The sequence below is a fragment of the Budorcas taxicolor genome, chromosome 2 (assembly GCF_023091745.1).
Source record: "Budorcas taxicolor isolate Tak-1 chromosome 2, Takin1.1, whole genome shotgun sequence".
NCBI classification, from domain to species: domain Eukaryota; kingdom Metazoa; phylum Chordata; class Mammalia; order Artiodactyla; family Bovidae; genus Budorcas; species Budorcas taxicolor.
In genome coordinates, this window is record NC_068911.1 from 165,118,746 (window position 1) to 165,180,554 (window position 61,809).

At 50.0% G+C, this 61,809-nt stretch overlaps 1 protein-coding gene across 1 annotated transcript; it reads left to right on the forward strand.

The window, feature by feature from the left end:
• Positions 1 to 4,721: 4,721 nt before the first annotated feature.
• On the forward strand, positions 4,722 to 42,429 carry TRIM62 (tripartite motif containing 62). Its single transcript, XM_052635635.1, has 6 exons — positions 4,722 to 4,775; positions 5,208 to 5,732; positions 20,712 to 20,807; positions 25,838 to 26,094; positions 27,210 to 27,325; positions 39,993 to 42,429. The coding sequence occupies exons 2-6, from the start codon at positions 5,325 to 5,327 to the stop codon at positions 40,541 to 40,543; spliced, it is 1,428 nt and encodes a 475-aa protein (XP_052491595.1). The 5' UTR covers positions 4,722 to 4,775; positions 5,208 to 5,324; the 3' UTR covers positions 40,544 to 42,429.
• The last annotated feature ends 19,380 nt before the right edge of the window (positions 42,430 to 61,809 follow it).

Below are 61,809 nucleotides of genomic sequence, written 5' to 3' on the forward strand. Positions count from 1 at the left end.
GAGAAAGAAGCAGGGGCCTGTCTATGGGACTTGAGCAAACACGCAAAGGTTTGGTGTGGTGGAGAAGGGAAGAGAAAGGGAGGCTAGCTGGATAGCTTATAAAGACCATCGGATAGAGCTATGGGCCCAGATGTGACCCAGCTCCAAGATGCACAACTGTGGAATCTTCTCTCCAATATCTGGGGGTGGAGAAGTCTGTGCCTTTTACTTGCTCTGGTTTGAGGCAAGTCACGTTTCCCCTTTGAGCTCATCTGCAAAGGGGGAGAAAAAGGATAAGTCTGGAGGGCTGTTGCAAGGCTTAAATAAGTCATGGACACCAAGCAGCTAGTGCAGGGCCTGACACACAGAAGTGGCTCAGTCCATGTTCATTCTCTTGCTGCTCCCCCTTGCACAGACCTGAGCCAATGTTGCTTTGTGTGCTACACATTCTCTGTGCCCCGGAGCTCAGTCGTGTCTGACCCCGTGGACTACAGCCCACCAGGCTCCTCTGTCCCTGGGACTTTTCCAGCAAGAATACTGGAGTGGGTTGCCATTTCCTCCTCCAGGAGATCTTCTCAACCCAGGGATCCAACCTTCATCTCCCGCTTTGCAGGCAAATTCTTTACCACTGAGCCACTGGCAAAGTCCTCAAGCCAATGTTACCTGGAGGGAAAGGGGCATGGGGTTTGGTACCTCCTACTGATGCGTGCTGCGATTCATGGGGTCTCAAAGAGTTGGACACGACTGAGCGACTGAACTGAACTGATGACTGCTGTTAGACACAACTTTAAGTACAAGCAACTCTTGACATTCACATAGTTATGTTCCACTAAGTCACTGCAGAGAATGAAATAGGGAATATTAAACCATTGCCTCTTGAGGAAATACAGAGGCAGGTTCCTGGGAGCCTCTGGCTGCATTTTTGTCAACCAATCAACACATAACCTTGTTTTAAGTGTGTTTCTGTTTAAAAACGCCTTATGTAATATATGTTGTTGATTCACTAATGTGAACTCATGGCCAACAGCACTATAACTTAAACCTGAATGAAGCTTATCAAACACACTCCCCCAACTGCCTCCAGTCCCAAGGCCCATCACAGCCTTGGTGCACTTGGGAACGCAAGACAGCAATTTAGTGCCATGCTTCGGAGTTATTTTAAAACAGCACAATCACCAACAAAAAGCCCCCAAAGTGAGGAAAAAAAGTGGCACTGAAAAGATCATGAAAAGTTGATCGTATGAGAGCTGAAACAAGGAGACTGGTTCCACATCTGTTGTGTATCAGATAATCTAAATATTTGCTACCCTGGGCCTCTGTATGTCCACAAATGACAATGAAAACACCTCACGTGTTGATTGGGGGGCGGGGGTTACAAGTAAATTTGAGGGGTAGGCGAATTTGCAAATACAGAAGCCATGAAGATGAGAATCAACTGTGTCTTTTTTTTTCTGAAGTGTAGTTGATTTACGATGTTGTGCTGATCTCTATTGCAAATCTTTTTTCTGATTATAAAACTAAACAATAAGCAAATAGAGCTATACAGTGTCATAATTTAAGTCCCCCCCCACCCTAGCCTACATGTAAACACAGTTAGGATTGCTATAGTGGTCTACAGATCTTTGCTATACAAATAATGCCTGTGAGCATGCATAGGACTGCATGTGCCCATGTCCATGTATCTGTGTGTGTGGGGTCTCCTTCTTCCTTTTTTCTTTGATCACTCAATAACATCTCTTGGACAGCGTAAAAAAATTTTTAACTCCTGATATTATTCTTTAGAGTATGAATAGAAGTGGGTGGCATACCCTGCAGTCAGGATCACAAAGTCCTGGTTGACCTCTCAGCCACATCAGGTTGGAGAAACACATCCAGAAAGAGCAATGACTTGCCAAGAAATATAACTAACAGTCTGCAGGAGTGTGGTGCTCAGTATCTTAGTGGAAATGGGGGTAAATTCAGAACAACAACTCGAAGGGCAAAAAGATTGAAAGCTGGAAAGAATTGTGATGGGTCTAAGAGACTGCAACTTTCAGCCAGAGAAAACCATGTTCTATACTCTTTAGAAGAGATTGGTGCTAGGTTAAGAGGAACTTAGCTATTGAAAAGATTTAGACAAAGCATAAAACAGTACCAAAGGCTCTTCTAAAAACAGCTATAGAGTAGCATGGGGTAGACTAAGCTGCTACAACAGAGTCCCAAATACAAAGTCTTCTAGAAAGAGTAAGTTTATTTCTCACTCTCTAGTCCACATTGATGGGTGATCCACTCCATGAGGTCATTCAGGAACCCAGGTTCCTTCCTCATCTTTGCTCTGTCAGCCTCACTGAAGCATTACTGAAGCTGGGTTCCTTCTGTGTTTCAACATGAAAAGTCAAAGTGTTAGTTGCTCAGTCATGTCTGACTCTTTGCAACCCCATGGAGCCCACCAGTCTCCTCTGTCCATGGGGTTCTCCAGACAAGAATACTGGAGTGGGTTGCCATTTCCTTCTCTGGGGGATCTTCCCAACCCAGGGATCGAACCCAGGTCTCCTGCATTGCAGGCAGATTCTTTACCATCTGAGACACCATGAGGGAAGAGGAAATGGAACACAGAAGAGCACGTGCCTTAGGACTATTTCTATTACATTTTATTACAAAGGATTTAGTCACAAAACCACACTCAGCTGCAAGAGCAGCTGGAAAATGTGGTACCTAGCAGACTCATCCTTTCTCCAGCTACTATATTGCTATAGAAGAGGAGGACAGATTACATGTTGAATAAATGAAGCCCACTGCTTCATCCATCATCAAGCCTTTTTTCATTTCAAATGCTTCAATAATTTAGACCCTGCCCTCTATGTAAAAAAAGTGAAGGTGCATATCAGTGTATCATTTGGGATTCTTTTGTTTGGCAAGAGAAAGCACAGTGCTATTAAACCTGCTTAAGCACTAAGACAGACCATCTCATATATCCAAAGGTCTAGACTCTCCATCAGTGCACCAGCTCCTCTTCCCCAGGATTCTCCCCGCCTCTGTCATGTATTGGCTGCATCCTCAGACTGGGAGCAATTCCAAGTATCACCACCAAACACATACAAGTATAACCAGCAAAAAGGGCAGACTGGTTTTGATAGGGAAGAGACCCTTTGCAGAAGCTGTCTCCTTGCCACAAGATTCCCCTCTGGTATTTAAGGCCAGACCTGCATCATATGTCCAAATCTAAGCCATCACTGGCGAGAGGAATGTAACCATCATGATGGATTTGGACTGAACAGAACTTATTCCTAGAGATGGACTGGGGTCAGCCGACCCTTAGTCACATGGGGAAGGGGGGGCCACCTGAACAAAATCAGGGCTCTGACTGCAAGGAAAAATCCATGAATAGTTGTTACACAGGCTACCAACTTATTTCTGGCAATGATGGAGACAAGAAACCAGGTAACGATGTGATGGAGGACACATACATAGCAGAGGGGTAAACGTCAAACTTTTTCTTAAATTGTGCTTTGATAAAAGTTTAACTCCAGTGAAGATGTTGCTGGAGGAGCCAGAAACTGGGGGGAGCCACCTTCATGCCTCCTTCTTTCTCACTCCACAGTCAATCCATTACAAAACTTTAGAGTGTCTATACCTTCAGTACCCTGTCTTTCTCTCCTTACCCACTGTCATGGCGCCAGCTCAGGTCTCATCACCTGCAGGCACTATGACAACATTAATCTACTGCTGCCCGGTCTCTCTTCTTGAAATCCACATCTTTGCTGCTGTTACTGAGCTACACACCTTCACTGTCCACAGAGCACTGCACATATGCGGACAAATCAGAAAGTCCGCTTTCATCTTGCCAATGGCTAATAAGCATCACCTTGACTTCCTGAAACCCACATCAGACCAGGTCAGTCCCCTGCTTGAAAGCTCAATGCTTTCAGGAAATCTTTCAGCAAGACCCTCAATGCCCTCCACCCCACTCTAGCCCCTTTTCCACCCCAACCCCAACAGTAGAGAACCACTCACACCTCCCCAAAATTCTCCTCCCCTTTCACACCTCCATGCTCCTGCACATGCTGCCCCCTCTGCCTAGAAATCCCTTATCCCCTCTCCATCTGGCATGCAGACCAGGTCTCCTATTACTCTTTCTCCCTCTCCATAATACAGCACTCATACTATAGCACTCCAGAAATGCTTGCTAAGTGGAGACAACTCCTCAGGTCAGATATTAGGGCCAGGACTTTCCAACTTCCGCCATTAGCACTGCTCAAGAAAGTGAAGAGGAAATGGGACCCCAGGGCTTGGAAGTGTGAGGATCTTGAACTTGCTGTAAGCAAGCAGGGTATTTCTCGAGTTTTATCTTTACATTTTATGCAAAAGTTGTATTCTACGCAGATTAAACAACATACTTGTATTTGTTTTAATATAAAATATTATTTTTCACCAATCTTCACACTGATGATCCAAAAAGATCCTGTACTCCTTATCCTCTCAAATTAGCGGGCCCACTTCTCCCGCCTCCCCCCCCGCCCCACCTCCGCAGCAGGGACGCCAAGCGAGACCTGGATGTGGTTCCAAGCGCAGACCCTGAAGGAACAGCTGGCTTTCGCACCCCTGGGAGCTGGAGAATGGTGGGGGCGGGGAGGGGTTTCGCAGGCTGGAGTCCCGGCCCTGCCCCTTCTCTCCCCCGCCCGCCGCGAGGGCGGAGTCACTGGGTCCCCGCCCGCGGGGGCGGGGAGGGAGCCGAGGCCGCCGGCAGCTTTGGCTCGGCTGGTTCCGGGTTGAGAGGCTGCGCTGGGACCGAAGCAGTGGCCTCTGAGCCAGCGAGGGTAAGAGGCCGCGCGGGGACGCGTCTTGGGGCCGGGATCGAGCAGCTGAGCTGGCTCACACCCCTCCTTTCCTCTGCCAGGCACAGCCGAGGGGTGGCTCTCCCCCCTCCCCGAGAATTCCCTATCCCCAGCTTCTCCCCCTCCCCCCACCGCACCCATCCTGGTATTACAGCCCCCCCAAGGCCTCTGCCCCCCTCCCTGATCCTCTTCTCCCAGCACCCATCCCTCGGGACAGCCCCTATTCCCTAGACCCTTCTTGCTGGGAGCACCCTCCCCCAGACACCCTTGGCCCCCTCCCTCCAGCACCCATCGCTCCGGGTCACCCACTACCTCGAGACCACCTTCCTGGGCTCGCTTCTCGGACCGTCTCTATCCCGGACCTCTTACTTGCATTACCCCGCTCTCGGACAACACCTCTTCCTTCTCTTGTAGCTCCTGCTTCTCCGGGCCTGCTCCCGGCACCCATTCCCAGGAGCTGCCCCCAACAGCGCCGCGCTCTCCCCGCCGCCCCCTGCGTCTCGGGGGACCCTCTCCACCGCCCCTGACGCCATGGCATGCAGTCTCAAGGACGAGCTGCTTTGCTCCATCTGTCTGAGCATCTACCAGGACCCGGTGAGCCTGGGCTGCGAGCACTACTTCTGCCGCCGCTGCATCACCGAGCACTGGGTGAGGCAGGAGGCGCAGGGCGCCCGCGACTGCCCCGAGTGCCGACGCACGTTTGCGGAGCCCGCGCTCGCGCCCAGCCTCAAGCTGGCCAACATCGTGGAGCGCTACAGCGCCTTCCCCCTGGACGCCATCCTCAACGCGCGCCGGGCCGCGCGACCCTGCCAGGCACACGACAAGGTCAAGCTCTTCTGCCTCACGGACCGCGCACTGCTCTGCTTCTTTTGCGATGAACCCGCGCTACACGAGCAGCACCAGGTCACCGGCATCGATGATGCCTTCGAGGAGTTGCAGGTGAGCTGCTTGCTCGGCCTGGGGCGGGGGCGGGGCGGGGCCGGGGGCGGGGTCAGGGCTGGACCGCGCGGGCAGGGCCCAGTCAGAATTGCCATAGGGCGGGGCCAACGGCAGGGTCAGGGCCCTATCAGAATTAGGACGGGGCGGGGCCGCGGCGAGGAGGCGGTGTTGAGGGTGGGGCCTTGAGCTGGGTTCGCCAGGCTGGGTCTCAGAACTGAAGCGGCGGGTGGGTCCATGGCTGGGGAGAGAGCCCCACTGGAGTGCAAAGACGGGGACAAATAGGATCAGAGCTGTACTGGCTGGGGCAAGGTTAGGGACGCGGCCGAATCAGAGCTGGGCAAGAGCAGGGCCACTGTGGGAGGTCCTAGAGTGGGACCTGGAGACAGGGCCCACGTAAGAACGGTTCGGGATTGAGCTGGGGACAAAGACACAGGTGCGGGATGGGAACAAAGTCAGGACTGGACAGGGGTTGGGGCCGCCGTCTGAGGATGAGTCTGGACTAGACATTGTAGCTGAGCTGCAGGCTTTGGGGCATGATGTCCTTGGGGTTTCGATCAGGTATGCATCAGGACCTGGGGATCAGTACCTGGGCTAGATCACTCTGGGCAGGTCAGGGTTAAATCTAAGAGAGGGTCTAAATGAGCGTCAGCAAACTGCTGAGAGTGGATTTGGGTGCCAGGGGCTAGGGCAAGGTGTGTGAGGGTCTAAGGCTGGGATCAAGTTCAGATACTGTAAAAATCATTCTGAGTTGAAATCAGAGTAGAGGCTAATTGAGAGTGAGGATAGGACTTATAGACTCAAGATTTGGGTAATAAGACCCTGAGGTGAGGTGATTCAAGAAAAGAGAGAGAGTGGACCTCTAGGAGTTTCCAGGGACTTTTAGTGACCTCTTTAGCTCTGTCACCCACATCAGGACCTTGAGGACTATGTGAAACAGTACATACAGGGTAGCCTGATCATAGTCACCCTAGGACTGTAATTGATCTCCCTGCAGCCTTCCCATCCTCACTGACCAACTCCTGTTCAACTCTCAAAGCCCTGCTCAAATGCCCTCTCTGTGTAAGCCTTCTCTAAACTCCAGTGTTTGGAGTGGAGCACTGCAGTCTTTGTTAATAAGTATAATATTTAAAAAAATATTGTTCCAAGAACTTCTTTGATGATCCAGTGGCTAAGACTCCACACTTCCAAGGCAGGGGGCTGGGGTTAATCCCTGGTCATGGAACTAGAGGCTACATGCCACAACCAAGAGTTTGCATTGCTGCAACTAAAGATCCCACATCCCATAACTAAGACCCGGCATAGCCAAATAAATAAATAAAAATAGATATTAAAACAGTGTTCCAAGATTAGCTATAATTAGAAAACAAAGTACGTTCTGTATACCCTCCTTGGAGAATTCTCAGTGTACATTTGCATATTAAAGGCTTGGAGAAATCTTGTAGCAAAGAAACCCATCTTGCTGTGTTTAATAAAATGATTCCCAAGTTTTGTGGGCCTGGAATCTCTTTCTCAAGCTAAACCATTTAAATCTAGCAAACCTGTGTCTTTGGCCTCAGGATACCAAACTAGCACACAGTCACCAAGAGAAGGGACAGTCTCTTAGTCATCATATCTGTGGACCTAAAGCCTGGCACAAGGCCTGGCCCACAGCGCACATCAGTAAAGGTTGAATGAATGACCAGCCCTGACCTAAGTTGGCCCAGACTGTAGAGCTTTTGGAAGCAGAAGGTTTTTGACTACTTAAGCAGGACCTAAATGACTATTTTCCCTGTTGTAGGGGGTCACCCCCCTTACACATGAGTCTCTGTGAGCCAACCTGCATCAGCAGATGCCCTGGCCCTAGGAGAAATGACCCTGCGTTCACCTCATCTGCTCCTTGTTCCTTTAATCCCCAAATCATCACTGACTCCCTTTCAGTTTGGCTGTTTGGGGATGGAGAGCAAGGGCTGGGGGTTCTGGGAGCTGGCACAAGGGTGGCATTGGCCCTCTACTCCCAGAGCCCCTTGTGCCAGGCTCTGGTGTCTCCATCTCCCCATCTGTGAAGTCACATAAACAGGGAGAAGGAGAGAAGCTTGGACAGGACTGGGTGCGCAGGTAGTAAGAGATTGGAGGGACTCTGTCGGAAACCATCTGTCCATCCTCTTCATCATGTAGATGTGGAGACAGGTCCAGAGAGGTGATGTGACATGCCCAAAGTCACACTGCCAGACAGTGAGAGAGCTGGCCTAGAATGCTCAGCCTGACCCTAGCCGGACCCCATCCCTGCCTCTCAGCCCCTCTTCTCCCTGTCTGACTTTCTAGCTCGGGAGAACTCTGCCTTCCAACGTTTGAATCCCCTGTCTGCAAACCAGCAAATCCAAATGATGGTGGTGTGGGGTTTTGTCATCTGTTCCATGACCTGGGGCAGGCAGGAGAAAGTGAACATGTATTTTCTCCAAATGTTTATTTATTTATTTATTATAAATCTTTTAAAATATAAATTTATTTATTTTAATTGGAGGCTAATTACAATATTGTATTGGTTTTGCCATACGTCAACATGAATCCGCCACGGGTGTACCCCTCCCACCTCCCTCCCCTTACCGTCCCTTTGGGTCATCCCAGTGCACCAGCCCCAAGCATCCTGTATCCTGCATCGAACCTGGACTGGCGATTCGTTTCATATATGAATATTATACATGTTTCAATGCCATTCTCCCAAATTATCCCACCCTCTCCCTCTCCCACAGAGTCCAAATATTTATTGAAACACTGTCATTCTTGGGTAAAAAGGAAAATAAGACTGCTACTCACTCACCCTCTAGTGTAGTGTCCTGGGGTCGGTCACATTTAGGTTCTAAACCTTCCTTCAGCCCTGTCTGCCTAATCAGCACATCTCTTCATGGAAGCCTCCAGGCTCTTGCCTGTAAACTGGCATCAGAATGATTCTTTCCTACCAGGATTTTCATGAGGCTGACCTGAAATGAATCTGTTATTGACATGCCTGGCACAGGTTAGGGGCTGGGTCAGCACGCGCTCCCATCCTTTCTCCTTCTACGTATGAGACCTCAAGTGCCCAGCTGGGCGATTGCCCAGACCTGCCTCTCACCTGAGAAGGAGGCCTTGTTTTGGTACCTCCTTTGGGCTTGGCAAGAAAGTGGCAGAGAAACATCCTCCCCTGTGGAGAAGTAAGCTGCTGGGTGAGGCTCAAGCTACTCCCCACCCCCATGACTCCCGCTCTGTTCATGGGGAAGTGGGGCTCATTAGTTATTTATGCACTGGAAATGAGACTGGGCTTGCCTGTCACACCCCCTCCTCTCCCAGCAGCTGGTGGCTTGTCCCCAGGGCTCCTGAGGCCTGGGCTGGGCCCCTCTCCTGCAGAATAACAGACTCCGAGCCAGCAGGGCCTTGGAGATCATCTGGTACAAACTTCCTTTGACAGATGGGGAAATGGCAGCGCAGGGAGGAGAGGATCCTCCCCTTTCCCAAGGCCTTGAAGCCAGAAGAGGCTACTCCTGGCTCAGCAGGAGTCTCCTCACAGCCCCCTCTCCTCCTAACAGTTAGCCTGGAGCTGTTTTCATTTATTATAAATCCTAGACGCAGCAGAGCAGAGAGGTAAAGGGCTCTGGCTTTGTACTCAAGCAGCTCCAAGTCTGCAATACCATTTCTGGCTGTGTGACCTTAGGGAAGTTCCTTATCATCTCTGAGCCTCAGGAACCTCCTTCACAGCATGGGAATAATGGGGTTGAATTCAATAAGATGACATTGGCCAGAAGTTGGTACTGCACTTGACACATAGTAAGCACTCAATAAATGGCAGTTCTAGTATGTTACATCATACTTGGCACTATTAACATTCGGGGTCAGATAAGTCTATTTAGGCAGTGCTTCCCAGGTGGCACAGTGGTAAAGAATCCGCCTGCCGATGTAGGATGATGCAGGAGATGCAAGTTGGATTCCTGGGTCGGGAAGATCCCCTGAAGAAAGAAATGGCAATCCACCCCAGTATTCTTGCTGGGAGATCCCATGGAGGGAGGAGCCTGGCAGACTACAGTCCATGGTATTGCAAAGAGCTGGACACAACTGAGTGAATGAGCACGCTCACACACAAGTCTATGTTATGCAAGGCAATCCTGTGCACTGTGGGCTTTTAAGTAGCATCCCTGGCCTCCACCCACTGGATGCTAGTAGCATGGCCCACCCCAAGCTCTGACAGCCAAAAATGCCTTCAGGCTTCATCAAATGTCCCCTAGGGTCAAAATCACAACAGGCTGAGAACCCAGGCCAGGAGAAGTCCTACTCAGCTTTCCAGGCTCAGCTCAAGTAGCCCCTCCTCCATGAAGCTTTCCCTGACCTGCCAAGTAGAATGGCTTTGTACCCCAGATTCCAATACTGGGGTCAGATCCTGGCATCATCACCGATAAGCTGTGTGTCCTTGATCCGATCACTTCACTTCTCTAAGCCTCCACCTGCTAACATGGGGATAATATAATCATCATGGCAAGGATGTCATAAGAGGGCAGTTGTATCAAAAGTGCCTGACACTGTGCTTGGCACACAGTTAGCGGTAGCAATTTTTAAATATCTTTATTTTTTCTGAGTATAAAATTAACATAAGAAACAGAGCTATGTAATGTAAAAGGTAAAATCCCCCCATAGTCCCACCCCATGGAAAAATAGGATTTTTTTCTTAAAGGTTTGTTTACAGTTCTACAGAAATTTTGTCATGTAAACAGTGTGTGTGTGTGTGTGTGTGTGTGTGTGTGCCTTCCCTTTTTTTTCACTGCTGATCACTGGACCACAGAGCAAAGTAGAGGGAAGGAGCCACCATCTCAGAAGGGTGTGCGGCTTCTCGGTCAATATTACTGAGTCCTAGTCCACTGCCTAAGAATGTGCTAAGCATTTTTCGTGTACTGACTCATTTATTTTTTTTTCATCTAATGTTTTTCATAACACCCTGTTAAGTGGGTACTGTAATGTACTCTTTTTACAGATAAGGAAACCGAGGCTCAGAGGAATTCAGTGACTTGTTTGGTCACCCAGTTGGTAAACAGCAGGGACAGGATTTGAAGCCTGGCTGAGTGGACCATACATAGCCTCTGAGCTGTCTCTCAGGGCCGGGTGGCTGTCTCCCCCGCACCCTGCCTGTCTTTGTAGTTCAAGTATACTGGGTCAGGCTCCGGACACTGTCTGCCCGTGCCAGCTGACGCTCCAAGGGCAGGTGCTGAATGTCATCTTACTCGGGCACAGCATCCGGCTCTCTGGCCATCTCAGCTTTCTAACCTCCAGGCAAGGGGTTGGATGCAGTCCCAGCCACCCCCTCCAGGTCTCATGTGACCGCTGGAGCCTTTCCCAAGGCCTCCTTCATGCTAAGGGAGACAGCAATGGATCAGCCTTGGATGGGAGCCCTGAGGAGTTGGGCATGGGGCTCCAGAGACCCCTGAAGCAGCCACACGAGGAAAGAACAGAGCCGAGGGACTGGATTCAAATCCTGATGCTCGCTTCTTCTGGCCGAGCAGAAGGTGCTGCCTTCTCTGCACCCTCTCCCAACCTGGGAAGTGGAAATCAAAACAAAACTTAAAGAGGGACAGTGAGTTGCTGCCTATCCAGAGACAACTGGTGTGAAGGTGCTTTATTTGCCACTGTGGACAGCCAGGCTGTCTGTGTCTGGGGGAAGTGGCCTCTGCTGTTACTTTTTGCAGAAGAGGGCAGGACTTGTGTGCACAAAGCAGGCTCCACAGGGGCAAGGCTGCCAGTGAGTCAGACCCACGGCCGCAGTTGGCATCTCTACTTCCCTCTTCACGGGTGTGTGTGGGCAGCCAGGAAAAGCCCAGTTCATCCAGAGCACCTTGGCTGAGCACAGGTCACGGGGCTGAAACTCAGAATGGAAGCTGGGGACCCCAGGACGTTTATTTTCTAGAGAGGAAAGGATCGGGTAGAAAGTGACAATAGAAACAATAACAACCCTATAAAACACGAGCCAGAGTGTATTGGACCATTGTTATGTGCCAGGTGCTGTTACCGGCCTTGAATCCTTACAGAAGCCCTTTTCCTTTTCCCCGCTCCCCGAGTGGGACTAGGATCAGCCCCATTTCACAGATGAAGACGATGAGGCTGAGAGGCTCAGTAACTTGCCCAAGATCATGCTGCAAGTAGGAGGCACAGCTGGGTCAGACTCTGGTCTGTCTGACTCAGAATTCTTCCCCCTCACCAACACCACCCTAACTGCCTCAGGGAACATCCAAATGAGACCTCAGAAACCATCCGCTTCCATCCTCTCCCCACTGTGCAAATGGGGAAACTGACTTGCCCAAGTTTGGTCCAGAGCCCAGCTCCCTGGAATCTCAGTCCAGTGCTGGTTTCACAGCATCGTTTACTTTCTGGACCTTGAATTCTGTTTGAACACAGAGGTGGTTGTCAAGGATGTGGCGATGGTGTCCTTCTTGGTTTCAGAGATTTAGTCAATAATTTACTCAGTTGACACTCCTCCGCTGGCTCACTGAGGGCCAGGAGAGAGCAAGACAAGCTTGGCCCTGCTGTGGTTCCTGGGAGACAGGCCTATAAGCTGCCGGATCATGTCCTAGGCTCCTGTGGCCACAACTGAGGGTTGGCCAGGTTCCCCAGCTGACAACTGGGTCTTGAGAGCAGAGAGAGGAGATGTTACAGGGAAAAGCAACACCCGTGGTCCCATGTGCAGAGTGCCGGGGGCAGATACCCGTTCTCGTCTCACCCTCACAGCAGCCCTAGGAGACAGGTCTCATTGCCCCATTTTTCACGTGAGGAAACAGGCTCAGAAGTTGTGCCTAAGGCCACACAACCAGTACATGTTGCTGAAGCCAGAACTTGGACTCAGATGATGATCTGAGTCAGCCAGGGACAGGCATGAAGGTGAGCCGGTGGTTCATCATGACTGGAGGGCAAAAGGTGGGAAAGGGGCTTGAATGCGCCACTCCTGCCCAAGGAGCATGGACTTGAGCCTGGAGATGCGGGGAAACTAGAAACAGGCTAGAGCAGGCGAGGCTGGCCTGGTCAGCGTGCCTTAAGGGGTGGCGTGTGGGTGGGCCTGGTGGGCAGCCTGGAAGAGGGGGCACAATCACTCGGTGCTGCCCTGCCAGAGACTCTGAGGCTCAAAGTGGACAGGGCAGGCTCAGAGGCTAAGAAGATGCATCAGGGTTCAGGTCTGACAGAAGAAACAGGAGCATCGAGGGTCTGCGAGTAGAAGAGAGACCTGGGGGAAGGGAGAGAAGAGGCAAGTTCAGTGTGCCCTGTGAAGGTCTGGGACAGCTTTGGGCCAGAGGAGGGAAGAGAAGGCAATACTGGGTGTGGAGGAGGGGAGGAATCTCGAGCACCCAGAGGTCTTGAGTACCTATCGTGAGCCACGCCACGCTGGGCCCTTTCAAGAGTCTCATCTCATTTTATCCTCATCACATCCTCCGCCAAGTGGCTCTGGTCCTCATTTTATAGATAAGGCTCTGAGAGGGGAAGATGTGATCTACCCAAGGGCATGCAGCCAGGATTTGAAACCAGGTTTTTCTGACACCCAAGTTCGTGCTGTTACCACGGGGCAGAACGGTGACACGGGTGAGAGGGTCCCTGAAGCCGGTGGAGATGGCTTCTGGCAGCAGCTTCATCCTCTGGGCTGGAGGAGGGATGGCCTTGTAAGAAGGGAGGTCTGGCCTTGGGGGCCTGTGAGCCCTGGCTCTCTGTCCTCCCCCTCAGCTGCTGCCCCGGGCCTGGCCTCTCTATGCATGTGGGAGCCTCAGAGTCTCTCAACTGACATATTTGCATAATTGTGTGCTTGGGTCTGCACCAGCTCTGACTCTGCCCCCTCTCCAGCGGCTCTGCCCTCAGGAGGGCATCCCCTCACCCCCCAACCCCCCACCCCCATTCCTGTTCTGCCCCAGCATTGATGGGGCCTGCAGAATCCAACTACCCGCCCTCCTCCCGGCTGACCTCCAAGGCCAACTCCACCCCACCCCCTTCTGCCCTCATCCCAGCCAGCCCCACTGGCCTTTCCAGCTTGAGACTCCACCCAGATACCTGGGCCACCCCCAACTGCCCCTCACTTCCTGCACATACCTGTGCCCCTACCCGACCAGTTCTCTCCATCTGGAATGCTCTGGCCCCACCCTGGAGACTAGAAGGGACCCTGCCCAGCTAGCCATCCATCCATCTTCCCAGATCTTTCCGTCAGAAATAAACTCTAAGAAACTTCCTATTTCATATACAATTATAATTATTGTGATGATAATGACAACTACGAGTGACTGAGCACTTCCTGGGCCTCCGGACAGGTCCTGTATTAAGTCACCTAATCCTCACAACAACCATAGAGCCGGTGCTGTCATTAGCTGTACTTTATAGATTTGGCAACTGAGGTGGGAGGGAGTCACAAACACAGCCGGGCTCCTAGGTGTTCCCTCCACGTTTATCCTGTTCTCCCTTGCAGTCTACCTGTTTCTATTTCCGCCTCTCCTACTCACTGCAAACTCTCAAGGGCAAGGGCTGTCTGCAGCCCCCCAGCCCCCTGGAGTGACTGGCCCAAAGCCTGACCGTGGGTGCCCAGGCGTGATTGCTGTATTGCCGACAGAGGGACTGAGTGGTTTCCAGCATGGATTTTGGAGTCACTCAGATCCCCACTCCGGATTCTTACAGGCTCTGTCCCCTTTAGCACACTTTCTGACCTCTCCGAGACTCTGTCTCCCCCTCTGAGAGACTGAGGTGACAAAGGCACTAATCTCATGAGGTTGTGTGAACTACGTGACATGCTGCCTGTGAAATTCAAACCTAGGCCACACCACCTCCAGACACGGTTCTGAGCCACCAGGAGGGTCAGTGTCCTTCCGCACAGTTAGCTCTATCACTGAGGAGTTCATCAACAGCTTCGTTTCCTGTCTGACATCTGCTGGGAGGAGATTTCCCAGTTGGTTCTCTGTCAAACTGTGTGGCCATGGGCCACTCAGTCCCTTTTTCTTGGACCTCAGTTCCCTGTTCTAGAAATCCAGATGGCTGGACTAGATGGTCCCTGGGGCCCCTTCCCATTCTGGCCATATGAGGAGGAAAGGAGGGGCCTGACACAGCAAACCATAGGGACATGGAGAAGTGACCCAGGAACCTCACATGGGACATGGTGGCCCCCCTGTCTCCAAAGCACCCAGTGTATGCCAGGCTCTTCCCTGTAAGGCTAAACAATACTTCTTACCATTATCTCATTTCACCCTTCCAATCCTAGGAGATATTGTTATCCCCATTTCTCAGATGAGGGACTGGGGCCCAGAGAGGTTAGGGTACCTGCCCAAGATCACACAGCTAATGGATGACAAAGCCAGTCTCCTAACCCAGGGGGTCAGGTCTGATCCCAGGCCTGGAAGGAGGGAAGGCAGGGTGAGTAACAAAGCCCAGGCTGCTTCCTAGTCCTGCTCTGTGGGTTCTACGTTTTGTTTTTCCTAACTTAGCTGTTCCCTCAGGATCTGTAGCCCACCTGAGGAGAGCTGCCTGCCTGGGGACTCTGCCCACCTTTCAGAGGTGAGCCCTGACCCAGCCTAGCCTCTCCCCAGGGCAGATTCACGATGTAAACTCTGCCTGGCGCTCTCCTAGGTACTGAGGGTGTGAAAATCTCTCAGACACAGTCCCTGGCCTAAGAGCCTATACCTCATGGGGAAGACTGACAGGTAGCCTTGCTGTTAAAATGCAGCATGTGCCAGATAGTGTGAGGGAAGGCTCTGCACACAGGGGATTGTCTGACGACAGAATGGAGTTGAGATATGGATTCTCAGTGGAGGCGACATCTGATCTAGGTCTTCCGAGATGAGCACTCACCCCACTCCAGTACTCTTGCCTGGAAAATCCCATGCATGGAGGAGCCTGGTGGGCTGCAGTCCATGGGGTGGCTAAGAGTCGGACACAACTGAAGCGACTTAGCAGCAGCAGCAGCAACAACTAGAGAAAACCATGTAGCTGAGCCTTCCAGACAGAGGGAACAGCAAGTTGCTTCATGCATCTAGAGCAGCACTGTCCAGTAGAACTTTCTGGAATAGTGGAAGTGTCCTGCATCTGCACCATCTGATACCATAGCCACCAGTCCCCTGTGGCTGTTCAGCACTTGGAATGTTCACTGTAGTATAGCTGTTGTTTTTCAGTTGCTCAGTTGTGTCCAACTCTTCGCAGCCCCATGGACTGCAGCCCACTAGGTTTCCCTGTCCATCACCAACTCCTGGAGCTTGCTCAAACTCATGTCCGTTGAGTTAGTGATGCCATCCAACCATCTCATCTTCTCCTGCCTTCTCCTCCTGCCTTCAATCTTGCCAAACATCAGGGTCTTTTCCAATGAATTGGCACTTCACATCAGGTGGCCAAAGGATTGGAGCATCAGCATCAGTCCTTCCAATGAATATTCAAGGTTGATTTCCTTTAGGATTGACTGACTTGATCTCCTTGCTGTCCAAGGGACTCTCAAGAGTATTCTCCAGCACCACAGTTCAAAAGCATCAATTCTTTGGCATTCAGCCTTATTTATGGTCCAACTCAGTACAGCTTAGGAACTGAATTTCAATTTTATTTTATTTCATTTGAATTTAAATAACCATATGTGACTAGCAGCTACTGCATTGAAAGTTAGGTCTGGATGAAGAAAAAAGGCTGGAGAAGAACTCTGGGGTCAATACTGAAGGGCCTTGAATGCCTCGCTCAGGCTTGCTGCCCTTTTCCCCAGCGTATGTGTGTGCTCAGTCACTCAGCCATGTCCAGCTCTTCACAACTCCATGGACTACAGCCAGGCTCCTCTGTCCATGGAATTTTGCAGGCAAGAATACTGGAGTGGTTGCCGTTTCCTACTCCAGGAGATCTTCCTGACACAGGGATTGAACCAGTGTCTGCTATAGCTCCTGCATTGGCAGATGGATTCTTCACTACTGAGCCAACTGAGATGCCCTCTTCTCCCCAGACAATGTGGAAATCCTGCAGAGGCACCTGGGGAGGAGATGCAGGAACACATCCATCCTGGAGAACCATCATCCCGATAGCTGCTCTGTGGGGCAGGGAGGAGCCTGGAGCCACAGTCCAGGAAAGAAGTGATAAAAACTGACCTGGGCCAGTAGGTATAGAGAGGATAGGACAGATTCCAGGGCAAGCCTGATGACTGATTGGATTGGTGACTGGACCATGTCAAGGGTGACTCCTAAATTTCTGGCCTGGGTAGCAGCAGGGGTAGGGGGTGTGCCCTGCACAGAGATGGGGAACATGAGAGGAAGGGCAGTTTTGGGGTGCCATATCACTATTCCAGCCTTCACTGTGATGTAAATGTCTCTGTCCCTGTCTCTCCCCCACTCACCCAGCCCATCTACACACCTCCTGAGGCTTCATGGGTTGGGACTCACCCCCATCCTCTCCCTGTCACTGACACTGCAGCATGGGGGGCCCAAGGAGGCCTCATTCAGCACATGTTTGCAGATGGACGAATGAGTGTTCCATTGCTCCTGGGATCCTGTTGTTCCCTGACCCTGAAAGCAGGAAGGAATTTGGCCATGTCCCTGGGGTGCCCTGAGCAATGTGAAGAACGTGGCCTCCAGGGCAGTTTTCTCAGAGAATCTGAAGAACTGCCTGACTGGTTGGGTCTGGGAGGGCCACCAAGGGAGAGAGTTGTAGCATTTGTTTCATCTCCTCAAACTCTACATCTCAGGCAGACTGTCCCAAGCTGGACAGACCCGAGGCCGTCAGGGAGGAGCAGTCATTCTGTATTCTTAGCTGAACATGATCTGTCTATTCCAGTGGCTCAGATGCATGAGAATCTATTAGGAATGACTCCCAACTGTCGGTAATAGAGAGCTGCCCAAAGTAACTGAAATTAGATGAGGATGTATTTCTCTTCCACATAAAACAGGTCTATAGGAAAGGAGCCCAGGCAATGGTCGACCAGGGCCAACTTGCCCCAGTTCCTGAGAACTAAATGTGCAAATCTTGTCTCAGCTCTGCATCTGATGACCTCACTTGGAGAGCTTGAAATTGGCTTTGAGGGAGCCTTTACACCATGGAAATTGGCCAGCACTATAAACTGAGGCTATTTATCTTTTTTCCAGAGGGCAAGCTTCCTAGCACATCCCTGAGTGCAGTGATGGTGTGGCTACCCCATCAGGGACTCAGGCTGCTTCTTCCTTCCGTTTCACTGGTTTCGGCCTGTCATATCCATCTTTCTGGTTGCCTTATGGCCTGAGATGGTACTAGAGTTCCAGTCATTATGTCTGTGCAGCTCTCTACTCCCATAAAACTAGCTATTCCGAGTTTTCTATCTAGCTTGTGTTTTCAAGCTTCCTCTTCATCCTTCACCTGTCATCTGAGGTGTGCCCTCCATAGAGAAGGCTTCTCTGACACCCTACTAAATTCATCACCCCTCCTACACGGCTTTATTTTCTCTAGAGCATAGACCATGTGTGCATGCTATGCTGCTTCAGTCGTGTCTGACTCTTTGTGACCCTATGGACCATAGCCTGCCAGGCTCCTCTGTCCATGGCATAGACCATAATGGATAACTATCTGAAGGCTACCCTGGTGGCTCAGTGGTAAAGAATCTGCCTACCAATGCAGGAGATGCAGGTTCGATCCTGGGTCAGGAAGATCCCCTGGAGAAGAAAATGGCAACCCACTCCAGTATTCCTGCCTGGGAAAACCCATGGACAGAGAAGCTTGGAGGGCTACCGTCCATGGGGGTCACAAAAGAGTCAGACATGACTTAGTAACTAAACAACAATGTTATCTGTCTTCCCCACTAGACTGGAAGATCCCTATCAGTAGGTACTATGTCTGTCTGGTTCTCTGCTGTGTTCCCAATGCCTCACACTGCCTGGTACATCACAATTGCTCAATAAATATTTGTTGCGTGAATAAGAGATAGTAAGCACAGATCATTTTGTTTTCTACATGCTTCCCTTAGCATGTCATTGTGACCATTTTCTCACGTTGCTATCTAGCCTGTAAAATTAGTTGGATTAGATGTTTTCAAGGGCTCTCCCTGCTCTGACGAGACAGGTGAACAGGAGGTGGGGGTGAACAGGTAAGTCAGCTCCCTGACACCACTCACACCCCAGGCTGACTAGAGAGCCCAGGCCAGAGGCTGTTTCCATGGAGATTCACTCCCAAAGAGAACTTCTTGGAGTCCCATTTCAATGCCAGGCCATTGATGGGTGCAGGGGAGATAGAAAATGGTAGGGTAGGCCTGCCCTGCATGGGGATGGATGAAGGACAGCCAGAACAACCAGCTGTGATACCATGGACTAAATGTCCAGAAGTACTGGGAGCCAAGGCCTCCCAGGTGGTGCTAGTGGTAAAGAACCCACCTGCCAATGCAGGTAGACATAAGAGATACAAGTTCAGTCCTTGGGTTGGGAAGATGCCCTGGAGGAGGGCATGGCAACCCACTTCAGTATTCTTGCCTGGAGAATCCCTTGGACAGAGGAGCCTGACAGGCTGCAGTCCATAGGGTCGCACAAGAGTAGGACGTGACTGAAGCGACTTAGCACGCACACACTCACTGGGAACCATCCATCTCTATGCCCCATTTACTCATTTGACAAATAATTATTGAGGCCCTACTGTATGCTGGGCACTGTTCTAAGTGCTGGGGATAGAACAGTGAACATGTCAGTCAAGATTCTTGCCCTCCTAAAACTCACATTCCAGTGGAGGAGAGGAACAGTAAACACACTGTCAGATAAATAAGCAAGATCATGGAGACCATGAAACAGGATGTGATGGAGGGTGGAAGGGATGCCACTGTGCATGGGCTGGTGAGGCAAGACCTCTCAGAGGAGGCAGCATCTGAGTTGTTATGTTAATACTATAGAAGAATGGGTGGAGCGGGGCGGGCGGGGCGGGCGGGGCGGGCGGGGTGGGGTGGGGTGGGGGAGGGGCGGCGGGGGTTGTGGATCTGAGAGTGAAGTGCACCAGGCAAAGGAAGCAGCAAGTGCAGTCACAGGGCTGAAACAGCCCAGAGTGAGGAACAGGAAGAAGACCGCTTTGGCTGGCTGGGAATGATGGGGGAAGGATGGTGGAGACAGCGGTGGGACGAACATGAGGTCACCGAGACACTTGCTTCAGGCGCAAAGCTGAAGCAGATGCCCCAAAACTCAGTAATCAAGATGAATAATTCTTAATGAAATTTTTAAAAATCACAATTAATGCCCAAAAAACTGCATGATGAACAAAATATCAGATTTGTAAGTAGAAACAAGATGACTAGCCATGTCTTACTGAGCCATATTGGAACCAGAGGCAAAGGAAAAATTAGTCATAATGATCCTGTCCTTTAAAATTTTGACATGTTGTCTATCATGGATTTTTGTTGTTGTTCATTACTGAAGAAAATTCGTCACCTGGTGTCATGATCATGGTCTCCAGAACCAGACTTCCTGAGTTACGATTCTGGCACTACCCTTCCATGCTTAGCTGTATGTTTGGGGGCCAGTTTCTTGGCCTCTCTGTACTAGTTTCTCCATTGGAAAATGGAGATAATAACAATGCCTACTTCAGGGTTATTGGGAGGATTAGATGACCCTATACAAGCTAAGGTCTGAGGACAGTGCCTAGCCCACTGTGCTAGGGTCGGGAAGTGCTCAGAGGATATGGGGAGTTTGTCACAGCCCTGGACAGTGGTACGGCCTCGGTTCCTGCCAGAGGAGTCTTGACCAGCACATCAGGGGGTCGGAAAGTATGTGGAGGTGGATTGGAGACTGGGGGACCAGAAGCTCCTAGGATGGCCCGAGTGGAGGCTGTTGCAAAACTCTGGATGAAAGATGGGCACAGACTCTGGAGATACTTGGGAGACAGACTCTACAGGACTTTGTGGTTGCTGAACTGTGACGGGAGGAGGGTGCTGGGGCAGGGGAGGCACGGGGCCAGGACAGCTTCCAGCGCCCGCAGCAGTTAGCCCTGGTCTCTGCATCACTGTCACCAGGAAATACCGGGCTGGCTCTGGCCTGCTCCGCCATTCCTGCCTTGTCTGTGTTCCAGAGGGAGCTGAAGGAGCAGCTTCAGGCCCTTCAGGACAGTGAGCGGGAGCACACGGAAGCGCTGCAGCTGCTCAAGCGACAGCTGGCAGAGACCAAGGTGAGCCTGGTCTGAAGGTGGGGGCGGGGCTGCTGGAGATGGGGGCGGAGCTTCGTGGAGGCGGGGCCAGTTGGCACTTGAAGGGCGGGGAAATCGAGCCTGCTGCGAGGGGCGGGGCTTCGAGGGCCCAAGCTCCAGGTGAGAGGGGTGGGGCATGCGGACAGGGGCTGGGGCTTCTGCGAAGGTAAAATGGCAGGGACCTTCTCCCAGGTGACAGAAGGAAAGAATTTGGGCTGGTGCCCGGGGTTAAGGATAGGATCCTCGCTCCCTGCTTTGGGTGAAATTTGAGGTGGGATCAAGGACCCTCTAGGAAAACCTTGACGTCCTACGGGACTGGAAGAAGGTAGTTAGTCTCTTTTTCCTCTCCTGTTATTAAACACACCCATTTTCAGAGTTAGCAATCCCTCCAATCTCTTGGAGAGAATGTTCCCTCCAAGTCCTCCTGATGATTTGTGGCTCAGCCCTGGTATAATCTCCTCTCCGAAACTCGGACCGTGAAGATATAGAGTAGGAGCAAGCCCTGCAGGCTTTGGATAAGATGGTCTGAACAGAAAAGTCTTTTTCCTTGACCCGAGAGGAAGGCTATGGGGTCTGATCCAGGCACTCCATGCTGTGTGACTTTGGGAAACTGCATACTTTTCTGCACTCTTAATCTTCCCATCTGCGCAGCAGGGACTCTGCCAGGCTCTGTCCAGCCATGCCGTTCTGGATCCTAGCACACTTCCAAGGGGCTCCTTCCAAGTCCTCCACAGATATCTCTCTAACTGAGCAAGGCTTGCTTTACTCTCTGCTGTCCTTCTGGGACCACGCACCAGGGACCTAGACCTGGCTGCTAAGCTCTTGGGTGGTTTCATTGTCCTGGTAGCTCAGTGGTAAAGAACCTGCCTGCCAGTGCAGGAGACAAAAGAGACGTGGGTTCAATCCCTGGGTCGGGAAGATCCCCTGGAGCAGGGCGAGGCAGCCCGCTCCAGTGTCCTTGCCTGGAGAACCCCAGGGACAGAGGAGTCTGGCAGGCTACAGACCATGGAGTCGCACAGAGTCAGACACGACTGAAGTGACTTAGCACACACAGCACAGCACTCCATTTGTAAATGCCGCTGCCAGCAGCAGCTGGAGGCGAGCCTTAGGAATGTTCTGGGCCTCCAGAGGTCACTGGAGAGGCCATTGGAGATTCAGACTTGTGCCCCAGCTTGGCTGCCAACCCACTGTGGGGTCTCAGGGAGGTCATGACAGACATTTCTTCAGAGAACATTCTGGAGTGCCTCCAGGCAGTCCCCTCAGTGGGCAACAGATGAGAAACAGACCCAGAACTCTGGCATCTTTGCTTCTCACAGCCTCAGTTTCCCACCTGCGTGGGGATCCAGTACCTCTCAGGTGAAGAGAAGCAAATGAAAGCCTCTGTCTGGGTGAAAGGGGAATATTATGGTCTGTGTTTCTCCCCAGCATTCTGTTCTTCTCTCCAACCACCACCCCCCCCATTGTTTTTCTCCACTGACCTCTTCTTCCCCTGCCTTCCTGTCCATCTGTCTACCTCTGGGGGGTCCTGTGGGGCCACCTTCCCCTCCAGTTCCCCCAGCCCTGCTTCCTGTCTGGACTGGGGTGTTTATACAAGAAATGCCTATGGATGCTTTGGAGGTCATATTTCACCTGGTGCCTGACTCAGCTCAGCTTTCTTGCGGCGCCTGCCCCTCCAGTGGCCCGGCTTGAGGGCCCGTCTGATCTCCCTCCCCGGGCCCAGTGTTTTCCTTGGTCGGCCCTGACCGAGTGACGCATTCTTGGCAGGGTATTTTTCTGAAACAGCCCCAGCTCCTCCAAGCCCCAGTGTGTTCCCAGGGATGTGGTGGGCTGAGGTGGGGGCTGCTTTCCCAGTCGAGGCACTGAAGGGATTGGGGGTGGGGCAGGCCTGGCTCTGTCCTAGAAAAAACTAGAGTAAACGGGGCACACCAGTTTAGCTGAATCTTTCTCTGTGCTGGGAATTGTGTTCCCTACCCATTGTCTTGCTGAACTGCACAGAACGTCACCTCCATGACCACAGGATTCCCCAGAACCTATACACTGTCTGGCACACAATAAATCAGTTCAGTTCAGTCACTCAGTCGTGTCCGACTCTGCAACTCCATAGACTGTGACACACCAGGCTTCTCTGTCCATCACCAACTCCCAGAGCTTGCTCAAACTCATGTCCATTGAGTCAGTGATGCCAACCAACCATCTCATCCTCTGTCATCCCCTTTTCCTGCCTTCAATCTTCTCCTGCCACAATTGTGCCTTCAATTGTGCCTGCTGCCACAATGATAAATAGTTGTGGAACAAATGAGTGAGGAAAAACACACCTTTTGAAGTAGGAATTGTTGTCTCCATTTTATTAGCACGGAGACTAAGGCATAGAGAGATTGTGGGACATACCTGAGGCACCATGGCTAGTAAGTAGCTAATTGAGAGCTTACTGTCTAATTCTGTCAGATCATAGGGCATATTCTAGCCTCACACTGTGTTGTCCTCAGCAAGATCTCTGGCTCTGTGGTCTGCAAGCCCATCAGGGACATACTTAGGGCTCCTGGGGTGGCTGTCACTCTGATGTTTCACTTCTGAGCTGCCCTCTCCCAGCTTCTTTCTCTCCTCTTGTGTTGGAGACACTGGGCCCCCACCAAGAAAGATGGTAGAGTCTGCACCCACCTCTGCAGATCAGTCTTGGGCCAGACCCTTCCCTCCTTCATGCAGGGAAGCAGGTTCTGACCATCAACCTTGTGCCAGGCCCTGGGATGGGGACAAGGAGTGCAGGGTTAAGAAAGATGTCATTCCCACCCAGGAAGGGTTCATTCACTAGCTGGGGAGCCACATAAAACGTGGGGCAGCATATTAAGAATATTTACAAAATGTTGTGGGAACATTTAGCTTGTTGAACTGGCTACAAAAGTTAGGGAAGGTATCACAGAGAAGAGAGCTTTTGGTCTGGGTCTCACAGGATGAGTATGAGTTTGCCAGTTGAATAAAACATTTGCTGGGGGAGGGGTCCACTCTAGGTGGGTAGACTTACAGTGCAATGGCACTAGAGTGGTAAGCTGGGATTAGAGTGAGGACTTTGAATTCCAGACTAAGGAATTTAGCACTGTACTAGTCGTCAAGGTGCCAAGAGATGTTCCTGAACACAAGACTGACTGTGACCCAGTTTGCGCTTTAGAAGGATCACTCCGGCAGCAAGTTTGTTAGCAAAGATTAGGTGTAGTTGACACGTTAAACCAGTGAGTTGGTGGAACCCAGGGCCATATGTGGAGGAGGCAGGTGTAAAGATGAATGTGGAGCTCAGGAGACACATAAGGCCTTCAAGATGGATGGATCTGGAAAGTAGCCTCAAAGCAGCAGAAGTTGAAGACGAGGGAGGGCATGTCATGTATGAACAAAAGGAGCCAGGACTGGATGAGTCCTCAGGAACAGGGATGGCAGGGAGGGAGCAGCCACAGAGGTGGGAGGCAAACCAGAATTCTCAGTTGGTAGAGGCTGGCCCTTGGGCCAAATGTTGCTGCAGACTGGCCGAGGAGGAGCCAGAAGGGCTGGCCATGAGATTTAGGGTTCTTTGGAGGCAGCAGCAGATGGTCCAGGGCGGGCAGGCCCCATCTTCCCCACCATGACCTGCTGCTGCAGGAACCTCGCCTTCCCTGGGTGAGGGGGCTCCAAGAGGCCACAGGCAGCCTGGCCCTTCATCCCCAGCCTCACCCTTCACCACCCCCTTTGTCTGCCTGGCGAGCTGGGTGGGCATGCGCAGGGAGGCTGGCCCACTGCCAGCAGCTCTTCCTGCCGGCCCACAGCCACGACCAGGAGGGAACAGGCCCTAATTGAGCCTTTGTGGAGCTTCCCACAGAGCCTTGGGCACTGAACACAGCGGGGTCTCTGACTCTGTGAACTCCCAGTCAGAATCCCACAAAGTCAAATTGCAGAGGCAGGCCCCACACGCTGCTGCCGCTGAGCAGCACTTTTGTACCCTGTGTCATTCTGCCTCTTGCTGTCCCCTCGGCCCGTCCCCCTCTCCACCCCCAACTGACATCCTGCTCACCCTTCAGCCCCCAGCTCAGCAGCCATCTCTCCACGAAGACTTCACTCTCCACGAACAGGGATGTGCCTGTTCCAGTGTTTAAATAACCAGGCTCTGGGGCTGCACCTCAAACAACGTCATGTACTTTGTGAACCTCCCCTCACTTATCGTACCCCTACAATGTCATTATGTTACCCTCTTCCCAGATAAGAAAACCAAGGTTCAGAGATATCAGGTGACTAAAGTTGCCACAGCGGGAGACCCAGTGCCCTTGGGCACCGAAGCTATGCCTTTTACCACTCAACCCCCTCTTGGGCCTGGCAGTGCCCTTGGGGACAGAGAGAATCAATCAAGTCCATGCTTGTCTTTCTGTGACAGTGGCTTTAACCCCTAACACTTGTTCCCTGGCAAGAAGGTCTGGGGGAAGTGGGACAGGTTGCATGACCCCCAGACTTGCCCAGGATGTTGCCATTTATAAAGCTCTCTGGCATCTGTGATCTCCTTGGCATCTTTGCTTAGGCTGCATGAGTGATGTTTTTAAAAAAATAAAAATTTCCCTGTCTGGTAAACTGAGCCCAGCACCTGCTCTCTGCCCATCCCCCCATATCCCTGGCCCACTTCCTCATCCCTCCCATTCGCAAGCCAGAAATCCAGACATCATCCTCACATCTGTCTCTCCTTTACCCTTACAGCCAGTCTGTTGGCCACCAAAGCCACGGAGGCTCCCCCTACAGATGTCTTTCAAGCCATGTCCGTCTGCTGCTCCTCTAGCTCAAGCCTCATTGTCTCGCCTGGACCACCTCATTTGTTTCCTAAGGGAGACTATTTGTTGTCCCTGATCAGGCCAGTTCTCTTCTGCCGCCATGCTTTTTGCCATTTCCTCACTGAACGTACCTTTCCTGCCCTTTCCTCTGCATGCCAAGACCCTCAGTTTCCTCCTCTCACACAGGGATCACCCCATCCATTCTCCCTGACTAACCCTTGATGACCGTGTTCACAGTCTTCCACCAAAAGCCTGCGGACCACCATCGGGGAGGCGTTCGAGCGGCTGCACCGGCTGCTGCGGGAGCGGCAGAAGGCCATGCTGGAGGAGCTGGAGGCAGACACGGCTCGCACGCTAACCGACATCGAGCAGAAAGTCCAGCGCTACAGCCAGCAGCTGCGCAAGGTGCAAGAGGGAGCGCAGATCCTGCAAGAGCGGCTGGCTGAGACTGACCGGCACACCTTCCTGGCCGGCATGGCCTCGCTCTCCGAGCGGTAAGTGCCTGCCTGCCCCAGCATCTTCTCCACATGGGTCACCCCTCCCCGGCCCCTGTACGATGGAGGGAATGGAGGCAGATGGGGGTGGTTAGCAGAGAAATCATTCATTAAAATCTCCATCAAACACACAGGACATCTGCTCTGTGCCATAGCCTGGGGTGAAGGCTTTGCGTATGCACGCTATTTTATACATCATATTTATAATCCTATAGGATATTACTTGTTTTGCATGATTTATATTATAAACATACATTTTATACTATTTATTATAATATATATATTTTTATAACCCTACTAACCCCTTGGAGGTCGTTACCACTGTCATTCCTATTTCACACATGTAGAAACTGAGGCACAGAGAAACTGGAGCAAGTGGCAAAAGCCCTTTATCTAGTACATGGGGGAGCCAGGATTCCAGCCCAGGTCTCTTTGGTTCCATAGCTACCTTTAATAATAATACTTGGGACTTCCCTTGTGGCCCAGTGGTGAAAACTCCTTGCTCTCACTGCAGGGGGCATAGATTCGATCCCTGGCTGGGGAACTAATATCCTGCATGCTGCGTAGTGTGGCCCTCCCAAAATAACAAATAAATAAAACTTTAAAATAATAATAATAATAACACTTAATTATTGGTTTTCCCTTGTGGCTCAGCTGGTAAAGAATCTGCCTGCAATGCAGGAGACCTGGGTTCAATCCCTGGGTTGGGAAGATCCCGTATAGAAGGAACAGGCTACCCGCTGGAGAATTCCATGGACTATATAGTCTACGGGGTCGCAAAGAGTTGGACATGACTGAATGCTTTCAATGACCAGTACTGATAGCTGATGTCATGTATTGTGTTGACCATGAGGCACACACTGTGCTAAGCATTTTACATGCATTAAGCCACACAGTGTTCACAAGCCTAGGAGGTAGGTGTTATCATAGTACCCATTTTAAAGATGAAGAAACTGAGGGTGGTAGCTAGAGAATTAGGAAGTGGGAGAAGCAAGCACTTGAGTCTGGGTATGGCAGACTTCCCACGCATGGCCTCTCCCTATGCCAGTGACCCTGAAGGTGCTGGGATGGGAATCCAGCCCTCAACGTGGTCTGCTCTCTTGCTCTCTTTCCAGGCTCAAAGGGAAAATCCACGAGACCAACCTAACCTATGAAGACTTCCCAACCTCCAAGTACACAGGCCCCCTGCAATACACCATCTGGAAGTCCCTGTTCCAAGACATCCACCCAGGTAAACCCCTTCCTGCCACTCACCAGAGGGCCCAGGAAGAGGCAAGGATCATCACAGGTCAGAGCTAGAGGGGCCATTGCCCAGTCCAACCCCCTGCTCTACACACAGCATGGAGGCAGGGAAGAGGGATGGGAAGGGTGCCTTAATAAGCACCTACTATGTTCCGAGGCCTGTGCTGGCACCTGTGGTAACCCAACCCAGGGAATCTTTATAATGAAACAACTCCAGGAGGTTGGTTCTACTAGTGTGCCCATTCTCTAGATGAAGAGACTGAGGCTCTGGGCTGTTCACTCATTCACTCTATGAGTACAGAAGAGATCAAGCACCTACCTCACACCAGGCACTGTTCTAGGTACTGAAGATAAAGCAGTGAATGAAACAGGCAAAACTCCCTACCCTCGTGCATCTCAGTTATATCCTAGGGTGTGAGAGAGAAAGAAAACAAAATTATATAAGTAAAATACATAGTTTATTAGATAGTGATAAAAGATAAGGAAGGGGGCTAACAGATGTTGAAGTAGGATAAAACGTTTAGTAGTGGATTCAGTCAGAAGACCTCCCGGAGAAGGAGGGAGTAAAGACCTGAAGGAAGATGGAGAAGAGTGAGCCATGTGGATACCCTAGGAAGGGTGCTCCCGGCAGTGGGAATAGCAAGTGCAAAGGCTCTGAGGCAGGAGCAGCTGGGCATGTTCAGGGAAGAGTAAGGAGACCAGTGGAGGCTGGAGTGGAATGAGTGAGCAAGGAGAGTGGAGGTGGCAGTAGCCAGACCATGAGGGCCTGTGGGCCCAGGTGAAAACCTTCAATTTTGTGCTGAGTGAGATGGGAGCCATTGGAGGGTTTGGGACAGTAACATGAGTTACTAGGAGAGTTTTTAAGTGTTTAAAGTATTCCTCTGGCTGCTGAGTTGAGATTAGACTGCAAGGAGTAAAGGGTAGGGGTCAGGAGCCTACTGCAGTAATCCAGGTGAGAGGCAATGCTGGTCTGAAGCAGGGTGATAACAGTGTACACGGTGAGACGTGATTGGATTTAGGATCCATACTGAACAGAAAGCCAACAGGATTTTCTAATGCGTTGGATCTCAGATGTGAGAAAGAGAAAAAAAAAAAAAAAAAAGGGAAGACTACAATGATTTTGGCTGGGGTAACCGGGAAGACGGAGTTGTAAGCATGTGAGATTCGTGATGCCAAGTAGATGTCTCAGTGCAGATGTGGAGAAGGCAGTGGAAATGACCCGTATGCAGTTCAGGAGGAGGGTCTGGGCCAGTGGTGTCCACATGTGGACGGAACCGAATGAGCAAGAAGGAGATCACCTAGGAGGTGAGTTGAGGGTAGAGAGAAAAGAGAGAGGACCATGCTAACAATTGGAGCCCTGGGGCCCTCCTAGAAGTCAAGGACAGGAAGGGGACCCAGTCAAGGAAACCGAGAAGGAACAGCCAGAGAATAGGAGGGAGACCTGGTCCATCCTGGAAGCCAAGTGGAGAAAGTGTCTCGAGAAGGGGAGTGGCTGGTGGTGGCCAGGCTGCAACACCAAGTGTGGAAGGATCAGCACTGACTGTTCTCTTGGTCTTGATGGCCTTGACAGGAGCCGCTCTGGTGGAGCGATGGAGGCAAATCCTGATTGGAGGCCATCCAAGAGAGAATGGGAGAGGAAGTGGAGACAGTGCTTTCAAAGAGTTTTATTTATGGGAAGGAGAGAGAGTGTGGCGGGAGCTGTTTGTTTAAGATAGAAGAAATGATAGCATGTTTGGGGGGAAGGGGGGCTTCCCTGGTGGCTCAGCTGGTAAATAATCCACCTGCAAAGCAGCAGACCCTGGTTCGATTCCTAGGTTGGGAAGATCCCCTGGAGGAGGGCATGGCAACCCATTCCAGTATTCTTGCCTGGAGAATCCCCATGGACAGAGGAGCCTGGCAGGCTACAGTCCATGGGGTCGAAAAGAGTCGGACATGACTGAGCAACTCAGCACAGCACATGGGGGAAGTGGGGCACAGAAAAGATGTGATAGAAAAAGGTAGAATTGAGGATGAGTGAGAGAGAGTTGCTGGAGTGCTGTCGGGTGTGGGGTCCACCCCAGCCTCTGCTGGGAGCCCAGAGGAGGTAGAATACACGGGCACCGAAGCAGAGGGGCAGGTGGTGGGAGCTCGTGGGAATTCTGTTCTGATAGCTAGCTTTGCCTTTCCTAGTAAGGTAGGAAGCAAGGTCCTCTGCTGGGATGAAAATGGGAGGTTGGCTGAGAGGGGAGAAAGTCTGAAATGGATTTCTAGTAGAGTCAGTAGACCCTGGGACTCTGAGATCAACACCTTCCCAACATTACACAACCCACCAGGGCATCAGAGTCTAACCTACTGCCAGCAGGGGACCTTCTGTGTTGAGTCAGGCACAATGTCCAATAGAGAGGAGACGAGGATGTAGAGGGGACTAGTCCCTAAGAGATAGACACTATTATTATTTTTTAGATGAGGAAACTAAGGCACAGAATTGTTAGGAACTGATCATGGTAATAACCTGGTCAATGGTAAAACTAGGATTTGTGATCCATCAGACCCAAAGGGTGTGCCCTTCCCTACTAAGCCTACCAGGCATTCTCTGGCCTCATACCACCAACCCAGGAAGGCTGCTGGGGAGGCTGAGGCTCAGAGAGGCTCACCAATTTTCCCAGGTCACACAGCAGTCAGAGCTCTTTGCACCTGTCTGGATTCATTCTTTCAATCTACAAACATTGACAGTCCTTTGAGGCACGTTCAGGAGAGACAGATGGGACAACAGACCCTGAGAGTCCATGGGAAAAGGGCCATGATGAGGGACTTGCACTGAGCCATGGGAGCCCAAGAGGCAACAGGAAGCTCTGGGTGGGTCAGGGCCGCAGCCAGGGGAACACTGAGCAGATGGTGTTTGCACTGAGCACTGAAAACTGAAGGCTTTCCCACTCGGGGAGGAGGCGGCCTAGAGGTGTCCCCAGACAATCCCTGGCATTGAGAGCGATATACGCAAAGAAGCATCCCAGGATGCTCACGATTGGCCTCCAGGTACAGATGGAGAGGGACTGAGGATGATCACTGAGGGTGCGAGTGCTGGACAGGGATGGGGCTCCCCTCTAGGTGACTGAAGGCCGCCTCTGATGCATCATGACCAATTTCACAAAGATGAAGGAATACCTCCTAGTACCCTTTAGTCTGGATCTGTGCCCTCATTGACAAAGGGGGCAGTAGTTGGGGGAAGGGCCCATTTTCCAGCTGACTGTGTCAGGCTCTGAACTATCCTCCTGGGGTGGGGGTGGGGGTGTCTCTGTGTGCTCCCAGCCTTGAAGGGACCTTCACAGTGGGACTCAGCAGGGTGAGGGCCACACATGAGTGAAGCGGCATAATTCAAAGAAGCAAGAAGCCCGGCCAAGGGTCCTGACCCCTCCCCTGACCCAGGGAAGCCCCTCAGGCAGATGGTCTCAGGAGCTGATTTATCTCAGCTACCACCTGCCCCACCCCCATCACAGCTCAGCAAGGCAATCCAGACAGTTAAACCTTATATATCAAGGCAACCCACTCCAGTGTTATTGCCTGGAGAATCCCAGGGATGGAGAAGCCTGGTGGGCTGCCGTCTATGGGGTCGCACAGAGTCGGACACGACTGATGTGACTTAGCAGCAGCAACAGCAGCAGCAGCAGCCGCCTCTCTTTCTCCCTCTACATCACACCCAGACACACTGAGCCATCTTCAGGTCTTACATGAGCCATATTCCCTCTCCTGCACACTTTTCTCACTTTTGCACAAGCAGTTCCCTTAACCTAAAACCCTTGACACAAACCTCAGACTTTGAGAACTAACTCCTACTCTCTTTCACATCGTAGTTTATAAAAACCTCCTCTGAAATGCCTTCCTGGATTTCTCCAAGTAGCCCTGGGCTTTCCTGGTCTTGCTGTCTTATTAATGTCTGCATGGCTGTCTTTCTCACTAAACTGTGAGCTCTGAGAGGTCAGGGGCTGAGTCTGATTCATCACTCTACACCCCCAGCAGCTAGCGCAGTAAATGTTTGTGGATGATTGAATAAAAAAATGAATGAGTCCTGGTCTCAGTTCTGTTACTGTAATAGCCTGGTATTAAGTAGGTGCTCAGTGATTATTTGTTAAATGAAGGAACTTGCTGCACATCCTTGGACAAGCCCCTTCCTCCCTCCAAGCCTCCGTTTCCTCCTCTATTATAGGGATACTGGTGTTCCCTTCTTGACTCCCGCACAAGAGAGCAAACGGATGTGGGAATTTGCTGATTGCCCCAGGGCAGGCTTTCTCAGCCTCAGAACTATTGACATTTGGGGCTGGATAATTCCTTGTCTTGGGAGCTGTCCTGTCCATGGTAGGACGTTTAACAGCATCCCTGGTCTCTACCCAGCTAGATGCTACACACACATACACACCCAGATGTGACAACCAAATAGATCTCATTCATTGTCCAATGTCCCCTATGAGGCGGATCCACCCCAGTTAAGAATGACTTCCCCTGAGAAAGCAGCCTGTAGGAGAGGGGCTGAGGGAGCCCCAGTGTGCGCTCTGAACATCCTGCCAAGGATAGCAGCCCTGGGGCTTCAGAGAACAGTGGCCTGGTTAGCCGGGCCTCTTCCTTTGTCTGTAGGGCCTGTGAAGTCACTCTGGCTCTTCTGCCAAAACCAAGGCCCTTTCTGTCTAGATGGGAGGGGCAGGCGCCCCCAGGGACCTAGCCCTGGATTCTAGCAGCTTCCTGCCTACCCGCCTTCCAGTTCAGGCTTCCTACTGGGTCACCAGAGAATTTTATCTATCACCTGTTACTCCCCTGCTCTGGAACCTTGACTCTCCACCTCCCACCCACAACCCGGCCCCACCCCTCAGCTGACACTGGAAACCCTCTTGCAACTGCCTGTCCTGACTGCCCCATCTCCCGGGCACCAACTTCCTCCCCACCCAGGACAAGTGGCCATTGTCCAGAGGACACCAGACACTGCTTCCTTTGCTCCTGCCACCTCCCTCTCTGGGCTGCTCTCTCCTCCCCCTGCTTATCTGAATCCAATCATTTTGGGTTCCAACATATTCACTGTCAAGCTGTGTGACCCAGGGCAGATCTCCACCCTGTCTAAGCTTGTTTCCTCATCTGTGAAACAGATGGTGGAAGGTATGATTTATGGCCAGGGTAGGTAGGAGAATTAAATAAGATTATTTATTTGTGATAATAATCCTGGAACTTAGTAAATGCATGATACCTATTTCTTATGATTACCATGAATCATCAGATGTTTCCTCAGTCTTGCTGAACAGGCTTTCTGGGGCCTAAATGAAGGAACATGAGTGAAAAGACCTTAGCTTGAGTTCCGGTTCCACATCCACCCCAAGTGGCAAATTAAGCAAGCCACTTAATTCAGAGAAATCTCCTTGGAACCTCAGTTTCCTCTTCTGAAAAATGGGTACAGTAATTTGTGCTGCTGGGGCTGCTGTGTTGGTCTCATGAGCTAGAGGATGTGAAAGTGGTTTTTCTTTAATGCCCCACTGGGTGCAGCTGAGGGCCTGAGTAGGCAGGAGGAATCAGACTTTTTAAAGGCCTGACCAGAGAAAACAACTGATGGTGTTTCTTGCTCTGTCAGGCCTCAAAGCTGTCCTTGAGAACAAGGAGGCACAAATGACTTGCTGCCCAGTCTTTGGAGCTGCTGGACTTTGGAGTTTCTCTGTTGCTTGGGTTGCTGCAGTATGTGATTGATGGTGGCCAGGAGACAGATCCTGGGCCCCCTGCAGTCCATGCTCCTTCCTGAATGCCTTTTGACCTTGAGGTCTCAGTTCAGTTCAGTCCCTCAGTCTTTGCAACCCCATGGACTGCAGCATGCCAGGCTTCCCTATCCATCACCAACTCCCAGAGCTTGCTCAAACTCTGTCCATCAAGTCAGTGATGCCAACCAACCATCTCGTCCTCTGTCATCCCCTTCTCCTCCTGCCTTCAATCTTTCCCAGCATCAGGGTCTTTTCCAATGAGTCAGTTCTTCGGATCAGGTAGCCAAAGTATTGGAGTTTCAGCTTCAGCATCAGTCCTTCCAATGAATATTCAGGACTGATTTCCTTTAGGATGGACTGGTTTGATCTCCTTGCAGTCCAAGGGACTCTCAAGAGTCTTCTCCAACACCACAGTTCAAAAGCATCAATTCTTCAGCACTCAGCTTTCTTTATAGTCCAACTCTCACATCCATACATGACTACTGGAAAAACCATAGCTTTGACTAGATGGATCTTTGTCGGCAAAGTAATGTCTCTGCTTTTTAATATGCTGTCTAGGCTAGTCATAGCTTTTCTTCCAAGGAGCAAGCATCTTTTAATTTCATGGCTGCAGTCACCATCTGCAGTGATCTTGGAGCCAAAAAAAAAAAAGTCTGACACTGTTTCCACTGTTTCCCCATCTATTTCCCATGAAGTGATGGGACCAGATGCCATGATCTTCATTTTCTGAATGTTGAGTTTTAAGCCAACTTTTTCACTCTCTTCTTTCACTTTTATCAGAAGGCTCTTTAGTTCTTCTTCGCTTTCTGCCATAAGGGTGGTGTCATCTGCATATATGAGGTTATTGATATTTCTGCTGGCAGTCTTGATTCCAGCTTGTGCTTCATCCAACCCAGCGTTTCTCATGATGTCCTCTGCATATAAGTTAAATAAGCAGGGTGACAATATACAGTCTTGATGAACTCCTTACCCAATTAGGAACCCATCTCTGGTTTCTTGTCCAGTTCTAACTGTTGCTTCTTGACCTGCATACAGATTTCTCAGGAGGCAGATAAAGTGGTCTGGTATTCCCGTCTCTTGAAGAATTTTCCACAGTTTGTTGAGATCCACACAGTCAAAGGCTTTGGTATAGTCAATAAAGCAGAAGTAGATGTTCTTCTGGCACTCTTGCTTTTTCGATGATCCAGCGGATGTTGGCAATTTGATCTCTGGTTCCTCTGCCTTTTCTAAATGAAGCTTGAACATCTGGAAGTTCTTGGTTCATGTACTGTTGAAGTCTGGCTCGCATAATTTTGAGCATTACTTTGCTAGTGTGTGAGACGAGTGCAATTGTGTGGTAGTTTGAACATTCTTTAGCATTGCCTTTCTTTGGGATTAGAATGAAACCTGACCTTTTCCAGTCCTGTGGCCACTGTTGAGTTTTCCAAATTTGCTGGCACATTGAGTGTAGCACTTTAATACCATCATCTTTTAGAATTTGAAACAGCTCAACTGGAATTCCATCACCTCCATTAGCTTTGTTCATAGTGATACTTCCTAAGGCCCACTTGACTTTGCACTCCAGGATGTCTGGCTCTAGGGCAGTGATTACTGTGGTTATCTAGGTCAAGGAAGATCTTTTTTGCACAGTTCTGTGTATTCTTGCCACTTCTTCTTAATACCTTCTGCTTCTGCTAGGTCCATACAGTTTCTGCCCTTTAGTATGCCCATCTTTGCATGAAATATTCCCTTGGTATCTCTAATTTCCTTGAAGAGATCTCTAGTCTTTCCCATCCTATTGTTTTCCTCTATTTCTTTGCATTGATCACTTAGGAAGGCTTTCTTATCTCTCCTTGCTGTTCTTTAGAACTCTGCATTGAGATGGGTATATCCTTCCTTTTCTCCTTTGCTTTTCATGTCTCTTCTTTTCTCAGCTATTTGTAAGGCCTTGTCAGACAACCACTTTGCCTGTTTGCATTTCTTTGTCTTGGAGATGGTCTTGATCACTGCCTCCTGTACAGTGTCACAAACCTCGTCCATAGTTCTTCAGGCACTCTATCTATCAGATCTAATCCCTTGAATCTATTTGTCACTTCCACTGTATAATCATAAGGGATCTGATTTAGGTCATACCTGAATGATGTAGTGGTTTTCCCTACTTTCTTCAATTTAAGTCTGAATTTTGCAGTAAGAAGTTCATGATCTGAGCCACAGTCAGTTCCCGGTCTTATTTTTGCTGCCTGTATAGAGCTCCTCCATCTTCGGCTGCAAATATAATCAGTCTGATTTTGGTATTGATCATCTCTGATATCCATGTGTAAAGTCTTCTCTTGTGTTGTTGGAAGAGTGTGTTTGCTATGACTATTGCATTCTCTTGGCAAAACTCTGTTAGCCTTTGCCCTGGTTCATTTTGTACTCCATGGCCAAACTTGCCTATTACTCCAGGTATCTCTTGACTTCCTACTTTTGCATTCCAGTCCCCTATAATGCAAAGGACATTTTTGGGGGTGTTAGTTCTAGAAGGTCTTGTAGGTCCTCATAGAACCATTCAGTTTCAGCTTCTTCAGCATTAGTGGTTGGGGCATAGACTGGGATTACTGTGATATTGAATGGTTTGCCTTGGAAACGAACAGAGATCATTCTCTCATTTTTGAGATTGCACCCAAGTACTGCATTTCTGACTCTTTTTGTTGACTATGAGGGCTACTCCTTTCTTCTAAAGGATTCTTGCCCAAAGTAGTAGGTATAATGGTCATCTGAATCAAATTTGCCCGTTCCAGTCCATTTTAGTTCACTGATTTCTAGGAAGTCAATGTTCACTCTTGCTGTCTCCTGTTTGACCACTTCCAATCTACCTTGATTCATGGATCTAACATTCCAGATTCCTAGGCAATGTTGTTCTTTACAGCATCGGACTTTACTTCCATCTCCAGTCACATCCACAACTTGGCATTGTTTTCACTTTGACTCCACCTCTTTATTCTCTCTGGAGTTATTCCTCCTCTCTTATCCAGTAGCCTATTGGGCACCTACTGACCTGGGGAGTTCATCTTTCAGAGTCCTATCTTTTTGCCTTTTCATACTGTTCATGGGGTTCTCAAGGCAAGAATACTGAAGTGGTTTGCCATTCCCTTCCCCAGTGGACCACGTTTTGTCAGAACTCTCCACCACAACCCATCCATCTTGGGTGGCCCTACACATCATGGCTCATAGTTTCATTGAGTTGGACAAGGCTGTGGTCCATGTGATCGGTTAGGTTACTTTTCAGAGATGCTTAAATGGATGGAGAACACACCTGGAGACCAGATGGGCTGCCTCGGCTGCTTCTTTCTGTTTGTGTAAAACAGTGTCCCGGGACCTAGAAAAGAGCTCTGACCTTTAAAATGTTGAACCCCAGGGGACAGGATTTGTTCATTCTCAGGAGTCTGGCACCTCTCCTGAAAATAAAGGATGGGTAGAAGGTTTGCCAGTACCCATATGGGGACTGACTTCTCAGAGTTCAGTTTGGTTCAGTCCCTCAGTTGTGCCCAACTCTTTGCGACCCCATGGACTGCAGCACGGCAGGCCTCCCTGTCCATCACCAACTCCCAGAGTTCACGCAAACTCATGTCCATTGAGTCTGTGATGCCATCCAACCATCTCATCCTCTGTCATCCCTTTCTCCTCCTGCCCTCAATCTTTCCCAGCATCAGGGTCTTTTCAAATGAGTCAGATCTTTGCATCAGGTCCCAAAGTTTTGAAGTTTCAGCTTCAACATCAGTCCTTCCAATGAACACTCAGGACTGATCTCCTTTAGGATGGACTGGTTGGATCTCTTTGCAGTCCAAGGGACTCTCAAGAGCCTTCTCCAACACCACAGTTCAAAAACACAGTTCTGTCCGGAAGTACAGAAGGGAGGACTGAAGACAGGACCTCTTTTTATGAGGAGGTGGACCTCAGGGTGCACCCTTTTACGGTGCAAGAGCCTCTGAAGAATCAGGTCACACCCTCTGCCTAATAAGGATGCCAGGCCCTTCCCCTAGCCTCGCCCTGTGGGCTGTTGGACCCTGCCCACTGTGGATCAGGTCCCGCCCCCAACCCGCTTCTACTGCCGGAAATGACCAATGAACAGCAGACCCCTCCCCTAGGCCCACCCAATGAGTGGCAAGTCCTGTCCCTTGCAGGTCCGCCCCCAGGAGTTAGCACTCAGTTCAGTACGGATTTTCTCCATCCTACAGCTCATCCCTGCCAGTCCAATCTCAGAACCACTGAAAACCCACTTGGCTGCCTCCTAGAGTGCCCTCCGTACTCACCAGTGGCACTGGAAGCGCCCACATTTCCTTACTTCGACGTAAGAGTATGGAGCTGAGCCCTCCAGCGCGCTAGTCTCTCGCCCCCTCCCCAGCCCCATCCTTCTCCAAGCCTGGGTTCTGCCTATCGCTGGTCTCCTCAGATCATCCTGGCACCTCCGATATAAGGCCCAGTTTCCCCCGAGGCACTCAAGATAGCTGCCCACACCTTGGCATTGTGCCCATCTCCTGTCTCTCTTGCCCCTCTGCCACGAACACCTGAGTATGACCCACATTCCACAGCCAGGAGTGGCCCCATGTGTATCTGATTAGATTTTTCCTCTCTCCCGAGCTCCCCCATACACATACCTCCAACACCCCCTCCGCCTCCTACCTCTTGACCCCGCGGTGGGAACGCCCACATTCCACGTGGCGGGAGCCTTCTGGTCTGACAGGCTGCGCTGTGACCAGAGGACAGGGTGAAACGTTCCTCTGCTGACTCGGTGTCCTCCTTCTCATGGCTCCTCTCGTCTGTGTCTCTGGATAGAGAATTATGTTTCCTTTGACCTCTCTATTCACAGGGCTAATTGTTTCCATACAGCCCTCTGGCTTCTAAGAATAGGAAAGAAGGGTGTAAAACTCAAGACTAAATTTATTCCTGACAGAGCTCAGGAAAGGAGCTTGCTCTAAGTCAATGGTCAGCTTTGTTAGTCGACTGAGAACAGGAGCACCTTTCGGGGACTGGCTGTCACTCCCTGTTAGAGATGATGACCATCACTGAGGCATTTTATTTCTCTACATACACACAGCCAGGAGAGGTGGCTGAATTTGGAAGTGATGCTCAAGCCGAGCATCATCATGGCCCTTCTCCGCCAGATAACGAAAGCACCAGAGAGTCAGATGGAGGAGTCCCTCCTTTGCTCCAAGGAACTAGTGACAGAATTCCTTCTTCTTTTCTCCCCTCTGTCTTGCTCTGCCATGGAAATGCTCCAGGCTAACAGGAGCCAATTCTCAACTCCTTCTTCTGGCTAGGCATCAGCTCCTTCAGGGAGGCAAGAGTAAACAGAATCTTTGACAAGAGTTCATGAGACTTTGAGAGCCAAGCCTGCAAAATCAATATGGCCACCTCAGAGCTGAGTCTCCCAGCCTGCCCAAAGACCAACACAAGCAGGGTCCGTTTAATATGGTGAGCCTTTCTGGAAACCTTCCCCATGCCAGGCCATGGGGAAGATTGTATATGTCAGTATGTAGATGCTGGGCACGGGGCACGCCAGGGAGAACCTAGCTGGGAGAGTACGTGGTCCTTGCCCTCCTGGTGTACGTGATAAGTTGTGGGCACAGAAGACTATCCCAGGTGTCAGGAGAGACGCACAAACAACGCTGAGAAATTTCAGAGGAAGCAACCAGGAAGGCTTCCCTGAGGATGAGCGCTGGGATTGAGCCTCATGGGGATGATTACAACAAGTAGAGGTGAGGTGGAGGAGGGGAAAGTCTGGGTGAAGGCTTGGGCCTAACTGGAATGGGAGGTGGTGAGTGAGAGGCAGGCAGGAAGAGAAGGCTTGGGCGGGATTGCACCTGGCCTTGATTAGTCCTGGCTCTGCCAGTGTTTGTCTGTGACCTGAGACTAGTCAAGTCTCCTCTCTTGGTCTCAGTTTCCCCATCTGTCAAATGGGAGAATTGGCCTAGAATCAGTGGTTTTCAACTTTTTCAGACCCATCATATACTTTTCATAACAAGTAAGTTGTAATGACTCAAAATTAGTATGACCTTCTCACAATGTCAAGTATATATGCACCCATATATATGTATATATTCTATGATACATATAAAGGAAAAAATAGAAGGAAAGGGTTATAATAAAATACTGTATATGTCAATATGTAGAAGCTCACTCACAACCACCCTAGAAAACATAATGAATGAGTCGGGTGCTCACACCATAGGTAAAACACCATTCTGCCTCAGATGCAGTCTGAAATAGGTAGGTTATCTTGGTCAATGGTGTTCTTAGAGATGTACTTTCCAAAAAAAAGTGAACAATTCTTAGTGAAGTTCCAGACAAAACAAATTCAGTGTTCCCCCAGTTTATGGGGTAGTTGCCTTTCAAAATACTCAGTATGTATTAAAACTGTACAAATATTATTTCATATTTATGTGTAAAATTGAGTTAAACTGTAGTTCTGGGTCATTGTAAAGATTTTTTTCATGAATATCTGGGGGAGCATCTGAAACTTATTGGTGGGGGGTATGGGACCACCCTGCACATTTCATTCAGGGAATTTAGCATCCTGGATCCTACCTACGGAGACAACTCAAACACCCCCACAAGTTTCCAGATTACCCCAAAGAGTGATTATCCAGCACCTGAAGAATCTTAAAGCTTCCTCTCAGCTCTGAAATCATCCAATCCTGGACCTCATTCAGGTTTACTCAGCAAATTTTTGCAGAGTGCCCACTGTGAGCTTTGCCCCCGAGGAAATCATCAGTGAACAAGCCGCCATAGCTCTTGTCCTCCACAACCGAGTTTCGACCTGTCACCGTCCCGTTTTACAGAGGAAGAAGCTGAGGCCCAGAGAGGGCAGGCCTGTATTCAGCATCACACAGCCTCCTGGGGGCCAGCCAGAACCTGGCCTCAGGGAGGCACCATAGAGTGGGTCCACAGCCTCCTCTCCGCTCATCTTCTCTTCCTCCCCCATCCCCGCAGTGCCAGCCGCCCTGACCCTGGACCCGGGCACCGCCCACCAGCGCCTGATTCTGTCCGACGACTGCACCATCGTGGCCTATGGCAACCTGCACCCACAGCCGCTGCAGGACTCGCCCAAGCGCTTCGACGTGGAGGTGTCAGTGCTGGGTTCGGAGGCCTTCAGTAGCGGCGTCCACTACTGGGAGGTGGTGGTGGCGGAGAAGACCCAGTGGGTGATCGGGCTGGCGCACGAGGCCGCGAGCCGCAAGGGCAGCATCCAGATCCAGCCCAGCCGCGGCTTCTACTGCATCGTCATGCACGACGGCAACCAGTACAGCGCCTGCACGGAGCCCTGGACGCGGCTCAACGTCCGCGACAAGCTCGACAAGGTGGGCGTCTTCCTGGACTACGACCAAGGCCTGCTCATCTTCTATAACGCCGACGACATGTCTTGGCTCTACACCTTCCGCGAGAAGTTTCCGGGCAAGCTGTGCTCCTACTTCAGCCCGGGTCAGAGCCACGCCAATGGCAAGAACGTGCAGCCTCTGCGGATCAACACCGTCCGCATCTAGTGCAGTGGAGGGCGACCGTGGGCGCCTGGGCTTGGCCACCAGCAAGAGCCTTGCCCCCATAGACGGGAGGCCTGGACTCCACCCCAGCGGGGCCACCCCTGAGATCTCAGGCCTGTTGTTTACTCTTCAGCCTCATTTCCCCATCTGTGAAATGGAGGGTGTGCTCTGTGACCCGGAAAATCTCTTCCAGCACTGATGTTCTGTAGCTCTGACCCTGATGGGGATGCAGCTGTGGTCCAAGAACTAGACCTGGTTTCGCCTCACGGCAGCCCCTGCCTAACCCCTCATCCTCCTCTCTGGCAGGTGACTGCATCCCTGTCTCCTTCCCGCCCACATGCCCTGACCTCAGGATGTGTCAGAGTGTTGCCAGCAGTTGGCAACTGCAGAGAGAACCCTCTTATGCTCCCAGGCCTGAGACTTGCCCCTGACCAAGCGAGTGATGGGCTGTTTTGTCTTTGATCATAGCCCACGGTGGTCACAGGTGGTAGCTAGCCCCAAAGTCGCCTGAGAACCACCCTCTCCTTCCACCCCTGTACCAAGAGTTTTATAGTTCCTGATTTTCCCATTTATCTGTGGGTAAAAGTGATATTGGGCTTCCCTGGTGGCTCAGTGGTAAGGAATCCACCTGCAATGCAGGAGATGTGGGTTTGATCCCTGGGTCGAGAAGATTCCCCTGGAGAAGGAAATGGCAACCCACTCCAGTATTCTTGCCTGGAGAATCCTATGGACAGAGGAGCCTTGTGGGCTACAGTCGCAAAAGAGTCGGACACGACTTAGTGACTAAACAGCAACAGCAACAATAAAAATGACGCTGTGGCCTGTGGAAGGCACCCAGGAGTTGAGCCCATGTGTTACAGCCAGTAAGCCCACAGGTCTTAAGGCAACAGGATGGCACACCCCAAGGCTCATGTAGGACAAGCATCACTGGATGGTGGAGGTCCCCAGCAGCTCTGAACAAAGGTCCAACCAGGCCTCTTGACTTGGTAAGGGTGTAGCAAGGCTGGGGAGAGCAGTTGTTTAGGCCCTGAGCACTGGGGTGGGCTGTCGGTTAGGCCCCCCTATCAATCTTGGCATCTGTCTCAGTTGGGATACTATTGCAGAAAACATGAGCTGCTTTAGCTTTTTTTAATTAGACAAGGATTTATTACCACGTCCCTAGTGGCTTTGCAAAATCACTGCAAGGGCTAGAGGAGCCGACTCTGCTGAATTTCCAGGAACAGCTCCCAGCCGCCAAATTCATCACATCTGCTATGACCAGGAACGCTGCTCCCATCGGCAGGCAGCCACTGCATCAGAAGCCGCTGGCTGCAGAACTGTGCAGTCTCTGCTACTGTCCATGCCAGTAAATGATGTCCTGAGGCCTGCCTCCCTCCAGACAATTTGGTTTCCAGATCCAAATCTCTACAAGGGATTCTGTTTGGGGAAACATAAATCAGATCCAGAACCTTGGCTGCAAGGGAGTCTGGGAAATGTACTTTTCTTCTTTCCAGCTTCATCCATACAAAAAGGCACAATAGAAGAAAGTGAGAATGGGTGTTGAACAAGCTCACTTTAAGTTTTTGCCATTGAAATCCACCTCTAGGCCTTGGGTTTGAGGCAGCAGAGCCTCTAGGTGTCCTTCTCCAAGGCTGTGTCCCTGTCCAGGACAGGCGCCCCTAGAGTGAGCCTGCAGAACCAAGCTGAAAGCCTCCCACCCTAAGCTTTCCTTTCCAGTTCTGGGGCCTAGATTCTGAACTTGGGGTCTTTGGTCATACCCATCTCAAAGGAGCCAGACTAGCTGAACCTGGGGGGGCTCCCACCTCACAACTGCTGCCCATGGGGACCTCCCTTGGGCAGGAGGAATCCTCAGTCTCACCCCACCCATTCAGCTACCAGAATCTGGGCCACCCCCAGCAGTATTTTTATCTTAAATGTTACCCATTTTGTGAGTTATGATGAATTTGTATTAAATTAAAGTTACAGGCTGTGAGTGGTCAGTGCCATTCATTTTGACATGCACAGAGGCCCACCCATCCTGGCCCAGGCAGCATACATAAATCAACATGGCTAATCCACAAAGCAACCCAGCTGAGTAGCACCATACCCATTTTACAGAGGGAGAAAATGAGGTTCACAGAGAGGACATGACTTGCCTACAGTCCCATGTCCCACACTAAGCGAGTTTAGAATTGAGCCCAAGGCACTCTCATCACAATTTACCAGTCAGGGAAGACTGTCAGTCTTGGCCTGGAGGAGGGCATGGTGGTAGCCTTGGAAGCAGAGAGGAGCTCATGAGACAGTGGCAAGAGACTGGGCCCTAGAACCCCACAGACCTAGGCTTAAATCCAGGCTCGGTCGCTGTGTGCCTCTAGAAAAGTGAATTAACTTCTCTGGACCTCAGTTTTCTCACATGGAAAATGGGGATAATCACACCAATCTCACATGATGTGTTATAAGCTGCCAAGTGCAGTGCATTTAGGGAGGACCTGCCTGTCACCCAGCTGCCTCCCAGAGTCAGTGCCTAGAACTGGGTGGGTTTTCTCAACCTCTGGGCTGGCTCTGCTCCTAAGGAGTCTGTCTTCTTTCTTGTGCCTTGTGAGGGGGTGTGGGACCACCCAGGCCAGGCAGTTCCCCAGGTTCTCCATGTCAGAGGAGGTCCATCCCACCTCCGCCAGGAGTCATGGCCTTGCATGTGGGCACGCAGGTGTGTACGCTAAGGAGAAAGGCCACTGGGCCCCCCTGGAGTTGTGCAGTGCAGAGAAGCAGCCTTGGAAGCAGGATTCCTGGGCCTAGTCTTGTTTCTGTGCTGACTTGTTTTGTACCCTGAGGGTCCCTTCCTCCATTGCCTCACCTACAGAATGAGGGAGGTTAGACCGGGTGCTCTCTAAGGCGCCAGGTGGATCTTCACCTATACCTGGAGGCGGGGAGGAAAGAGAGAGGGAACTACCCAAGTCACTACTTGTTCGCGGTTCTTAGACATGAATGAGGAGGAGGAGGGGCTGTTGGCAAGGGCAGAGGGAAAGGTGTCTGAATGGCTGATAGCGCCCCAGTTTACAGAGAAGCTGTAGGGAGTGAGCCTGGGACCAGAGAACCCCATCACCCCCTCGTCCCATGCTCTCAGATCCCTGTGACTCCTCCCAAGCCCACTCCTCTATTTTGCTCAGGGCATCTGTCCCCTGGAAGAGGAGTAACCTGTCCACAGGCCTTCCTTCCCCTCCCCTGACTCAGGTTCAGCACCTGGTCCCAGAAAGGCTGCTTGCTGCCCTATCTTCACCCCTGGTTTCCAAGTGTCTTGGAGTGTAGGGATCTAATTTTAACACCCAGCTGGGGACTCTGGGAAATCAGGGGACCTCCAGGTAGGAAGTGTCCAGAGACTTCCTGAATGAAAGAATCTGTGGTTGCCAGTATAACACCAGGAACCCCACGCTTAATACAGGTAAGTGAAGAGGGGAGACAAAGGCAGTCCAGCCTTGGTTTGGAAGCCCGGATCAGCAAGGATCTTCCCCAGGGCAGGAAAGAATTGATAGAATAACAAAAACCCCATTCACAACCATGTTCATGGTCAGCAAGCAAAGCAGTGGGACTTTTTGCACCTTATCTAACATCGAAATAAGCCCATGAAGTCAGTATCATTATCTCAGTATCTGAGCAGGGAAACACTACTTCCCAGGGGACCCACAGACAGTACTCAGTAACGCTGAAAATCAGACTCAGGCCTGTCCAAGGCTAAAGCCCAGCTCTTCACTGGCCTCCCAGGAAATGCTTCTCAACTTTGAGAACAGCTTCAGTGACAGGCAGCAGCCACCAGAAGTGTGATGCCCCTGGGATTCAAGGCGGGAACTTAACCCAGACTCCACACCATTGAATTATGCAACTGTGAGTTAAGTTTCACCTATAGACTCCACCTCATGTACCTCACAGATCAAAGGTGGACTCGTGAAGGCACTATGTGACCCGGAGTGGGTCTCTCTCCCTTTCTGAACCTCTGTTTCCCCATTTCTATCAAGGAGGTTCAGATTCTAGCTAACTGATTGCCAAGGCAGTGGTTCTGATGGCCCAGGATCCTGTAAGTCTTATGTTGGTCCCAGGGCTTGGCCCGCTCAGCACCTAACAAGGCCATTAGCTCTGGGTCTTTCTCTCTGGGGTGGCAGCAGGAATAGAAAACAACAGAGATAAGGCCTCCTAGCAGCACAGGCTCAGCTCAGGGGCTCAGGGGATGGGCCTCCTCTCCTGCCAGAGAGGCCATCCCAGGAGGCTGACTGCTCACACCTGGGCAGCATCCCTGGCTTCATCCCCTCCTGTCTCAGTCTTAGCTCTATTCACTCTCCCCAGATGCTCCACCCAAATGTAAGTTGCAAAGGACCCTGTCACAGGCTTAAATGCAGATGGAAAGGAGTGGGATGAGGTTGGGGGAGGGGCAGTGTGCTGACCGAGGTGCTGAATCTTCATTCCCACCAGGGAAAGGTAATTTCTCCTTACTCTGGGACATCTGCAATTCTACCCAGCGTCTCTGGGGAAGAAGGAGTGCTGGGAAGCAAAGGAGAAATGAGAAGGAAAGGGAATGAGAGAGGGAGGGAGAAGGAATGAAAGAGAGAGAAAAAGAGAGACGCATTTAGGAGGCGTAGTCTCTAAAAAATAGCAAGAGATGGGGACTTTTATTTTGAAATATGCTCATTTTCCTTTGTTTTTCTTTTCTATCTGGTTTAAATTATGTAGATTTTTGTTTACCCTGGATAGAATATAGAATAGAATATAGAACAGTCTTCCATCTTCTTTCAAAATGTTGACAGTTATATCATATTTCTGACTGTTACAAAATGCTCCCCATTCACCCTAGGAATTCAGTGAAGTAGGGGAAGAATGGCCACTTTGGACCCGAGGACCAGGGGGCTTCCTACTCTGATGTCATGTCAAGGGAGGGCTTTTCAGGAAGCTAGAGCCAGAGGCACAAAGCCCAAGCCCTGGTGAGCTCCACAAAACTGTGGGCTGCAATATGATCAAGTCTGAATGCTCAAGGCACCCAAGGGCTCCTCCAGCCCAATCTGGAGGCCCAGAGAGGGTTGGTTTCTAGTTCAAGGTCATATAGCACATGGCAGAGCCAAACAGGGGAACCCAGGTGAGGAAGAAGAACAAGCAGAGTCAGGAAGTCCTCTCTGAGTGGAGATAGCCCAGTTGAGCATGCTAGTCAGCATCATAGACTTCAGGACGGCTGCTAAGAGACCACTGGCCTCAACGCCATCATTTTGCAGGTAAGAATACTGAGACCCGGATGGGAAGTCACCAGTCCATGAGGGAGAGCAGGCCCAGACCCAGGTCTCCAGACTCACAGCCATCAGTTTCTCATGCAACCTTTAATCTCCCCCCTGTGGATTCTGATGCCTCCTCCTACCCCCTGGGAACTTGGAGTCAGAGCCAAAGGAGAAGGGGAGTGGCCTGGGTCCCTGCAGCTCCAGGCACTAAGAGCTGGTTACCTTTCTCCATCCTCTTCCCGGAAGAGAACGGAGAATTGGCCTGGACCCCAATGGCCCCGCCTCCAGGGCAGAGTCAGTCGGTGCCTACCCACACCTGGTACCTCCCTTACTGGCAACAGAGTCCAGAGCTAGTAACAGCCACCTGGGCAGCTGCTGGAGCTACTGGGAGTCACAGGTAAGAGAGGGCACTGGGGGTGATGGCCCAAGGAGGTCCCCTGATTCCACAGGGATTTGGGTTTTTTTTTTTTTCCTAAAGAAGGGGCTTTTGCCCCCTCTCTCCCTGTAGGCTGAGCCCCTGGGCCTGCTTCCTGTGCTCACTGCAAACCCCAGGTGAAGCCCCTCGATGACTAAGCTGCCAGATCTACAAATCAGGAATGGGGTCCCAGGCTCAGCAGCTCTTCTCCTGCCACCGGGAGGAAGGAGAAGCAGATAAGGGCCCCAGGAAGTCCCAGGAAAAAACAGAGACCAGCTGGAGGTGTGCACTTCTCACAGGTGTGGGCTGTGGGCCGAGATCTAGACACACCTGCTAAATCTAGAGTGGACCCCCACTCAGTCTCACTGACTCACCAGTAACCCTGGACAACTCCTGGAATAGCCACCTTACTGATGTCCGCTTCTGCTTGGTTCAGTGGAAAAGATGGGTGGCCGTGGGCTATGGGACAAGTTTAGAAACTCTAGTTCTAAAGTTCTAGCTTGAGGCAGCCTCATGGAATTTGTCCAACAGTCTCCACCCACTTCACCTTCCCTCTTCTTTGGGGGTCTCCCTCCATCACACTTCTGGAATGCCCTCCTCCACCCCTTTCATTCCTCCATCAACACTTGCCCTCCTGTGTTCCTTAGAGTAACTGACTTGTGGTTTTCGATGCCTCCTTCCCCAACCCATGCACGTGTATAAAGAAACCTCTTTTAGAGAACAGCTAGTGGTCAGATTTCAGACACCACACCAAGCAGGTGGGAGAAAGATAATAGTGGGAATAGGAAGGCTCCATATAGGCGGCAATACAGCAGCAGTTACTGTGTGGGCACAGACCTGGCCAGAAATGACCATGGCTCTCATGTACTGAACTGATCCAAGTCCTACTCTTGACCCAGCCTTCAGCCCTCACTCCCCCTCGCCAGCAACCAACAGGCTAATGGTGACTCAATACTGCCTTTCTGTTTTGAGGATCTCCTGGTGGAGGGAAAAAATGATGATGTATATAATATTAGCATCAGAGCACTCAGAATATTAAAATCAGGACTTCCCTTGTGATTCAGTGGCTAAGATTCTGTGTTCAAATGTAGGAGGCCTGGGTTCAATCCCTGATCAGAGAACTAGATCCCACATGTTGCAATTAAAGATCCCAAATGCTGCAATGAAGATGGAAGATTCCATGAGCCACAACTAAAACCCAGGGAACCCAAATAAATAAATAAATATTTAAAAAAAAAGAATATTGGGATCTCAGGTGGAGAGTGTGGAGCAGATTTTGGTCCTTAACACTTCCGCTTTTGTAATACCCGTCTACCTCCTAGAATATCCTTGCCCTCCTTTTTCTTCCTGTTGAAATCTTACTCATCCTTCACGTCCCATTCAAGGTGAAGCTGTCCTCGTCATTCAGCTCCAGTGGAACGCAGCGGTCTGCACCCTTGAAGCACTTTGTGTCTCCCACTACCACTAGACCATGAGCATCGTGAAGCAGGGATCATGTTCCCTGGGGTCATGGGTACAGAGAGGGTCACAGAAAATGTTTGCTAAGGAATTCCCTGGTGGTCCAGGGGTTACGACTTTGCCTTCCAGTGCAGCGGGTGTAGGTTCAATCCCTGGTCTGGGAGCTAAGATCCCATATGCCTTGAGGCCAAAAAAAATGAAACAACATAAAACAGAAGCAATATTGTGACAAATTCAGTAAAAAGACTTTAAAAGTGATTCACATCCAAAAAAAGAACTTATGAAAAAAAGAAAGAAAATCTTTGCTGGCTGGAGCTGGTTAGTGTCCAAGCTGGAACTATGGTTAATGTGTCCAAGTTGGGAGGGGGCATAGAGACCAGGAATGGCTCCTCCCTAAAGATGCCCAGGACGAGCACACTGACACACCTCCGGCCAGGCTCTGCCCAGAGAGAACCAGGAAGAGCCGGCAAAGATGAGGAACATTCCTCGATTGTCTTTTTTTTTTTTTTTTCCATTATAAAATAACTTCTGCTTTTTGCAAAAAGATTACAATAGATATAAGCCTATAAAACAGAAAGTCCCCTCATTCTGCTTCCAGGAGTCAACACCTGTTTACAGTTTGCTGCAGGTCCTTCCAAGCATTCTTGTTTATACATAAACAAAGATACCCTTTTCTTTTATAAAAATATGTTCATTTTTAATTTCCTATGAGTTCTGTGCGTGCGTGCATCATGTCTGACTCTTTGCGACCCTGAGTTCTGTAAATTCCTACAATTTCTTGGTCAAAAGGCTTCCACATTCTATTTTTAAATTTTATTTATTTATTTATCTCTGGCTGTGCTGGGTCTTCGTTGCTGTGCTCAGGATTTCTCTAGTCGTGGTGACCAGGACTACTCCCTAGCTGCCATGCACCAGCTTCTCAGTGTGGTGAATTTTCTTGTTGTGGCGCACAGACTTAGTTGCCCTGCAGCCATGTGGGATCTTCCCAGCCCAGGGATCAAACCCATGGCCCCTGCATTGGCAGGCAGATTGTTCACCGCTGGACCATGAGGGAAGTTCCTTGCTCATTTTAAATGTCTTGCTTTCCTAAGTAACCTTTTTTTCTTATAACATGTTCATTGTAGAAAAATTGTGAAATACAGTCAAGACACACAGAGTACATATTCCCATCAGCCACTGTTCAGAGATAACCACTGTTCATGTCTAGGTGATTAGGTTTACAGGTTTTTCTCCATGTGAGTACATGTGTTTGTTTACAAAAATTGGAACACACTCTCCTGTTGTTCGCTAGTTTATGTTTTTTCTCCGCTTAATAATAGATTGTGTGCATTTTCCCATATTATTGAATAGTCTTCTACAGCATCAATTTAATACAATAAGGTTGTTTGACCTTGAGGTCCCCCTAATAGCCTGTTTTTCCTGACTCCCCTTCTGAGTAGGGAGCCTGCTGCAACAGTGAGCCAGAGGCTGTTGCACCAGGGTTTAACCTTGGCCTGCCCCCTACTTTCAGGAAGGGAAGGCCCAGGAAGGCCTTGAATACCTGCCGCCTCACCCCTCCTGGGATAAGGTCCCAACACCCCACGGATGGGCCCAGGGCCCCCCTGCAACTTCTCCACCGCCGCCCACCGGTGCAGTAAGTAGATACCTGCTGCTTTCCAACCCTGCTGCTCGCTTAGACCCTGGGCTCCTTGAGTCCTGCAGGGTGGGGGACTTGGGCAATCCCGACCTTGAAGTGGAGCAGGGAGGCTGGAATCAAGTGGAAGGGGAGGAGTGGAGTGCCACTTGCCCTTGTACTTCAGCCAGCTCTTCAGCCAGCTTTTCCTCATGCTGCTGGGACTGGGGGAGTAATAGGGGCAGATGGGGATAGGGGGAGGATAGGGGAAGGAGCTGAGCCACTTGAAAGTTTTCTGGTTCCCAAAGCAAATAGCCAACTTCCCAGCCCATGCTCTGCCCCAGGAATTTACCAGCCAAATAGTAAGGAATTAAGTGTGATCCTGGACCAGACTCTTATCCACTCTTTGGGTGGGGGGCGGTGGTTGCGGGGGTCTCAGTTTCCCCTCCAATGTACCACGTGGTTCTTAAGGCAAATTCCCTGCTCTGGAATTCTGTAACCTAATTCAAACCCATGTTTTCCCAAATGCTCTCTTTTCTCTCCAAGCCCCTGAAGACCGTAAGATTGGTTAAATCTAATTGTGCGCCAGGGCTTGTTTGAGGGGTCATTAACATACTGTGTATTATTAGCTGTCAACTTGTTTAATCCTCACAACAAGCCTAAGAGGAGGTACCCACTTTTATTCCCATTTCACAGATGAGAACACAGCCCATAGAGTTAAAATGATTTTCCACATTAAATGGTAAAGCTCAGATATGAACCCAGGGCTGTGGGACCCCCAAGCCCACGTTCCTTATTATCATCCCATCCACATACCACTGTGCTGTGTGTGCAGAGATCATTCTTCCCTTGCTACAGTTGAGGAAACTGCGACCAGAGAGGGGAGGTGGATTCCTCAAGGTCATACAGCGTGTTCATGGCAGAGCAGGGTGAAGCCAGGCTTTCTGCCTCCCAGCCCACTCTCACCTCCTGTGCTGCCCTGGCTAGCTTTCAAAGAGGGAAGCTGCTGAGCTAGAAACAGTCCTTGGACTGGAGTCAAATGCCCAGAACTGATTGGGGCAGTCAGGTAGAAAAGGTTATGTTTGTTCAGCCCAGCTTGGTTCTACCCTCCCCTGGCTCAGTTCCGGAAAGTGTTGACTTTGGGCAGGTCCCAAAGGAGCAAAGGTGACATTACCTGTGGGTGGGGGAGCCCCTTCCCCACTCTCCTCTTGGCCCCACTGTGCTCTCCACTCCCGCACTCTGCCATTCAATCTCTTACCTGACAAACCCTTATTGAGCGGCTACTATGTGGTAGCACTGAGATGAGCAGGGACAGGTTTGTCTCAGGTCTCCATCAAAGAGGCGATAGTGACCAGACAGTCACAGCACACGCGCAGAGGGCTGGGCTTGGACAAGAGGAGAGAAAATCAGAGGGGCCACTGGAGGAGGTACCGTGGAAGTCGAGACCTGCAGCATGAGTGAGAGCTGGGGACAGTGTTCCGGGCAACGGGAACAGCATGTGCTAGGGATAGGAGGCCAGAAATGAGATCATGTGGTTAAAGCATTGAATGCGAGCCAAAGAGGCAGCCTCTGCATCTCAGCTTCTTCATCTGCTAAGTGGAGGTGGCAGCTTGCTACGGGCTAAGACGCGGTATGGAAAGCACCTGTGTTGTAGCATCACTCCTCTCCCTTTCAGTCCACAAACACGTGCCTAGCACCAAGTGCCGACACTGGGGGAAATGAACTATGGCCTGCTTGTCCAAGGCCACTCAGTCTTTGCCTCCAAGCCTGTGACTGCTCTGTAGCAGTCCTCCTTCAGACCTGGGGCCCCAATATTATGTGGGGCCCCAGCTACTGAGGGTCAGGGAACAGCCCGCCCTTGGGGAGCACTCTGCTGCCCCTGCCCTGATGCCTCTGTCCCTTCGTCCCCAGACGTGGGTGGCCTGCCGGCGGCAGTGATCATCATTCCAACCCTGCTCTCCTCGTCCACTCTCCTGATCATCAGCTTCATCTTATGGAAAACTTGCCGCCGGCTGTCTCGGGTCACCCACCCCCGCCTGCCACCCACATGAGGGCCCAGGTGAGCCACTGAAGCACCTTCAGCACGGGGGGCGGTTCTAAATCAGCTTTATTCTTTGTCTCCCATAAGAGAAGAAATTCTCCTCGTTGTCTTGAGGCAACAAGGGATGATGTACTGGGTTGGATAAAGCCTCGCAGAGGCCACAGCCACATGTGCGGCCTCACAGTCCAGGTTCTGCTGGACGTAATCATCAACCGTGCAGGTCAAGGAAGCTCATTCTGCAGCCCCCGTAACTGTGGCTCTGGGTGACTATGAGACCTAGGCTGCCCTTACCACACTGCCCCCTTACCTTCCAGGGATGCTCCCTGCCCGGTAGGGCCTCCACAGGGAACCTGACCAAGAAGCAGAAAGTCCTGCCGGGACTGAATGAGAACACTCCTGGTTTCACCCCGGTTGTGGCATGGCTTATCACAGTATCCAAGGCTTGCAGTCCTTCAGTCTTTCCACTTCTCATATCTCTAAACACTCGCATCGCCAGTGCTTTCCTGAGGTCATGCTGTTTCAGCTTTTTCTAAGGTTCTTAGAGGGGAGTATAGCCCTATGGCCCCTGGCAGGCAAGGCTTGGATGGCACGGAAATTCCCAGGAGACTCCTCGTCTACCACCTGAGACCTGGGATTCAGAGGAGCAACAAAGTGAGGAAATTGGGTCTCACGCAGCTTAATACAAAAGCCCAGAATTCGCAGCACTGCCCTAAGATGTAGGGATGTCTGTTCTGACTGTCTGCCAGCCACAGGTTCATGGCGTCTTACATGCATCCAGTGGTACCCAGCTGTGTAACATGTGCCAGGCATGCCAGGTGCTGGATTATAACAACAAATGAGACCCAGACTGGAGTCTAGCAGCTGTTTCAGAACAATGACAACAGAGTGTGAGAAGCGCTTGGATAGAGTACAGGAGCCTAGCAGAGCGTAAAGCGGAGGCCAACAACAAGCTGGAGGAGGAGGAGGGTTAGGGAAAGTTTCCAAGAAGTGGCATCTAAACTGGGACCTGAGGATGATGGGAAGTTGCTGGAAGGAAGGTGGGAAAGGATAGTAGAGGCCGAGAGAAAAGAAAGTACAGGGTAAGGTGATGGCAAACTATGGCCCACGTTTTAGTGGTATAAATACAGGGTTACTGAGACATAGTCACGCCCATTCATTTATGTACTGCCTCTGACTGCTCTTGCTTTACACAGCAGAGTGGCATAGTTGTCACAGAGACTCTTTGGCTCACAAAGCTTAAAACATTTACTATCTTGTCCTTGAAAGAAAAATATTGCTGACTCCTAGAAGTTAGAGAGCTTCTACTGCCCCTTAGGAACATAATGGCTGTAGGGTTGAGGGTGAGAACTCTACAATAAGCATCTCACGGCGAGTGCCTCTTCTCTTAGTCATTGTGGATTGATCCGGAAGTAGACACACCTGATTTAAACTGACCTAATCAAATTCTCTCTTCCCAGGAATTTGAATCGTGGAATGTGACACCCAGAAATGGAGCTGAGTTATATTAATCCCTGTCAACCTCTGCTGCTGAGGCCCCTGGAGCTACCCTGCTCCTTTCAAAGACCCATTTATCAATACTCCTTTTGATTCTGAAAGTCCTTGCAATCAATTCCCCAAACTTTTAATTTTCATTTCTTTCAGAATCAGTTTGTTACTTTTCAAGAAAAGACTTTAACTAAAATGAACAATGAAGAGAGATGAAGTTGGTGGGGTATACAGTCAGCATGGTCCAGTGTATGTATAATAGGACCCACATATGTAATTTTGCATTTTCTAGTAGCCACATTTTAAAAATTGAAGTTAGTGAAATTAACATTAACAATGTTTCATTTCACCCAATATAGATAAATATTATCATTTCAGTATCTAGTCAAGATTTTTAAACTGCTAATGAGATGTTTTACATTCTTCTCTTTGAACCATGTCTTTGAAATATGGGGTGTATTTTACACATATGGCATATCTCAAATAAGACTGGCCGCACTTGGAGTGCTCCATAGCCACAGGAGGCTGGTCGCTTGCATAATGGATAGCACAGATTAAGATATTCAAGGTGATGAAGGATCTGCTAAGAAGTCCTGGCCTCATTCTGAAAGCAGTGGGCATCCCCTGAAGAGATTCAAATCTAGAAGTAACATGATAAAAAATATATATAACTTTAGGACGATCACTGTGACTTCCACTTACAGAATGGACAGGAAAGGACTTGAAGCTCGAGGTAGGGAGACCAGTTAGGAGGAGCTGAAGAGAGAATGAGAGGTAAAGATGTTGATGATAGACTTTGGTGGCAGCAGCTGACATATTAAGATGCAGTCCTTCCCATCACTCCATCTCACATATCTTCCCCTATTCTCTCTGGCAACCAAAGAGGCAAATCTATGATCTTTCAGGCATAGTCCCCGGTAGTTATGCCTGCAAAGTGGTCCACAATAGGAGATCAATCAACAGATGTGTCTTTCCTCCCTCAATGGAATGTCCTCTGAATGCTCCTGCTCGCACCTAACTGCTGATCCTGAAATTTGAAAGACAGGAATATTGGCCCAATCTATGGTAAACTGGAGGTCCTGTCCTAGGAAGTTTCCAGCAACTCTAAGAAGAGCTTTCTGCTGCATGGGTGAAGGTGGAAAGTTATATTTAACCAGAGTTGTGGTTTTGCTTAGAGAGTATACATACAACAAATAAAAAAGAGGCAAGGGAGTAGTGGGTGAATGCAAGGGAATGATGATAAAAATAACTATGGAATTTAAGCCGGCATGGGAATATTTAAGAGATATTCATAAAAATTCCAGTTCTCCAACCCCACCCCTTGCTTCTGGACTCTGGGAAGAAATGCACTTTTCTGTCCATTTAAGGCTAGGTGTGGCCATGTGACTAGTTCTCGCCAATTAGATTACAGACTCTAGATGGAGCATTTAATTGCCAAGACCCTCCAGAGTTCTTTTCCCTCTCACATATTGACCAACGTTATTTGAAATGGTGGCTTTTCCATCAGCCTGGGTTTCTCACTATGAAAAGCAGAGTCCTCTGTCGACCAACAATATTCAAGTTGTGTGAGCAGAAAATAAACCTTTCTTCATTGTATTAAAGCTTAAAATGCAAGCCTTAAATATAAACCTGAAATATTGGGATTGTTTGTTACTACAGCACCACATAGCCTAGCCTGACTGATATAACCAGAAGAGAGGACATTAACAGGGAGGGAGAAAATGCAAAATGAAAGATTAATAGATGTCAGTTCCTGGCACTGAAGATTGATGGAGTCACAATAGGAGAGAGGAGAACGAGGTATTGTTAGAGCGTTAAATTCATGGCAAGGTCTAGGACAAGATCTCTGAAGCAAGCAACTGAGAGAACGATGTCAGGAGGATCATCTCCGTCTGTATTGAAACTGTCAAAGATGAAGACAGAAATAACGTCGAAGAGGGTTAACAGGCAGAAGCCAAAATTCTTATTGCTTCTCTTCCTGCAAGGAAGATATGAATGCCATGAAGGCAAAGACTTCTGTGCTCACACATGTCCCCAGTGCCCGGGACAGCACCTGCCGCAGGGAAGACACTTACTATATACTTGCTGAATGAATGAGCAGAAGAAGGGGAGAATAGTACACCATACGTTTTGACAAATAAATTTAATTCAGGGAAGAGAGCACTTTCCAGTTCTTACTCCTTTGATTCTGTGTTTTTCTGCAATACCTTTCCCCCAGACCACAGTGGCTGTTCTCTTTGTCCACGAGTCTGCTTGTTGATCCATCTTCTTGTTGCCAGAAATCTCAAGGAGCTACTTCTTAAACTTATCCCCAGAGGCTTGCATGCTGGCAACTCTAGCTAATACCATCCCCCGTGTTACAAAACACCAGTGTTATTTTCTCCTCCACCTTCTCCCTCATTGTTCATCCAACTTCATTGCCAAATATCTTTTGTTTACTTCCAGACCTATCTCAGATCCATCCCCCCCTACAGCCAATGCCCCAATCCAGATTCTCATTATCTCTTCCCTGGCCTAGAACAAGTATCCCCTCCTAATCAGCCTACTTTCTGTTTGCTTCTAATCCCTGTCTATTATCTAGTTATCTACTGCTGCATTAAAATTACCTTAAATTTTTTGTTAAAACTTAAAGCCACAAATATTTATTATCTCGAAGTTTCTGTGGGTCAGGAATCTGGGCACGGCTTAGGGGGTGCCTCTGGCTCAGGGTCTCTCACATGACTGCCGGCAAGTGTTGACCAGGGCTACAGTCATCCCAGTGTTCACCTGGAGGAGGATCCAACTTCAAGCCCAGTAATGGCTATCAGAAGCCCTCAAGTCTTTGTTATTGGACAGAGACATCCATTTCTGGACACCTAAACCTCTCCATAGGACAGCTTGTAACGTGGAAGATGTCTTCCCCAAGAGCAAGTGAGCAAGTGAGTAAGTAAAGTAGCTCAGTCGTGTCCGACTCTTTGCAACCCCGTGGACTGTAGCCCACTAGGCTCCTCTGTCCATGGAATTCTCCAGGCAAGAATACTGGAGTGGGTTGCCATTTCCTTCTCCAGGGGATCTTCCCAACCCAGGGATCGAACCCGGGTCTCCTGCATTGCAGGCAGACGATTTATCCTCTGAGCCACCAGCGAAGCCCCAGGGTGTCAAAGACAGAAGCTACAGGTTTTTTGTTGTAATTTAATCTCAGAAGTGGTAACCCATCACTTCTAACATAGTCTGTTCATTAGAATGGAATCAACAAGCCCAGTCCATACTCAAGGAGAGAGAATCATAGCAGGGTGTGAATACTGAAGTTTGAGGTCATTGGGGACATCTTGGAGACTGCATACCACAACCTCTTCACTGCCTCTAATGAGCCACCTAAAGTGCAAAGCTGATTTCTTCTCTCCCTTTCCCAGAAATTTCTGTTAACTTGCCAGCACTACCACATTGCCTTTCATAATATGGCTCAGTCGCTGTTGCATTCTCATCTTCCAGTTCCTGAGAAAGTGCACAGAATTATTGCACCACTATCCCTTTACACACCATTTCCCTGGTTTGGAAAACTTCCCTCAGTCTTCCCAGGCTTTTCTACCTGGCCAGCTCCTACTTTTCCACCAAGGTTTCTGCTTCCATCCACTGCTTCTGCCAGGCCCACCCTAACTCTAGCAGGCAGTTTCAGCTATCACTAACCAGACCTCGCTTGCAACCCTCTGTTTCCCACTAACACACAACTTACCACACCAAGTTATAATTGTTTCCATTTGGATCTCTCACAGGATCTCAGATTCAACACATTCAGAAGTTCATTTCTGCTGACTTTTATATCAGTGAGATTTAGCAGGAGTGGATCTTGCAGGCTCACCATCTTCAATGGAGATGTATGCCAGTGAAAAGTGTTAGTTGCTCAGTCGTGTCCAACTCTTTGCGACCCCACGGTCTGTCCATGGAATTCTCCAGACAAGAATACTGGAGTGGGTTGCCATTCCCTTCTCCAAGGAATCTTCCCAACTTGGGGATCAAACCCGGGTCTCCTGCATTGTGCGTAGATTCTTTGCCATCTGAACTACCAGGGAAGTCCATCTTCAGTGGAGATGTACAGAACACGTTATAAAACCTCACCATCTTGACTGGTGTTATTCAAATGCCCAGAGAGCAGTCATGTGGTTATGGGGTCTTACTAAATAAATACCTGTGGGGCTCCTAAGACAATCATGGTCCCCACAGGATTCCACAGGAAGAGGGCTGGGTGAGTATGATTGAGAAGTTCCTCCAGAGTGGGCAGAGCTGCTTCCCTACCTACCTCCACTAGTACTTAACACTATCTATTCTAGACAAGTTACTTCATTTCAAAGTCTCCGTTTCCTATTTTTTAAATGGAGGTCACCTAAGTGGTTCCTATGGTGACCACGGATCATTTGCTGTTCTGAGTATTTTAAGCATGCTAACTTATTTAATCCTCAGAATTGGGGTATGAGATAGGTGTATTATTTCATTTTACAGATGCACAGGAAACACAGGTAATAACTGCTTAGGATTCCAGGATTCCAACACAGGCACTGAGGAATCGGCGTTCCTGTTATAATATCCACTTCACAGGCTTGCGAGGGTTAAATGAAAAGATGAGAGTGAAGGGGTAGGGCAGAGCATGGCACACAGTGAGTATCGTTTTGAAAGGTAAAACACATTGGCCTGCAAGTCAGGAATTCATTCAAAGCCCGTGATTTTTTGCGTGAATTCATCAGGCGTCTCCTCTAGGCAGTGAAATGGATGAATGGGGAGGATACTGAGGACAAGCCTCCCAAGATCAATAAAGCTCTCACGTCCGGTTACTCATGGATACTCCTATTTTGCAAGGCGAAGTGTAAGTAGCTGGTGGGCAGAAGCCCACTTCCGGTGTTACTGCGGGCTTTTCTAGCCGAGCAGGGGCCCGGCTGCACCTTTGCCTGCCTGCTGCGTCTCGGGAGGACCCCTTGCCGGTGGAGGCCCTCCCTCGGCAAAGGTTCGATTTTCCATTCGTGGAGGCTGCGAGCTCCGTCTGTGTTGTCCTTCAACCAATGGACTCGGCTGTCTGTTCTCGCTGTTCGGTAAAGTCTTCCTCCGCTCAGGCAGGGGGCGCCAGAGCTCGGGGGGCGGGCTCGAAACCTGGGAGGCTCTCTGACACGAAAGTGACGTCACGACGCCGGAAATCCGCGTCCCCGGGGCCTTGGCTTGTGCAGGGAGCCGAGCGAGGAAGGCTAGTTTAGACGGTGTTTAAAGGCATCGTTTCCACTCGGGATAGACTCGGAGACTTAGATGAGAAAAGTGAGCTTCTAGAGGCAGGGATTGGTTCATATTCCAGCGAGAACCTCTCCCAGGACCAGCGCGCTTCCCACGCGACTCCTCGGAGCGGGGAGGGACGTCCTCGGGGTGGTTTGCTCCACCTGAGAAGTCCCTAAGGCAAGTGTCTCTGGAATACACCCATTGCACAGATGGGGAATACGAGCCCAGAGAGAGACAGTGACTTGCACGGTCGGGTTGCCGGATTGAGCAGCTAAAATGCAGGACGCCCAGTTAAAGGTGAAGTTCAGATAAACAACAGTGTTAGCCCATGGGTCATACGTTTACTGAAAAAGTAGCCGTCGTTTTTCTGAATTCAGCTTTAACTGGGCGTCCTATATTTTACATGGTAATCCTACCCCAAGGTCACCCAGCTGAGTGGAAGAGCAGAAAGAGCTACTGAGATATCTTGTATCCCTCCCCACCTACGATTCACTAGTATGTGGACCCGGGCTTCTCCTGGGTTATAATTCTGGAAGCCTGCAGGGTCCCTAGTCTTTTCCAGTTAGTGGTCTGCCCTTAGCGGGATCTAGGCTGCTGTTCAGGAGCTGAGGAGAAGGGCCTAGATATTCCTGCCTCGAGGTTCAGGGATAAACCCCTGCCATCCCATTCTCCAAGATTCGGTTCGGTCGCTCAGTCGTGTCCAACTCTTTGCGACCCCATGAATCGCAGCACGCCAGGCCTCCCTGTCCATCACCAACTCCTGGAGTTTACCCAAACTCATGTCCATCGAGTCGGTGATGCTATCCAGCCATCTCATCCTCTGTCGTCCCCTTCTCCTCCTGCCCCCAATCCCTCCCAGCATCAGGGTCTTTTCCAATGAGTCAACTCTTCGCATGATGTGGCCACAGTATCGGAGTTTCAGCCTCAGCATCAGTCCTTCCAGTGAACACCCAGGACTGATCTCCTTGCAGTCCAAGGGACTCTCAAGAGTCTCCAACACCACGGTTCAAAAGCGTCAATTCTTCGGCACTCAGCTTTCTTCACAGTCCAACTCTCACATCCATATATGACCACTGGAAAAACCATAGCCTTGACTAAATGGACCTTTGTTGGCAAAGTAATGTCTCTGCTTTTTAATATGCTATCTAGGTTGGTCATAACTTTTCTTCCAAGGAGTAAGCATCTTTTAATTTCATGGCTGCAATCACCATCTGTAGTGATTTTGGAGCCCAAGAAATTTATTCAAAAAACGCTAAGCACTTAGTTGGTGTCCAGCACTGACTCAGGCTCCAGATGATATTGGCAAGTATGAAAAACATTCCCTCTTTGTGTAATTGACAGATTTGCAGGGAGACAAGAAGAAAAATTACAATGCACTATGATCAACAGTTCTTTAATATGGGTGAATACAGAGCAGTGAAAGTGCAGAGATACAATTCCCAGGCATAGAGTAAAAGAAAAGGGATATATCCAAGCTGAGACGTGAAAGATTTGTTCAACTTATATGTTGGACATTCGTGTGTAGGGTAGTGTTTTAGGTGCTAGGAACATGGCAACAAAAATAAACATCTCTCTGCCCTTAAGAGCTTCAGTTCAGCTCAGTCGCTCAGTCGCGTCCAACTCTGTGACCCCATGGACTGCAGCACGCCAGGCTTCTCTGTCCATCACCAACTCCTGGAGCCTACTCAAACTCATGTCCATCGCGGTCGGTGATACCATCCGACCATCTCATCCTCTGTCATCCCCTTCTGTCTTCAGTCTTTGAGAGCATCAGGGTCTTTTCCAATGAGTCGGTTCTTTGCATCAAGTGGCCAAAGTATTGGCGCTTCAGCTTCAGCATCAGTCCTGCCAATGAATATTCAGGACTGATCTCCTTTAGGATGGACTGGTTGGATCTCCTTGCAGTCCAAGGGACTCTCAAGAGTCTTCTCCAACACCACAGTTCAAAAGCATCAATTCTTCGGCGTTCAGCTTTATAGTCCAACTCTCACATCCATACATGACTACCAGAAAAACCATAGCCTTGACTAGACAGACCTTTGTTGGCAAAGTAATGTCTTCGCTTTTTATATGCTGTCTAGGTTGCTCATAACTTTTCTTCCAAGGAGCAAGCATATTTAATGGCCACAGTCACCATCTGCAGTGATTTTGGAGCCCCCCAAAATAAAGTCTGTTACTATTTCCATTGTTTCCCCATCTATTTGCCTTGAAGTGATGGGACCAGATGCCATGATCTTAGTTTTCTGAATGCTGAGTTTTAAGCCAGCTTTTTCACTCTCCTCTTTCATTTTCATCAAGAGGCTCTTTAGTTCTGCCCTGAGTGTGGAGTCATCTGCCTCTCAGGTTATTGATTATTTCTCCCCACAATCTTGATTTTCCAGCTTGTGCTTCATCCAGCGTTTCTCATGATGTACTCTGTATAAGTTAAATACACAGGGTGACAATATACAACCTTGACGTACTCCTTTCCTGATTTGGAACCAGTCTGTTGTTCCATGTCCAGTTCTAACTTGCTTCTTGACCTGCATACAGATTTCTCAGGAGGCAGGTCAGGTGATCTGGTATTCCCATCTCTTGAAGAATCTTCCACAGTTTGTTGTGATCCACACAGTCAAAGGCTTTGGTGTAGTTAATAAAGCCAAAGTAGATGTTTTTCTGGCACTCTTGCTTTTTTTGATGATCCAACAGATGTTGGCAATTTGATTTCTGGCTCCTCAGCCTTTTCAAAATTTTAGAATTAAGAGCTTAATTCTAATTAAATGTATGTCAGATGATGAGTTATGGGGAGTGGGAGGAGGTAAGACTATGGAGGGGATCATGGGATGGTGGGGTGGGGTGGGAGTGTTACAGTTGTAACAGTGGTCAGGAAGGCCTCACTGAGAAGGTGGCATCTGAGCAAAGATCTGAAGGTGTGAGGGAGAGAGATCAGAGAGCTATTGGGGTTATAAGGAAATGCACCTGGCATGTCAGAGGAAGACAGGGAAATAATGAACTGCCTCCAATGGGATAGCTTTCTCAGGGATTTTCAGTGGCAACTGTGACTGTGTTTCTTGCCTTAAATGTTACCTTTAGAATCTACTTTCTGTAAAATGTGACCACCACCCCCCCACACACACATAATTAGATGGGAGGGGCACTTTGAACAGGGTGTACAGAAAAGGCCTTCCTGATGCGCTCTTTAAGATGGGAATGAGTCAGCCCTGGAAAGCTGGAAGAAATGCAGTTTAGGCAGAGGGAACAGCAAGGGCAAAGGCCTGGAAGCAGAAAAGAATTCCAATAAACGTGAGGAACTGAAAAGAGGCCAAACAGGCTAAAGAGTTTTCTGCAGCAGATTGACAAGACTGGATTCATATTTCAAAAAGATCCCTCTGTTAGAAGCCTACGTTGAATAATTTTGCAGGTTAAGTTTACACAGGCTTAGCTACTCATCCGCTAGGTGCCAGGATGAGGGTTTAAAATGGAACAAAGGGTTGACTGGAAACGCCCATCCTGTTGCCTTCCCTATGGTCCCTTTGCAGCTGGAATGAGCTGGCTTGGGCAGATGGGTTTCCTAAAGGGAGAGGGGTGGACGGGGTGGGTGACACCCAGAGAGGCACCATCTTCCTCCTGAGCAGGGGTGCACAGAGGGGACAACTTGTGTCTTTTGGACCCCCTGGCAGGACCTGCCTTAAACAGGCTGGGGGTGAAGGAAGTGGATGCTACCTCCAGGTCTCCCTCTGCCCCCTGTGAATAAGCTTTCATTTATCCTCTCAAAGGTCTTACCATGCTTCTGCTCCAGAGGCATGTAGGGCT

Bases quoted from the DNA above. Each gene is read 5' to 3' on its own strand.
- TRIM62 (XM_052635635.1), top strand. From the start codon at position 5,325: ATGGCATGCAGTCTCAAGGACGAGCTGCTTTGCTCCATCTGTCTGAGC. The intron at 20,808-25,837 runs GTGAGCCTGGTC...CCGTGTTCACAG, and splicing joins GACAGCTGGCAGAGACCAAG to TCTTCCACCAAAAGCCTGCG. The intron at 26,095-27,209 runs GTAAGTGCCTGC...CTCTCTTTCCAG, and splicing joins ATGGCCTCGCTCTCCGAGCG to GCTCAAAGGGAAAATCCACG.